Source organism: Arachis ipaensis, chromosome B10 (genome assembly GCF_059453495.1).
Source record: "Arachis ipaensis isolate K30076 ecotype BB chromosome B10, ASM5945349v1, whole genome shotgun sequence".
Taxonomy (NCBI): Eukaryota; Viridiplantae; Streptophyta; class Magnoliopsida; order Fabales; family Fabaceae; genus Arachis; species Arachis ipaensis.
This window is the reverse complement of record NC_142435.1, coordinates 108109943-108182031: the sequence shown is the minus strand read 5'-3', so window position 1 is coordinate 108182031 and position 72089 is coordinate 108109943. Positions and strand designations below refer to the sequence as shown.

The 72089-nt window shown below is 37.3% G+C and overlaps 1 protein-coding gene, 1 non-coding gene and 1 pseudogene across 2 annotated transcripts; 2 read left to right on the top strand and 1 right to left on the bottom strand.

Annotated features, from left to right (window-relative positions):
- Nucleotides 1-14529: 14529 nt before the first annotated feature.
- LOC148581242 (small nucleolar RNA R71) lies at nt 14530-14637 on the top strand. Its single transcript, XR_015895654.1, has one exon. It is a non-coding gene; the product is annotated as a small nucleolar RNA R71 (small nucleolar RNA).
- Nucleotides 14638-26996: 12359 nt separating this feature from the next.
- Nucleotides 26997-29401, top strand: LOC107621792 (two-component response regulator ARR17-like). The gene is made up of 5 exons (XM_016323790.3): nt 26997-27715; nt 28464-28540; nt 28653-28730; nt 28909-28979; nt 29080-29401. Exons 1-5 carry the CDS (start codon nt 27568-27570, stop codon nt 29165-29167), a joined length of 462 nt encoding a protein of 153 aa, XP_016179276.1. The 5' UTR covers nt 26997-27567; the 3' UTR covers nt 29168-29401.
- Nucleotides 29402-35132: 5731 nt separating this feature from the next.
- On the bottom strand, nt 35133-40989 carry LOC107620824 (isoflavone 2'-hydroxylase pseudogene; annotated as a pseudogene).
- Between the last annotated feature and the right edge of the window lie 31100 nt (nt 40990-72089).

Below are 72089 nucleotides of genomic sequence, written 5' to 3'. Positions count from 1 at the left end.
GGCAAGATTACCATCGGATTTAACGGCGGATAAATCTGCTGGTAATGCTTTGCGACCAAAATGCAGCGTTGCACTAATCAAGGTTACCGGCAAATAAATCTGCTGGCAAATCCGACGGTAATGCTCGTGCCAATTTTTTCTTTTTTCCCTCCATTTATTACTGGCAAATTTATCGTCGGAAAATCAAATCCCACGGTAACTTTTTTACCCGACGAATTTATTGACAAGTTCGCCGATAAATCTATCGGTAAACCCACTGCTAACGTCCGATGCTAAATCCGACAATAGATTCGATGGTATTCAACATTTTTCTTGTAGTGAGTTTTCTTGCAGATGTTGTAGCTTCTTAAGGCTGTTTGCCTTTTTTTTTTCTTTTTTCTTTTTGCTTGATTTTTTAGACACAAAAAAAATTATAGTAGCTAGAGAAGTCAAGAGTCCTCTTGATATTGAATTGAGGGTAAAAAACGTAATTAAACCAGTTGAAGAAAAAAATTACATATATCTCCAAAAGTTGAAAATGTTAGGTGTATCTGTCATAATCACATTTTTATATAAATCAAATGAGGTATATTCGAATTAAAGATGTTGGTAGTAAACTGAGTGAGGGTGAGTCGATTTATTAGGGTTTTATGCAAATCGAATTGAGCTTATTCGATTTATGCATGCACGTTGTTCATAGTAGTAAATCGAATGAGTGTGATTCGATTTATGTATAGTTTGTGATAGCTAGTAATTCGAATGAGGTTGTTTCGAATTATTGAGTTTGGTCGTCCATAGTAAATCGATACAGTAAGCTTCGATTTATATGTAAATGTGATTCAAGGTAAATCGACTCACCCTTATTCTATTTACACACAAATTCCTATCTATAGAATTTGAATTCACTTTTTTTTACCAAAGATAGGGGGACTCTAACCTACAATCTCGTAAGTGAGTATGGGGAGACTATGCCATTTGAAATATAACTCATTCACTTTATTCGAATTATATTGCACTAAACATTTTTTTTTCAAAAATTATAAAATAATTTATTATGATATTACTAGTTATGTATTAAAAAAATTAATTAGAATACGTTATGCTAAGCTATTATTTTGAGAATTACATCATATTTCTTTACAAATAATTAACCTTAGGATATTAATTAACATAATAGTGTGTATAGTTATATATTTTATATACAAAATTACTTGTTAATATTCAATAGACGACATGGTTAAATATTAGCAAATAAGATATAATAAATATCAAATTTCTGATAAAAATCAAAGATATTAGTAGTAAAATTTATATTGCCCATTAATATTATGTACTTCTTATGTACTCCTGCTATAATTAATTATCATCAATATTAAACTAATAAAAAATAATATAAATAACGAGTAATTTAAAAATTTTAATTTTTTTAATTTAAATAATTTTGTCAACCAAATATTATTTTTTATCTTTAGAAGCTTTTTATTTCTTGTTGATATATGGTCGAGATGAATTTTACTACTAATATCTTTGATATTTTAAGTGAGATATATTTTGACGATCTTGCGTTTTTTTCTTAGAACAAGATAACCTTAGGTATGAATAATATTTTCGTTTGATTTAAAGGTAATTTAAAAATTTAATACTAATTATCACCACAATATTTATATTATTATATCTTATTTGCTAATATTCAATTATGTCGTCTATTGAATATTAATAGGTAATTTTGTATATATAATATATAACTATACACACTATTGTATTAATTAATATCTTAAAGCTAATTCTTTGTAAAGAAATATGATGTAATTTCTAAAATAATAGCTTATCAAAATTTATTCCAATTAATTTTTTTAACACATAACTAGTAATATTATAATGAATTATTTTAAAATTTTTGAAAAAAAATTTGTCAAATAAAGTGAATTCGAATTATGTATAAAGGAATTTGTGTGTAAATCGAACAAGGGTGAGTCGATTTACCTTGAAGCACGTTTACATATAAATCGAAGCTTACTGTATTGATTTACTATGGACGAACAAATCCAATAATTTGAAATAACCTCAATCGAATTACTAGCTACCACAAATCATAAATAAATCGAATCACACTCATTCAATTTACTACTATGGATAACATGTATGCATAAATCGAATCAGTTCAATTCGATTTGCATGAAATCCTAGTAAATCGACTCACCCTCATTCGATTTACTACCAATCTCTTTAAATCGAATATAGCTCATTCGATTTATATAAAAATGTGGTTATGAGAGATACACGTAACGTTTTCAATTTTAAGAGATCTACATAATTTTCTTCTTCAGCTGGTTTAATTATGTTTTTTACCCTTGAATTGAACTTACTTCTTAGCAGGAACTAAACTGCATTGCATATTTGCATCAATTGATGATGTCGAAGTTAAACTACAATTTTATTCTTTTAAAAAAATTAAGTTTTAATAAAATAGACTTCAATAATAATAATAATAACTAAATTTGATTGGTCTAATAGTTAGCTTACTAGTCCGCTTAAACAAGTGTCGGGGTTCGAATCTCGCCTGCTGCATGCAGCAACTCATTGGTTAGCGACAAATTCTTAAGAACCGGACCGAACTGACCAATTCGATTGAAAAATTAGTGAACTGGATCCTAAACCATTCCGGTTTTATTAATATTATTTTAATTTTATACTCACTTATATTTAAATTAATTATATTTTTTATTATTCATAATTATTAATATAAATGTTATTAAACATATATAAATTAAAATATCAAATATATTTATTAATTACAATATCATTATTCTTTTTATGATTATATGATATTTATTAAATATTATTTTCAATAAAAGCAATATAATAAATATAAACTAATTAGTTAGTTATTGAAATAAAAAATAGTTACTTTAGTATGAAAATAAAATTAAAAAAATATTTATTTTAAAAAAATACTAGAATTTTATATACTTATAATAATAACTGAATTATAAATTGTTTATTATAATTTGTTGAAATTTGATTGTTTTTAAAATATTAGTAAAGATATCTATTTTAAATTTTAATTTTAGACTTTTAACTATTTTATATTTTTTATTTACGTAAGACCGATTCTATCGGTTGAACCAATAAATCAGTGAACTAGTAATTTGATCGGTTCGATTACCGATTCGGTTCTTACAACTATGCTTAAATAGAACTCAGTACCGGGGTGGATTAGTCTTTGTCCTATCAGACTGAGAGATACCGTAAAAAAATAATCAATCAATCAATCAATCAATCAATCAATCAATAATAATAATAATAATAATAATAATAATAATAATAATAATTTGAATTTTTGAAAACGCTTATAGTTTGAAAAAATATTATTTTTATAAGTAAAAAATATCCATGCATTTGATTCAATTTATTTTAGTGAACATTTAAAAGATAATTCAGAAGGTATATATTAAAAAGAAAAAAGAAAAAATTCAACATCTAAACCGTTTTTACAATTTTTGGTTTTTGGCCGTTCCAAAAAAAATCAACACAATAACTTTATTTAAGGTAAAATCACCAAATTTAAATGAGGGAAAAAAAATTTCTATGGACGCTTAAAAAGGACTTGTAGAAATTTAATCTATAGAATATGTGTATTATATTTTTTTATAAGTTTAATATTGACAAACACTTTTTTATTTATCAAATATATCTATTATATTTTTAAAATAATTATCTTTAAAAAATTACCTTTATAATATCATTTTTAAAAATTAAAAATAAAACAATGTTACATGATCAGTAAATGTTATTAGTTTTTGCTAACAATAATTTGTATCTGTTCGGTAGCTCGTGTCCAGAACGGTTTGGGTCCAGTGAGTGTTGAGGTTTAAGGGGTCACTGGAAGCTGGATTTGTATAGGCTCCGGGAGTGAGGCGGATGAGGTTCCTTTGAGCTGGCGAGGCGTGGAGTGGGGGGAGGAGCCACCTGCAAGGACTCCAACGCTCAAGTCAGTGTTCGTACAAGAAATGGCTATTAGGGTTAGGATATGTGACGTACCTTTAGAGAAGGGTAGGGCCCTCCCCTTATATAATCTGTACTCGAGTGGGTCCCACGTGGGCAGACCCTTCTTTCTGGAAGCTTCCTTTCCAGCTGTCCAAATGCTCTAGCGAGACAAAAGGAGAAAAGGAGAGTTGGCGGGTTGGAGAACCTGGCGGGTCGGTTCCTAGGTACCCAAACCAGCCTCGCTAATTGGGTCGGGCCAGAATAGTGCCCCCAACGTGCCAATTATGAGGCTGAGTGATTGGCGCTTTCGTGCTACTCGCCCCTTCTCTGGTCAAAGTCTCTTTAACTCGGGAATCCGTTGGTGGAGACCGTGATCCCGTGTGCGTGTATTGCCCCCGTTTGTAGCTTGGCGTGTCGCTTCAATCTTTGCACTGAGCATTTAATGCTCATTATGATTGATTTGAAAACCTCAAGGAAAGGACCATTGTGCCCCTGTCTTTTTGTGCTCCCTCTTCGACGGTTACCATTCTGCTTCTCTCAAAACTCCCTTTCTTTCTCGTTTTTCACTCATTTCCACATTTGTCTCTGTTTACTGCTTCATTCTCTGAATTGTTCTTGGTGGGATTCTTGTGTGTTCTTCTTCATTTAGTTATTACATTCTTTCTGCATATCTCCCTAGTAAGTGCTTCATGATCGCGTCGCTATTTCATTATTTTTGTTCTATGATTGTTGCTTTCGTGATGCATGCTATTTTCCTTTTCCACTTTAGTTCATGCTTGCTTGAATCGACGTAGTCCATGTTAGGTAGTAGTTAGAGGGTACCATTTAGGTGTCTGTTTCTTGAATCTAGGCTTTAGATTAGTGTAGGTATCATGGATTAGTGGCGTAGTTAGCTGTAGATCCGTTTTTAACCTCCGAGCTTGCGATCTCCCGAGTTGACTTGAGTGGTGCCCTTACTGTAGGTATGGGTCGACCACCGATGGCGCCGAAAGTCATCGATTTTTACGCATGGGTTACCTCGGATGTGAAGGACACGCTGTCTCGGGTAACCAAAGAGGAACTTCAGGCTCTTCGAAACTCTGGTTCCTTGTGTGGAGGAGGTCCTGGGGAGGCGAACTACCAGGTCTACGTCCCTAGCGACCGCGAAAAGGTATGCCATAAGAATATGGCCTCTCCTTGGGTGGTCGACTGGTTATGGGTGTACAAACCCATGTTCACCACACTGGGCCTCCGGCTTCATTTTTCTCCTTTTATTATTTATCTGTTAAATCGCTGTGATGTTGCCCCGCCACAGCTCCATCCCACCAGTTGGGCCGCCATTCGGTATTTCGAATTGGTGGGTGAATACCTAGAGCTCCTGGCCTCTGTGAATGTGTTTCTCTATCTCTTTCTACAGACAAACCCCACCCGAAAGGAAAAAACAAAAAAGTGATATATGTATTTTTGGGCCGTTCAGGGTTGTAGGATCTTTGGTCTCTTTGAGGATTCTTTTCATGACTTTAAGAGCACCTTTTTAAAGTAAGCCCTGGGTCATCACCCTTTCTGGTTTACCCTGGAGGGGGAAAGACAAATTCTGACCTACTGGAGTTTTAGGGCCGGTTCAGATTATCTGATAAAAGAGACCTACGAAGGGTTAGGGGAGGAGAACCGCCGGATAGCCAACATACTGTTGGCGACCTTTGGGTCTAAAAATCGAAACCCTCATCTAGTGATAGGGGACCAGGAAATCGGTCGGTCCCACGTAGGTAAATCATCATCTTTATCCATCCTTGCTTGCTTTCCTTGATTCCTATGCTTGCAGGGTTTTTGACACCCTATTTATTGACTTCATTACTTGTGTTCATATGTACAGTCTCCATGGCTGCCGGAAAGACTACTATGGCTGAGTTGACGGCCCATTTTCTTGGAAGTGATGATGACGACTCCTCGGCGACTCATTCGGAGGTCCCAAGTCCCGATGTCGTCAGTGAGGGGAGTGGTCAGGCTGCTACAGAGGACCAGTGTGATTCCCAGCCCTCCGAGAATGTGCAAGCCGAGATTCCTCCGGAGGACGTGGCTGTGGAGGAGCCGATGCGAGAGCCACCAGTTGGTCCCGAGGCTAACCCCGATCTGGTCATTGTGCCCAACCCCAAGAAACGAAAAGATCTGGCGGAGAAGACTCTGACGGTGATGGAGAGGAATTTTGACGCTGGTCATTTTATTGATTCTCAGCTTCTCCCTGGGACTGAGGGATTCTTTCAAGATGAGGACCTCGTCGCTCAGGCTAGGTGGACCTACCACAGCCTCCTTTGGGCTGCAGCCATTGCACGAAAAGTGGAGCCCGTTCTGGCCCAGTGCCAGGCTCTGGAGGGGAAACTTTGTTCCTCTCAAAAAGACCTTACTGAGCTAAAAACCCAACTTGCCAAAAAAGAGAAAAGGGCGGAGGAGGATGTTGCCGAGATCAACAGGTTAGTGGAGTGTGACCTCTCCGTTTCCAAGGAATTGAACACTGCCCGAGGCCAAGCCGTTTCGGCTGAGGCCAAGGTTAAATAGTTAGAGAAGAAATTAAAAGAACTGGAGGAAAGGCACAGCGAGGTCGAGAGATCAACCCAGGCCGCGCAGCAGGAGGTCGCCTCCTTGAAGAAGGAAAACAAAGACATTGTGAGGGATGCCAAAAAGGTCGTTAGAGCTACCGAGGACGAGATCAAGGCCCAGATTGCCGTCTTAGCTCCCGATCTCGACACCTCCCTGGTTGGGGCCTTCAAGATGGTTCAGGATGGCAAGATCATGGACATTCCCAAGAAATCAGGAACTCCTCAGTAATTTTTATCTCAGTTGCTCTGACTTGTCTTTTTGTAATTTTGTTATTTTAACCTGTTGGGCCGATGCAATGCCCTTGTTTTGTAGTACTTTTATCTTGTTGGGCCTATGCGATGCTCTTGTTTTGTGATACTTATCGTGACTTGCTTTCTATTGTTCTTGGGCTGACTAGTTACCTTTGAAAAATATTTAAAGCCTTCTATTTTCAAGCTTTATCGTTTGGCCGGTAGACCGTGGATTTTGCACGTGTTGTTTTTTGCATTGACTATGGCTTCCGAGGTGATGAGTCTCGGCTAGCCGCGGTAGGAAAAATAATGATACATGAAATTCTTAAAACAAGTGAAATGACATAGCGTATATGGTATTTACAATGAAATGATTGCAAATGTTCACGGTATTTATAATGAAATGAGATAACAAAATGACAAGCAGGATGACAAGATAACCAATGGTAATGAACGAGAAAAGGAGAAAACTGTTAAGTTGCTGGGTGGCCCTTTAGGAGTAGAATTTCTTAAGTTTATTGCGTTCCATGTCCTTGGTACCTCGCTTCTGTTCAGGCATTCCAGCTTGTAGGCCCCCTTGCCGAGTACCTCTCTTATCCTGTATGGGCCTTCTCAATTAGCTACCAACTTTCCTTCTCCTAGGGTCGGTAACCCGATGTCGTTTCTTCGTAGCACCAAGTCGTTTGGTTCGAAACTCCTTTTCAGCACTCTAGCGTTCTACCTTAAAGCTACCCTTTGCTTTAATGCAGTTTTTGTCAAATGGGCTATCTCTCTGGTTTCATCAATCAGATCTTTCTCCACCGTTTCTTCAATGCCTCCGAGAAGCAGCCTCGGGCCCGGTTCCTCAATTTCGACTGGGATTACCGCGTCGATCCCGTAGGTAAGCCGGAACGGCATTTCCCCGATAAAAGATTGCGGCGTCATCTTATACGACCATAGGACCGAGGAAAGCTCGTCTAACCAGGAGCCCTTTTTCTGGTCTAGTCGTGTCTTCAGGCCGTGGAGGATGACCTTGTTTGCAACTTCCACTTGGCCATTGCTTCGTAGGTGTTCGACTGAGGAGAATTTCTGCTTAATCCCCAACCTTGAGAGGAACTCCCCAAACCTCTTGTCCACGAACTGTGTCCCATTGTCCAAAATGATGATGTCAGGGATTCCGAACCTAAAGACCACTTGTCTCCACATGAACTTCTGACAGTTCGCCGATGATATACTGGCCAATGGTTCCACCTCGATCAACTTTGTATAGTAATCAATGGCCACGATTAGGTACTTAACCTGCCCGGGACCCACTGGGAATGGGTGGTGCGCGAAATTGTGATCATCAACAATGGCGCCAAAGGACTTGGAGCTCTTAAACGTGAATCACACTTTGTCACAATTTCGCACAACTAACCAGCAAGTGCACTGGGTCGTCCAAGTAATAAACCTTATGTGAGTAAGGGTCGATCCCACGGAGACTGTCGGCTTGAAGCAAGCTATGGTCACCTTGTAAATCTCAGTCAGGCTAATTCAGATGGTGATGAAGAATTGATAATTAAAAGATAAATAAAACATAAAATGAAGATAGAGATACTTATGTAATTCTTTGGTTGGAATTTCAGATAAGCGTATGAAGATGCTTTGTTCCTCCTGAACCTCTGCTTTCCTATTGCCTTCTTCCAATCATTCATACTCCTTTCCATGGCAAGCTTTATGTTGGGCATCACCGTTGTCAATGGCTACTTCTCGTCCTCTTAGTGAAAACGTTCCAAATGCGCTGTCACCGCACGGCTAATCATCTGTCGGTTCTCGATCATGTCGGAATAGGATCCATTGATCCTTTTGCGTTTATCACACGCCCCACAATCGCGAGTTTGAAGCTCATCACAGTCATCCCTTCCCAGATCCTAGTCAGAATACCACAGACAAGGTTTAGACTTTCCGGATCTCAAGAATGACCGCCAATAATTCTAGCCTATACCACGAAGGTTCCAATCTTAGATTAGAAACCCAAGAGATACGCATTCAAGCCATTGCTAGTAGAACAGAGGTGGTTGTCAGGCACATGTTCATAGGTGGGAATGATGATGAGTGTCACGGATCATCACATCCATCAAGTTGAAGAACGAATGAATATCTTGGAGAAGAAATAGACTTGAGTTGAATAGAAAAACAATAGTACTTTGTATTAATTCTTGAAGAACAGCAGAGCTCCACACCTTAATCTATGGTGTGTAGAAACTCCACCGTTGAAAATACATAAGAACAAGGTCTAGGCATGGCCATGAGGCCAGCCCCCAAACGTGAAAATGTCTATCCAAGTATGAGTAAAAGATGAAAATACAATAGCAAAAGGTCCTATTTATAGAAAACTAGTAGCCTAGGGTTACAGAAATAGGTAATTAATGCAAAATTCTTCTTCCGGGCCCACTTGGTGTGTGCTTGGGCTGAGCATTGAAGCTTTCTTGTGTAGAGACTTTTCTTGGGGTTAAACGCCAACTTTTGTGCCAGTTTGGGCGTTTAACTCCAGCTTTTGTGCCAGTTTTGGAGTTAAACGCCAGAATTCTTGAGCTGACTTGGAATGCCTATTTGGGCCATCAAATCTCAAGAAAAGTATGAACTATTATATATTTCTGGAAAGCCCAGGATGTCTACTTTCCAACGCAATTGAGAGCGCGCCAATTGGGCTTCTGTAGCTCCAAAAAATCCACTTCGAGTGCAGGGAGGTCAGAATCTAATAGCATCTGCAGTCCTTTTTCAGCCTCTGAATCAGATTTTTGCTCAGGTCCCTCACTTTCAGCCAGAAAATACCTGAAATCACCGAAAAACACACAAACTCATAGTAAAGTCCAGAAAAGTGATTTTTATTTAAAAACTAATAAAAACATAATAAAAACTAACTAAAATATATTAAAAACATACTAAAAACAATGCCAAAAAGCGTATAAATTATCCGCTCATCACAACACCAAACTTAAATTGTTGCTTGTCCCCAAGCAACTAAAAATCAAATAGGATAAAAAGAAGATAATATACAATGAATTCCAAAAATATCTATGAAGATCAGTATTAATTAGATGAGCAGGGGTTTTAGCTTTTTGCTTCTGAACAGTTTTGGCATCTCACTTTATTCCTTGAAGTTCAGAATGATTGGCATCTATAGAAACTCAGAATCCAGATAGTGTTATTGATTCTCCTAGTTAAGTATGTTGATTCTTGAACACAGCTACTTTATGAGTCTTGGTCGTGGCCCTAAGCACTTTGTTTTCCAGTATTACCACCGGATACATAAATGCCACAGACACATAACTGGGTGAACCTTTTCAGATTGTGACTCAGCTTTGCTAGAGTCCCCAATTAGAGGTGTCCAGGGTTCTTAAGCACACTCTTCTTTTTGCTTTGGACCTCGACTTTAACTGCTCAGTCTCAAATTTTCACTTGACACCTTCACGCCACAAGCACATGGTTAGGGACAGCTTGGTTGAGCCGCTTAGGCCAGGATTTTATTCCTGTGGGCCCTTCTATCCACTGATGCTCAAAGCCTTGGATCCTTTTTATCACCCTTGCCTTTTGGTTTAAAGGGGTATTGGCTTTTTCTGCTTGCTTTTCTTTTTTTCTTTCTTTTTCTTTTCTCTCTTTTTTTTCGCATATATCCTTTTTTTTTTTTTTTGAAAGCTTTTCACTGCTTTTTCTTTCTTCAAGAATCAATTTTATGATTTTTCAGATCATCAGATAACATTTTTCCTTTTCCCATCATTCTTTCAAGAGCCAACAATTTTAACATTCATAAACAATCAAATTCAAAAATATGCACTGTTCAAGCATTCATTCAGAAAAACAATAGTATTACCACCACATCAAGATAATTAAACTGTTTTAAAATTTGAAATTCATGCACTTCTTTTTCTTTTTCAATTAAAAATATTTTTCATTTAAGAAAGGTGATGGATTCATTTTCATAGCTTTAAGGCATAGACACTTAGACACTAATGATCATGTAATAAAGACACAAACATAAATAACATAAGCATAAAAATTCAAAAAACAGGAAAATAAAGAACAAGAAAATTAAAGAACGGGTCCACCTTAGTGATGGCGGCTTGTTCTTCCTCTTGAAGATCTTATGGAGTGCTTGAGCTCCTCAATGTCTCTTCCTTGCCTTTGTTGCTCCTCTCTCATGGTTCTTTGGTCTTCTCTAATTTCATAGAGGATGATGGAATGATCTTGGTGTTCCACCCTTAATTGTCCCATGTTGGAACTTAATTCTCCTAGGGAGGTGTTGATTTGCTACCAATAGTTTTGTGGAGGAAAATGCATCCCTTGAGGCATCTCAGGGATTTTATGAGGAGTTTCCTCATGCTCTTGGCCACGAGTGGGATCTCTTGTTTGCTCCATCCTTTTCTTAGTGATGGGCTTGTCCTTATCAATGAGGATGTCTTCCTCTATGTCAATTCCAGCTGAATTGCAGAGATGACAAATGAGATGAGGGAAGGATAACCTTGCCATAGTAGAGGACTTGTCCGCCACCTTGTAGAGTTCTTGGGATATAACTTCATGAACTTCTACTTCCTCTCTAATCATGATGCTATGAATCATGATAGCCCGGTCTATAGTAACTTCAGACCGGTTGCTAGTGGGAACGATTGAGCGTTGGATAAACTCCAACCATCCCCTAGCCACGGGCTTAAGGTCATGCCTTCTTAGTTGAACCGGCTTTCCTCTTGAATCTCTCTTCCGTTGAGCACCCTCTTCACAGATGTCCATAAGGACTTGGTCCAACCTTTGATCAAAGTTGACCCTTCTAGTGTATGGGTGTGCATCTCCTTGCATCATGGGCAAGTTGAATGCCAACCTTACATTTTTCGGACTAAAGTCTAAGTATTTCCCTCGGACCATTGTAAGCCAATTCTTAGGATCCGGGTTCACACTTTGATCATGGTTCTTGGTGATCCATGCATTGGCATAGAACTCTTGAACCATTAAGATTCTGACTTGTTGAATGGGGTTGGTGAGAGCTTCCCAACCTCTTCTTCGGATTTCATGTCGGATCTCCGGATATTCGCCCTTTTTGAGCTTAAAAGGGACCTCGAGGATCACCTTCTTCTTGGCCACAACTTCATAGAAGTGGTCTTGATGCAACTTTGAGAGGAATCTCTCCATCTCCCATGACTCGGGGGTGGAAGCTTTTGCCTTCCATTTCCTCTTTCTAGAGGTTTCTCTGGCCTTTGGTGCCATTAATGGTTATAGAAAAACAAAAAAGCTTTAGCTTTTACCACACCAAACTTAGAAGGTTGCTCGTCCTCGAGCAAAAGAAGAAAGAAGAGAGTAGAAGAAGAAGAAATAGAGGAGATGGAGGGGGCTTAGTGTTTCGGCCAAGGGGGATAGGTAGTGTGTATGTTGGGTGAAAATGAAGGAGTGAAGATGGGTTTATATAGGAGTGGAGAGGGGGGTAAGGTTCGGCCATTATGGGTGGGTTTGGGTGGGAAAGTGGTTTGAATTTGAATGGTGAAGTAGGTGGGGTTTTATGATGGATGGATGTGGATTGGTGAGGGGTTTTTGGGGAAGAGGTATTGAGGTGATTGGTAAATGGGTGAAGAAGAGAGAGAGGGGTGGGATAAGTGGGGATCCTATAGGGTTCACAGATCCTGAGGTGTCAAGGATTTCTCATCCCTGCACCATGTGGCATGCAAAATGCCCCTTGCTGTCAATCCTGGTGTTAAACGCCAGGCTGCTGCCCATTTCTGGCGTTTAATGCCAGCTTCTTGCCCATTCCTGGCGTTAAACGCCAGTCTGGTACCGATTTCTAACGTTACTGGGCGTTTAACGCCCATTCTGCTACCCTTACTGGCGTTTAAACGCCAGTAAGTTTCTCCTCCAGGGTGTTCTATTTTTCATTCTGTTTTTCCTTCTGTTTTTTATTTTTCAATTGTTTTTGTGACTTTACATGATCATCAACCTATAGAAAACATAGAATAACAAAAGAAAATAGAAATTTAACATAGATAATTAAAGATTAGGTTGCCTCCCAACAAGTGATTCTTTAATGTCAATAGCTTGACAGTGGGCTCTCATGGAGCCTCACAGATGTTCAGAGCAATGTTGGAATCTCCCAACACCAAACTTAGAGTTTGAATGTGGGGGTTCAACACCAAATCTTAAAGTTTGGTTGTGGCCTCCCAACACCAAACTTAGAGTTTGACTGTGGGGGCTCTGTTTGACTCTGTATTGAGAGAAGCTCTTCATGCTTCCTCTCCATGGTGACAGAGGGATATCCTTGAGCTTTAAACACAAGGGAGTCTTCATTCACTTGAATAATCAATTCTCCTCTGTCAACATTAATCACAGCTTTTGCTGTGGCTAGGAAGGGTCTGCCAAGGATGATTGATTCATCCATACACTTCCCAGTCTCTAGGATTATGAAATCAGCAGTGATGTAATGGTCTTCAACCTTTACCAATACATCCTCTACAAGTCCATAAGCCTGTTTCTTTGAATTGTCTGCCATCTCCAGTGAGATTCTTGCAGCTTGTACCTCAATGATCCCTAGCTTCTCCATTACAGAGAGAGGCATAAGGTTTATACTTGATCCCAGGTCACACAGAGCCTTCTCAAAGGTCATGGTGCCTATGGTACAAGGAATGGAGAATTTTCCAAGGTCTTGTCTCTTCAGAGGTAATTTCTGCCTAGTCAAGTCATCCAGTTCTTTGATGAGCAATGGAGGTTCATCCTCCCAAGTCTCATTACCAAAAAACTTGGCATTTAGCTTCATGATTGCTCCAAGGTACTTAGCAACTTGCTCTTTAGTAACATCTTCATCCTCTTCAGAGGAAGAATACTCATCAGAGCTCATGAATGGCAGAAGTAGATTCAATGGAATCTCTATGGTCTCAGTCTGAGCCTCAGATTCCCATGGTTCCTCATTAGGGAACTCCTTGGAGGCCAGTGGACGTCCATTGAGGTCTTCCTCAGTGGAGATTACTGCCTCTTCCTCCTCTCCAGGTTCGGCCATGTGAGACGTGTTTATGGCCTTGCACTCTCTCTTTGGATTCTCTTCTGTATTGCTTGAGAGAGTACTAGGAGGGAGTTCAGTAATTTTCTTACTCAGCTGACCCACTTGTGCCTCTAAATTTCTAATGAAGGACCTTGTTTCAGTCATGAAACTTTGAGTGATTTTAATTAGATCAAAGACAATGGTTGCTAAGTCAGAGTGGCTTTTCTTAGAGTTCTCTGTCTGTTGCTGGGAAGATGATGGAAAAGGCTTGCTATTGCTAAACCTGTTTTTTCCACCATTATTGTTGTTGAAACCTTGTTGAGGTCTATGTTGATCCTTTCATGAGAAATTTGGATGATTTCTCCATGAAGGATTATAGGTATTTTCATAGGGTTCTCCCATGTAATTCACCTCTTCCATTGCTGGGTTCTCAGGATCATAAGCTTCTTCTTTAGAGGAAGCTTCCTTAGTACTGCCTGTTGCTGCTTGCATTTCAGACAGACTCTGAGAAATCATATTGACTTGTTGGGTCAATATTTTATTCTGAGCCAATATGGCATTCAGAGTATCAATCTCAAGAACTCCTTTCTTCTGAGCTATCCCATTATTCACAGGATTCCTTTCAGAAGTGTACATGAATTGGTTATTTGCAACCATTTCAATGAGTTCCTGAGCTTCTGCATGCGTCTTCTTCAGATGAAGAGATCCTCCAGCAGAGCTATCCAATGACATCTTGGATAGTTCAGACAGACCATCATAGAAAATACCTATGATGCTCCATTCAGAAAGCATATCAGAAGGACATCTTCTGATCAATTGCTTGTATCTTTCCCAAGCTTCATAGAGGGATTCTCCTTCCTTTTGTCTGAAGGTTTGGACTTCCACTCTAAGCTTGCTCAATTTTTGAGGTGGAAAGAACTTTGCCAAGAAGGCATTGACTAGCTTTTCCCAAGAGTTCAGGCTTTCTTTAGGTTGTGAATCTAACCATGTCCTAGCTCTGTCTCTTACAGCAAAAGGGAAAAAGCATAAGTCTGTAGACTTCAGGGTCAACCCCATTAGTCTTGATAGTGTCACATATTTGCAAGAATTCAGCTAAGAACTGATGAGGATCTTCCAATGGAAGTCCATGAAACTTGCAATTCTGTTGCATTAGAGAAACTAATTGAGGCTTAAGCTCAAAGTTGTTTGCTCCAATGGCAGGGATTGAGATGCTTCTCCCATAGAAGTCGGGAGTAGGTGCAGTAAAGTCACCAAGCACCTTCCTTGCATTGTTGGCATTGTTGTTTTCGGCTGCCATGGTTTCTTCTTCCTTGAAAAGCTCTGTTAGGCCCTTTAAAGAGAGATGTTCTTTAGCTTCTCTTAGCTTTCTCTTCAAGGTCCTTTCAGGTTCAGGATCAGCTTGAACAAGTATGCCTTTATCTTTGTTCCTGCTCATATGAAAGAGAAGAGAACAAGAAAGTAGGGAATCCTCTGTGTCACAGTATAGAGATTCCTTGAGGTGTCAGAGGAAAAGAAGAATAGAAGGAGGAGGTAGATAGAAGAGAATTCGAACATATAAAGAAGGAGGGAGTTCGAATTGCACCTTGAGGAAGAGTGTTAGTCCTTTAAATAGAAGGATGTGAGAAGAGGGGAAGAATTTTCGAAAATAAAGTAAAAGATTTTGAAATAATTAAAAGAAATTTTGAAAATTTGATTGATGATTTTCGAAAACTAGAATTGGGAAAGAAATTAAGTGATTTTGAAAAAGATTTTGAAATTAGAAATTAAAAAGATATGATTGAAAATTAATTTTGAAAAGATGTGATTGAAAAGATATGATTGAAAATCAAATTAGAAAAAGAAAGTTTTTGAAATTAAAGTTGATTACTTGACTAACAAGAAATTAAAAGATATGATTCTAAAATTTAAAGTTTGATCCTTTCTTAATAGGCAAGTAACAACTTGAAAATTTTGAAGTAAATCATTAATTATAACAAGGATTTTCGAAAATAAAAAAATGGAAAGAAATTGATTTTGAAAAATTATGAAGATTTGAAAAAAATTTGAATTAAAAACAAAATCTTCCCTCTAGTGTCCTTCTGGCGTTAAACGCCCAGAATGGCATCCATTCTGGCGTTTAACGCCCAAAATCCTACCTTTTTGGCCGTTAACCACCCAGCCAAGTACCTTGGCTGGCATTTAAACGCCAATTTTCCTTCTTCACTGGGCGTTTTGAACGCCCAGCTCTTTCTGTTTGATTCCTCTGCTGAATGTTCTGAATCTTCAATTCTCTGTATTATTGACTTGAAAAGACACAATTTTGAAAATATTTTTGAATTTTTAATGATGAGAAACAATAAAAATTGCAACTAAGATCAAATAAACAATGCATGCAGGACACCAAACTTAAAAAAAATTTCATATAAGAGACACTAACAAATTGAGAATGCATATGAAAAACAATAAAACACACTAAACAAGAGAATTTAAAGATCAGAGCAATGAAATCATCAAGAAAAACTTGAAGATCAATGAAGAACATATTGCATGTTTTCGAAAAATCCAAGAAGAATACAATTGACACCAAACTTAAAAATTGATACTAGACTCAAACAAGAAACATAAAATATTTTTTATTTTTATGGTTTTATAAAATTTTTTTGTGATTTTCGAAACTTATATGGAAAAGAAAATAAAGAGATTCAAAACTTTTAATGAGAATTCCAGGAATCATGCAATGTTAGTCTAAAGCTTCAGTCTAAAAAGATTAAACATGTTTGGCCAAGCTTCAGCAGGACATTACATTCAGTAGCTAAATTGATGAGAATCAATTAGCTTTTGTGATGCTAAGAACATCACCTTGAAACTCTAGAATTCATTCTTAAAAATTCTGAAAAGTACCTAATCTAAGCAACAAGATGAACTGTCAGTTGTCCAAACTCGAACAATCCCCGGTAACGGCGCCAAAAACTTGGTGCGTGAAATTGTGATCATCAACAATGGCACCAAAGGACTTGGAGCTCTTAAACGTGAATCACACTTTGTCACAATTCCGCATAACTAACCAGCAAGTGCATTGGGTCGTCCAAGTAATAAACCTTACGTGAGTAAGGGTCGATCCCACGGAGACTGTCGGCTTGAAGCAAGCTATGGTCACCTTGTAAATCTCAGTCAGACTAATTCAGATGGTGATGAAGAATTGATAATTAAAAGATAAATAAAACATAAAATAAAGATAGAGATACTTATGTAATTCTTTGGTTGGAATTTCAGATAAGCGTATGAAGATGCTTTGTTCCTCCTGAACCTCTGCTTTCCTATTGCCTTCTTCCAATCATTCATACTCCTTTCCATGGCAAGCTTTATGTTGGGCATCACCGTTGTCAATGGCTACTTCCCGTCCTCTCAGTGAAAACGTTCCAAATGCGCTGTCACCGCACGGCTAATCATCTGTCGGTTCTTGATCATGTCGAAATAGGATCCATTGATCCTTTTGCGTCTGTCACACGCCCCACAATCGCGAGTTTGAAGCTCGTCACAGTCATCCCTTCCCAGATCCTACTCGGAATACCACAAACAAGGTTTAGATTTTCTAGATCTCAAGAATGACCGCCAATAATTCTAGCCTATACCACGAAGGTTCCAATCTTAGATTAGAAACCCAAGAGATACGCATTCAAGCCATTGCTAGTAGAACAGAGGTGGTTGTCAGGCACATGTTCATAGGTGGGAATGATGATGAGTGTCACGGATCATCACATCCATCAAGTTGAAGAACGAATGAATATCTTGGAGAAGAAATAGACTTGAGTTGAATAGAAAAATAATAGTACTTTGTATTAATTCTTGAAGAACAGCAGAGCTCCACACCTTAATCTATGGTGTGTAGAAACTCCACCGTTGAAAATACATAAGAACAAGGTCTAGGCATGGCCGTGAAGCCAGCCCCCAAACGTGAAAATGTCTATCCAAGTATGAGTAAAAGATGAAAATACAATAGCAAAAGGTCCTATTTATAGAAAACTAGTAGCCTAGGGTTACAGAAATAGGTAATTAATGCAGAAATCTTCTTCCGGGCCCACTTGGTGTGTGCTTGGGCTGAGCATTGAATCTTTCATGTGTAGAGACTTTTCTTGGAGTTAAACGCCAGCTTTTGTGCCAGTTTGGGCGTTTAACTCCAGCTTTTGTGCCAGTTTTGGAGTTAAACACCAGAATTCTTGAGCTGACTTGGAACGCCTGTTTTGGCCATCAAATCTCGGGAAAAGTATAAACTATTATATATTGCTGGAAAGCCCAAGATGTCTACTTTCCAACGCAATTGAGAGCGTGCCAATTGGGCTTCTGTAGCTCCAGAAAATCCACTTCGAGTGTAGGGAGGTCAGAATCCAACAGCATCTGCAGTCCTTTTTCAGCCTCTGAATCAGATTTTTGCTCAGGTCCCTCAATTTCAGCCAGAAAATACTTGAAATCACCAAAAAACATACAAAATCATAGTAAAGTCCAGAAAAGTGATTTTTATTTAAAAACTAATAAAAACATAATAAAAACTAACTAAAATATATTAAAAACATACTAAAAACAATACCAAAAAGCGTATAAATTATCCGCTCATCAATGGGCCCAGGAGGTCAACTCCCCATTGAGCGAAAGGTCGGGACGCTAGCATTGAGCTCAACTCCATCGCTGGGGACTTGTGAAAATTAGCGTTTCTTGGCACCTCCTACACTTTCTCATGAATTCTTGTGCGTCCGTCATCATTGAAGGCCAATAGTAACCGGCTCTAATGAGCTTCCTGGCTAATGCCTTTCCTCCAATATAATGGCCACAACATCCTTCATGGACTTTGCTCAGGAAGTAGTCCATCTGATCAGGTCGTAGGCACTTCAATAGGGGTTGATTAAGCCCTCGTTTATACAATTGGCCTTGTATTGCTACGTACTTGGCCGCCTCTCCTTTCACTGTTATGGCGTCCTTCTCGTTGTCTGGGAGTTTGCCGTTCTCCAAGAAGTGGAGGATCGAATCGATACATGAGGGAGGGTTCATCGCTTGTGTCACATATAGGGTTAACGAGGGCTCCTTTATCAACCCCTGAATCAAGGATCGGTTTCCCGTTCCTGGCTTTGTGCTCACCAACTTCGATAGGAGATCAGCTTTTACTTTCCTCTCTCTGGGCACATGCTGGATCGTGACCTCCTCAAAGTCTCCGCACAACTTCTTCACCTTCTCCAAGTACTTTTGGAGCAAGGAATCCCTGGCTTGATAGGTCCCGTTGACTTGGGAGGTAACGATTTGAGAATCACAGTTGACCTCTACTCGCGATGCTCCGACCTCCTTGGGTAAGAGCAAACCCCAATTTTGTGGTTTATCTTGTACTTATTTTAGGGGATTTTATTACCTTTTCTTATATTTATTCAATGAAATAGCATGGTTTTGTAATTCTCCCTTAAATTGTGCTTAAGTGTAAAAACATGCTTTTTAGCCCTTTAAATTGGTGATTTTAATTCACTTTAATTCCATTCAATGCCTTGATGTGTTTGTTGAGTGATTTCAGGTCCATAAGGCAAGTATTGGATAGAAGAAATGAGCAGAAAAGCATACAAAGTGGAGAATGCATGAGGAAACAAGGATTTGGAGTACATCAACCCACGCGCACGCGCAGAAGACACGCACGCGTGGAAGTGAAGTTGCATGGCGACGCGTACGCGCACATGACGCGTACGCGTGGATAGGAATTTTGCCAAGCGACACGCACGCGTGTCCCACGCGTACGCGTGGATGCTTGCACGTGACTCACTTAAAGACAAAACACTGGAGGCGATTTCTGAGCTGCCCAGGCCCAAATCCAACTTGTTTCTGAGGGTATTTGATGCAGAATTGAAGATTGAGCAAAGGGGGGGGGGAGCACTTAGTTAGTCATGATGAGCCTTTAGTTAGTTTTCTAAAGAGAGAAGCTCCCTCTTCTCTCTAGAATTAGGTTAGGGTTAGGTTAATTTCTCTTAGATCTTGAATTGATTACTTGATTTCATCTTGTTTCCTTTACATTTTAGTGTTCTATTGTCTTGATCTTCTTAGTTTCTCTTGTTAATTTCTCATTTTGCTCTCTTGTATGTTGATGTTTCTCTTGTTAATTTCTCATTTTGCTCTCTTGTATGTTGATGAACCATTGTTGGATCTTAATTTCTTCTAATGCAATTTTATGTTTCCATGTCTCCTTTATGTTTATCTTCATGGCTATTGTTGATTTCTTGCTTATGTTAGTTATGGATCTTGTTAATTTTTGCATTTTGTGATGTTTACTTTTATTGCACACTAGGTGTTTAATAGAATGTTTCCTCTAGTTTTTGAGTAGTTTCTTCTACTCTTGGCCTAGGCTGTAGGAATTGAGTGATCTTGAGTTATTGGGTCTCATTGAGTTGGTGATTTGAGAACCCTATGTGGTCAATTTGATAACCATTGACTCTAGCCTACCACTAAGTTAATTGGTGACTAGGTTGGGACCTATGGATTGATGTTGATCAAGCCATTTGACGTACTCCAAGCCTAGGAGTAGATATTACGTACTTAAGGCTTTAGTGAGTAGACCTAATGAGCTCGGTTCCTCATAATTGTCAATACTTGGTTTGTAGACAAGGATGGTGATCTCGACTACCTATGCTTAGTCAAGAGTTGTTTACCATTTCTTTATTAGTTCTTATCATTTATTTTCTTGCCATTTACTTTTCTTGCAAATTATAAATCAAACCCCCTTGTCCCTTCATAGCCAATAATTGACCACTTCATTGCAATTTCCTGTGAGATGACCCGGAGTCTAAATACTTCGATTAATTTTCATTGGGGTTTGTACTTATGACAACCAATATTTTTTATGTGAGAATTTTTTGTTGGTTTGGAGCTATGCTTACAACGAAGTTCTTATTTCTATAAGAGAAATTCTAGACCGATACGACAACTCTTCATTATCAGCCTCCATGGCAAAAGCGTACTTGAGGGGGTTTAGCCTTATGTTATACTTACGGAGAGACTCGAAGACGGTCTCCAGGTCTTCGATCAGGTTACTAGGCTCGCTAGTTTTTACCAGAATGTCATCGACATAGACTTCAACCGATCTACCGATAAGGTCGCTAAAAACCTTGTTCATCAGCCTCTGGTAGGTTGCTCCAGCATTTTTTAGTTCGAACGGCATCACTTTGTAACAGTAAGTACCAGTGGGCATTATAAACACCGTGTTCTCCTTATCAGGTCGATGCATGGGTATTTGCTTATACCCAGAATATACATCCATGAAGCTTAAGAACAGGTATCCCGCTGCTGCATCAACTAGGACATCGATGTTTGGAAGAGGGAAAGAGTCTTTTGGACAGGATTTGTTAAGATCTGAGTAATCGGCACACATCCTCCACTTCCTGTTGGATTTCTTGACGAGCATGACGTTCGACAGCCAAGTCAAGTACTCAAGTTTCCTTATGAACCCGGCATCTAAGAGGCTGGCCGTTTGTTTGGCTACCTCATTAGCCCTTTCTTGTGACATTTTTCTTCTTAGCTAGGCTATGGGCTTAGCTTCCGGTTTTATGGCGAGCCGGTGAGACATGAACTCAGGGTCCACCGCTGGCATGCCGGCGGGGGTCCAAGCGAAAAGGTCAACGTTTGCTCTGATAGCTTCCATGAGAGGTCCTTTTAGGTTGTGGGGGAGGTTTCTGTTCACGAAAGTGCTTTTCCTCCGTGTTCCCAACTCAAAAGTTTTCTAAGTCCCCCTGGGGCTCTGACCTTGGTCTATCATCTATTCTTGCATCCAGCTCGGCTAGGAAGACCCCGGATGCCTCCTTTGACTTCTTCCTCAGGAAAAGACTGGCATGTCGCATTAGGCGGAAGTCTCTAGGTCTCCTTTGATGGAACCGATGGTTCTGGCATCCATCACATACTTCATGGCTAAAAGCTTGGTATATATTACCACCGAGAACTCATTGATTGTCTTCCTTCCCATAATGACGTTATAGGCTGTGGAGTCTCTCAAGACAACGAACTCTGCCATCACCGACTTCTTTCCTTCACCTGACCCTATACAGACCGGAAGGGTAATTACCCCGTCGGGTTTTATGTAGTTGTCCCCAAGGCCTATGACCTCCTGTTGATGGGTCTTGAGGTCGGTTTCTCTGAGTCCCAGGGCATCAAACACATTTTTGAACTTGATATTTGAGTCAGCGCTATTGTCAACGAGAGTCCGTTTGACTAGGCCCGTCCCGATTCTTGCCGTGATCACCATGGGTGGGTTTTCCAGAAGCTCGCGAAGCCATTGATCTACGAGGCCAAAGGATATCCTTAGGGGCTCCTCGGATTGAGTCCTGTGGCTTCCTGATGACACGGCTAAGATGTTGGCATCCTTTTTTGTTGCCGACTTGGACTAGGGGGGCGTGTCTCGCCCGATCACGATGTTGACAACTACCGTGGGGGCGTTGTCAGCGTTCTCAGCCGGCGTTTGCTTTGGTTTCATAACCTGGCTGCGATCTTCCTCGGATCGCTCGCGTTCCCTTCTTCTCGGCTCCCTTATGAATTAGGAGAACTCAGTCAGCTTCCCCTTGTTGAACCACCGGATCGCAGGGCCTGTTAACGTTACCGGGAAAGCTCGGCACTTCACTGCGTCACCGAAACCTTCCAAGTTCATCTTGGCCTCGAAAGTCGTCAGGTGTTCCTGGGGATTCTGGGTGCTGTCGTACCTCATGTCCGTCGACTTGTCAAAATGTTTTGGTACCCGGACTTTAAGGATGGAGGAGTGGAAAGGGATAGCTCCCATGATGATGGGTTTTCGTCGTCCTCTCGGTCTCTCTGTGTGGGTCTCCTCGTGTCCTTCCGACCCGTCTTGGGTCGTCTGGGACCGAGAATTTTTTCGGTGCCTTTTATCTCTTCGAGGGCTTCTACCCCGAGTCTCCGACCTCCTTGGAGGAGATCGGGTGCGGAAGAGACTCGGGCTAGGACGGTAGCGGTCCTTTGCTGCTAACTCTCTTTCAAGGTTTTGCACCCGGTGGCGTAGCTCCTGTATGATTCTGGCATTATCGTCACCCATGCCCCCGAACGGACGTATCTCATGAGAGGTGGAGGGCGGGTCATCTCTACGAGAACGTGTTCACGTGTACCCGCGGGAGGATGCCACGGAGGCTAACCTACTCATCAAGCGGGTTCCCTCCGCCTCATAAGCTTCCTCCTCCTCGTGCTTGTCCATCAGGCCCAACAGGAAATCCATTCATGCTAGGTTCCCCACAAACGGCGCCAATATTCGGTAGCTCGTGTCCGGAACGGTTCGGGTCTAGTGAATGTTGAGGTTCAGGGGGTCGCTGGAAGCTGGATTTGTATGGGCTCTGAGAGTGAGGTGGATAAGGTTCCTTCGAGCTGGCAAGGTGTGGAGTGGGGGAAGGAGCCACCTGCAAGGACTCCAACGCTCAAGTTAGTGTTTGTAAAAGAGGCGGCTATTAGGGTTATGATAGATGACGTACCTTTGGGGAGGGGTAGGGCCCTCCCCTTATATAATCTGTACTCGAGTGGGTCCCACGTGGGCAGACCTTCCTTCCTGGAAGCTTCCTTTCCAGTTGTCCAAGTGCTCTGACGAGACAAAAGGAGAAAAGGAGAGTTAGCAGGTTGGAGAATCCGGCAGGTCGGTTCCTAGGTACCCGAACCCACCTCGCTAATTGGGTCGGGTCAGAACAGTATCTATATTTACAAGAATTTTGTATACAAAAAACGTAAAATTTATATCTATATTTATCAGAATTTTACACTCATAAATTTATACAATTTACGCTTATATTTTTTAAAATTTACACACATAAATTAATAAAATTTATTTATTAAAGATAATTCAGTATTTATATCGGACAAATAATAGTAAAAAAATATTAAAAATTATTAGCACTAAGAGTTTTTTTTAAAAATAATAATATTATTTTAAAAAATGACTTTTAAAAATGATAAACTTTACCAACTTGAACCAGTAATTATTTTTAAAGGTTCATAGTATATTTTTCAATAATTATTTTGTCAAAAATTTAAATTTTCCGGGGTCAAATTGTAGTATACACGTTGACGTTACAATAACGTGGTTGTATCACGCACTGTGGCTTAATGGCTTTATTACGCATGCGCATTATAATGCCCTAAAATCGCGTTGACCACAATTTAGAGCATTTTTAATGCTTTGTTTTAGTTTTATTTTATTTTAGATTTTATGAGGTGTTAGTTAAGTATTTGTAAAATTATATATTATAAAATTTAATTTTAAATTTAATGTGAAAATTGTTATTCTAATATTTGATTTTATTTTATTTTAAATTTAATTTATTTTTTAATTATATCAAAAATTAGAAAATAAAATTTGTAGATATAAAAATTAAGAATTTTGTGTATTTAGACGGAAAAAAATTAAAATTTTATAAATAATTGAAAATAGAATTTACATTAAATTAATTTAGATCTATTTTTCTATCAAATTAATATGAAAATAATAAAAAATAAAATAATAAAATATAAGAATACAATTGAATACATCTAATTTATTTGATCATATTTTGATTGAATCTTTGTTGTAAGTTACAATAACAAGGTTATAATAACAATGTTATAATAACAATATTATAGTGTTTATTTAGTGAATTTGATGGATTATACAAGTAGTAGCATATCAATGATCTTTTTTGAAAATAATACGGTCTTTTTTTACATCTACTAATATCATTTTAAAGATAATATTTAATACAAATTTTAATTTTAAATCATTTTAATTATGATCAAAAGTGATATCCAAAATGGATTGTATTGGAATTGCTCTTAGAAATCAAAAAATTTAATTTAAAAATATAAAAACTTAATTTTTAGTTAGTTAATATTAATTAATTTTAAAATTTAAATTTAAAATTTAAAATTTTTTATTAAAAATTTATGATTTAGAATTTAAAATAATTTAAGATAATTAAAATAATTTTAAAAGAGAATAAATTCTAAACGACCTCTACCAATTATTTCAAAAGACAACGAGACTCCCAATAAAAAAACTTTTATTTCGATCCTTAAACTTCATCTTTATAAGATTAATTAACCACTTTGTCAATATTTTTTTTTTGGGTTAATGGAACATGTCTAAGTATAGCACGTTAAATTACTGATTCATATGTTAAATATCGACTAGGATTAATAAATTTTTTTTGTTAGGGCCTTATTGTCTTTTAGAAGTAATTGTTAGGACTATTTAAAAAATTTTTTGTTATTTTTTTAAATACATTGACTAAATTTTATTACGTAAGAACTAAAAAATATGTGTATTTTTTTACTTATAAAATTGGACGGATAATATATTTTTTAATCTTTTTATTGATCTTTAAAAAAATTAAGATATTATATTATTAGGATTATGTTAATAAGTTTTAAGTGTACTCAATTTAAATTAATTATTATAATTCACATAAATTCATTATTATTAAAAGAGTTGTATATTTTATTTTATAATAGATAACAAAAGGTTGACATAATATTTTATCTAATAGATACAACAAATGAGAATATTTATGTCAATTACTCACTTATATAGCACATCATTCAAATTTTAACATTTTAAAATAACTAATAACAAATACGTAAGACTGATAATAATAACAATTAGCAACATTCTTATTAATATGTATATTCTATTTAATTTTTGCAAATAAAAACTTAAAATCACTAATATTTTCTCAATTTTTACCTAACAAATTTAGTTAATGCATGTGAAAAAAATAACAAAAAATAGAGAAAAGAATTCTAAATGCTCTGACAATTATTCTAAAATGCAAGGAGGCTCTTAACAAAAAAAATCTGTCATTCTAGTTAGTACTTAATGGATAGATCAACTTATTAACGTTTCCACGTAGATACATATCGTTAAGTCAAGAGAGAGATAATTAATGAAAAGACTAATCAATTTCACAAAATTAAATAATAATGGCCAAAATATTTTTTTTTTTTCTAGAAACCTCGTAGTCCTTCAGAAAAATTGATTGGAACCTTCACCCATTTTAATATGTTAGTTAATATTGACTTAAAAAAATTAATTACCTAACATTATACTTATAAAAAAAATAATTAATTTTTCACATTCATTACTTAAAAATGATTTAAACTCATAAATTTGATTAAATAATTGTATAAATTTTTTTACGTAGTCAACACATCAAAATTATTTTTTTTAAAAAAATCAACTATTTTAAATATTAATAATAGTAATTAGAATTTCAATTTAACTTTTATAATATTCTAATATTATAATTTTAAAGTCATTCGATTTTACAAAATTTATACTAGAACTGAAAATGTTATCATTTAAATCTTATTATGATTTTTATATTTTACATATTTAATTTAATTTTTTGATTTACATAAAATTTAAATTTTTCTTATTGGTATTAATAGTGTAATAATTTGAAAAAAATAAAACTTTTAATTTAAGTAATAAGTGACAAAATATATATACTAAAGTTATTGTCAATAAAAGATTTTAAATTTTTTATTTTAATAAATATAAAATAAATATATTAAAAATTTAAATTATATATTTTTTTATCTACAAAGCATAGATGTTTGCATGTTGGACACATTTTAGGCATGACACTCATCAATTCTCGTCCAACATGTGTGTTTGTTATGTCCAACTGTATCTTAATAAAAAATAAAGAATTCTTTTTCGAATACACTTGAACACACCTAAATACCATCATGTGTCAGATTCTTAATATATATTGTTAAAATAAATTTAGAAATAGTATATATTATTATTTATTAAAATACTTTAAATACTTTATATAATTAAAATATTATTATGATTTATCTAAAAAAACACTTTTTATATATATATATATATATATATATATATATATATGCGTGTCCCGGCCCCGTGTCTTATAAAATTGTGTATCAACATCGTGTCTGGTACATCATCATTTTTTTTTATAAAAATTGAATTAATAAATTTAGCATAGTTTCTTTTAAAATATGTTAGATAAATTCTAACGTTTTAATATTTTTTTAAAAATAATTATGTCCTTGTAAATAGGAAAAACTTATAAATGTGTTGCTGTAGTCTATATAATAAAACGAGATAAGAAATTTTAGTCACGAGCACTTTTATTAAAATTTGGTTAGTACTTAACTAACATAAAAAAATGAGTAATTTTATATTATTAGATATAATTTCACACCATTAAAAACACTATTAATAACTAATTAATAGCTACAGATTACGGTGCTTAGCACTCCTCAAACGAGATTATATATAGACACCAAAGAAAAGAAACGAGATTATGTATTCATCATTCATGGTATAATTATCTGATTGTTTTGAAGAAACCATATGAATGGGAGATCTTGTTCGGAGAGGGTGATGCTGAAATCCCGTCAAAGAGATAAATGGAAAAGAAAGAGAGAGAAGCTATAAATGAAAAGAGAGAGAGAGAGAAAGTGCAGTATTAGGATTTTGGTTTTGAATAGAAGGTGGTGCAGTGTGAGGTTGGTGATTGTGGGGGGACTGAATCAAATCCACAGATACCCCGAAAAGGATCACGATATATCTGTGACTCCTTGATTCTCTTTCTCTCAATCTCTCTCTTCTCTCTGTTCTAAAATTCCTCGCCCACCAACCACCTTCCAAATTCATATTGCATTTACTCTCCACTCTACGTATATATATACTACCTTCATACATCTCTTGTGACTTGTGACTTTCCTCTCTTCATTTATGCATAGGTCTTGTCACACAATAATAATAATAATAATAATCCCTTTTTAATAGTCTAGTTCTTTGTGTGTAATAACAACACCACACCACATACAAGCATGGCTTCTACTGGTTCATCTTCTTCCTCATGGTCTTCTTCAAATTGGGTCATGGAAAATGCTGCTGCCCCACATGTTCTTGCTGTTGATGATAACCTCATTGATCGCAAGCTCGTTGAGAAGCTCCTTAGGAACTCTTCTTGCAAAGGTATACATACCTTTCTTTCTACCATTCTGTCCCTTCATTTTGCTTTTTTCAAACTGACTACTTTTACACGTTTTTCTTACTCATACAAAAAGAATATTTTTTGCTTCACCTTAACTATGCCTATTTATTTGTTTATTTGGGACAATTAATGTAAGCTTCCTCTATAATAATATTCTATTTTGATAAACAAATTAATACATTCAAGCTTTTTGGTAGAAAGAAAATTATAATAAATCAAGGGTATAAGACTTTTAATTATAAAGAGTTCAAGACCTAGTCCTTCAACCAAAAAAAATGGAGATTAGTCAATGAAGTAATTATCTTGGTCTCTTATTTAGTGATTTGGAGTTTTAGGTTTTGAGCATGAAAAAGTTTTTGACTTGGAGACTCTACTTTTTTCATAGGCCTTCAGCCAAGTTAGACTGAGGAAGTTAGATTTTCAATAAGAGTTCTACTATCAGTACTATGACTAATAAAATTTATTATCTTTAGTTAATATTTGTTAACATTTTAAATTTTCAATATTAAATTTAAAATAATATAAAATAAAATATTAAGTTAAATATTAACCAATATTGATTTAAAAAAAAATGGTTCTTAACGATTTTATTCTAATAATAGTAGTTGGATGTAGATAATTCAATCTCGACTATAAAATAAAGGAAAAGTATATTACAATGACAATGGATGCAATTTTGGATGGGCTTTTTGGGCTCGCTCATGAGTTGTTGGTGTTGTGTGTTTTCAGTTACAACTGCAGAAAATGGGCCAAGGGCATTGGAGTTCTTGGGCTTGACCGATAGTGAGCAGAACGCCATGAATGGAGTAAGTTTTCTTCTCTCGTTTACCTGATTATGAATCAAAGCTTTGTAGCTCTGATTGCATGTTACATAGCTGCTTAGAGGGGCTAATAGTTGGATTAATTTCTGCTTTGTAGAGGTCCAAAGTTAATTTGGTTATCACAGACTATTGCATGCCAGGGATGACAGGCTATGAGCTACTTAAGAAAATCAAGGTACTTACTATTTAGTGTTGTTGCTTTGGTACATACTTAGGCCCTTAAATTCTAACTAACACATCTATTCATTCTTTGAAAATGTGATATGGCATCATCATCATTATTACTAGCGTCTTGCTGTCATATATATCTAATACAAAAGCAAACAATAAACTATATTTTTCTTTGGAAACAGGAATCATCTAGCATGAAGGAGGTTCCGGTAGTGATCATGTCATCGGAGAACATACCAACACGGATTAACCAGTAATTCCCATCAACAACTAAATATCAAAAATCTCTATTTATTAATATATAACCAAATTAAATATCTTAATGGTGGATGTTCTGCTCTGTTTTGATGCAGGTGTTTGGAAGAAGGAGCTCAAATGTTCATGTTAAAGCCCCTCAAACAATCTGATGTGAAAAAACTGACATGTCAGTTAATGAATTAGGTAAAATTGTAGTTTTTTCAAAGATAATATAAGCAAATGTACTAAAACGGGAAAAATCTATGGCTATGATGCTAAAATCCCTCGCATTAGGAGTTAGGACTTAGGACTTAACTAGAATTTTGTTGCTGTCTAATTAGGTTAGCTAAGGTGTAGGAATGATTATCATTGTTTTGAAGATCCTGTGTAGTCTCTTGTATTAACCTACTTATATATAACAATTTGTTTGCCTGAGAATTGTACTTCTTTTTTATTTTTTAAATTTTGTGATCTGCTTGAAAGAGGAATGGTTGAATTGCTGAAAGAGGAGCTACAACAAAAACACCTTAAAACAGGTGTTGCAAAATTCCAAATTGTTTATACTTCATTTGAAAGAATGATGTAAAGCTATTTACATCAAAGATTAAAAAAAAAATAGTGAGAGCCATCTATCTATTCATTTCATCCCTATCACTCTTCCAAAAAATTCAATCTAAGTGTAAATATATATAAAAATGTAGGGACTATGAATTCGTTGATTTAGGTCTGTGTAAAAGCAAAAATTAAGAATCATATAATCATGTGAAGAAAAGCAATTGAAATAAGATGAATTTTGATGGTATTATGTTGAATTTAATTTCATCACCAATCAAAGTGCTTGCCATGGTGATGGTGGCGATGTCTATGTTCATCCAAACCCATGCACTGCACAAAGGGATAGCAAGTTACAAACATGCATCTTCCAATGCCTCTGAACATGCAAGAAGCCGCATGGCAGGGACAGTAACAACATGATCTCTTCAACTTTTTCTTCCTCTTCATCTCATTCCTTTCAATCTTCTGTTGCCGCTGCTGCTCAATGTGTTCATCCATTATCAACTTTAAAAGAAAAAAATAAGAAAAAGAATTAGCACATAAATTATATGAAAATTGACTTCCCCCTCCCCCAAAAAAGTTTTTCTGTCATTACCTTGAAGCTTTGGATGATGAATAAACTAATGAAGCTAGTAAGCAGCAAAATGTTGCAATGAAAATGAAGGGAATGAGTGGCTCTTAGAGAAAGAAAAGGAAAGTTTTGTATATAGAGAAAAAAATATATATATATAATATGTGAGCAAGGAATATTCGTTTATGAGAGGCGTCTTTCGAGTGAGGTACCGAAAGCAAAGCACATCACATTTTGAAGGTTAAAGTTCTCTTTGGCCCAGTTGAGAACTGAACCGAGTCAAACCTAACTCAAAAATTAAAATGTGTGTTTTGACTTTTGACTGTAATTTTTTCATTATTCTCCATTTTACGTGGTTCTATGCTTTGGCAAAAATGCTATGTTTTACAATAAAATTAATTACTAAAATAATTATTATATATTTATATATAAATATATATTATTTAATTTATTTTAATATAATTTTTATAATTTAGTATGTATTTTATATTAATAACTAATATTAATAGTTGATTTTTGGTGGTTGATAACCATTACTTTATCAAACTAATGCGAGTCTAAAAATTGCTGAATTATAAATTTTAAATTTATTTTATGTGCTTTTACTTTTTTATTTTTATATTTTCTTTTGAATTTGATAATGTGTTATGTGTACTCATCATTTTATCAAAATCACCATGTCTCTAAATTTAAACCATTTTATGCAGATAGTGGTTAGTTTATTAGTCTATTTAAATAAATGTTGAGATTTAAATTTTGTCTTATATATACAATAATTTATTGGCCAATAATAAATTCTTAGATAAAATTTTGTTCCACAACAAATTAATTCTTTATCTATTAGATTGAAAAAATACTATGAAAAACCAAAAAAGCTCTTAAGTTGTATTTGATTTTGAGAATAAGATAAGACAAGACATTAAGAATAAAAGACAAACGTTAGAAACACAAAAATTAATATTCTTGTAATTTATTTGGTGATAAACTAAAATAAATTTTAAAAGTATAATTTATTCTCATTTTTTTCGTTCAAAAAATTTGAAAAAAATATAATAATAAAAAATATAATTATAAAAAATTAATAAGAATAATAAAAAATAAAAAATAAATTCTATCTCTTGTTAATGTTTCTGTGTACTTTTCTGTTATAATAGATACAAAATATATTAATTTAATGTCTCTAAATTCTGGACACAATATCTCTAATCATATTTTATCTGTCAAACACAAATTTGTATAGAGATGGCAACGGATTCCCATGGAGGTAGAGACATACCCCCGCCTTCCGTGCCCATTATCTGTCTCCGTCCCACCCCATCATGGATAACGAAGACCCCGTATCCCCCGAGGACTTGGGTACCCGCGAATATATGAAGATTTTTAAAATAAGATAAAAAGAATTAAAATAAATTTTGGAAAAAATAAAAAAAAATTCTTAATTGTCATTACAAACATAATTTTCAATCTTCAAAAGACTTAAATAACAATTACCAATAAATATTGTTTCCATTCAAACAACCAAACATTCATAACGTAACTAAACATATCCAAATACTAAACATATTCATTACATTCTAAAAGCCTTCTTTCATCATGTAACTGTAGTTATGATAGATTTCGATTTGTGTGAATCCTACGTCAAAAAAAAATTAAAAATTAAAATCATATAATAAATCAACAATAATATCCCAAAAATCACATAAAATTTCAAGAATCACAAAAAATAAAATCCCAACAATCACAGAAAATCCCAAGAATCACATAAATAAAATCGCAGCAAATCCCAAGAATAAAAAAATTGAATAGTAGAAAGAAAAAAATCACATAAATCCTATAAATAAAATCACAGAAATAAAAAAGTCACAGAAATTACAGAAATAGAATTACAGAAATCACAAAAATCACATAAATCGATGAAATAAAATCTCAGAAATCACAAAAAATCCCAAAAGTCACAAAAACAAATTAGCAGAAATAAAAAATTCCAAGAATCAAGAAATAAAATAGAAAAAAAAATCAGAAATCACATAAATAGAATAACAAAATTTAGAAAACCACAAGAATCACAACTCAGAGAAATAAAATCTCAGAAATAATAGAAAATTCCAAAAATCAGCATAAATCACAAAAAGTCCAAAGAATTAGAAAATCAGAGGCTGACTTACCGGCGAAGAGGCTCTAACGCGACGAAGATGGCGACGCTTCTGCCTTGGCTGGGTCTGGTCCGGTGACGACTTCTCTTTGGCTATGTGGGTTAGCGACGACGACTTCACTTCGGCTGGGTGGACAACGACGACAACTTCTTTTCGACTGGGTAGGGTAGTGACGACAACTTCACTTCGGCTGAGTGGACAGCAACGATGACTTCTCTTTGGCTGGGTGAGGCAGCGACAACGACACTATCTTTGGTAGGGTCAGGAGGCGAGGACGACACTCTTCGACTGGGAACAAGCACATTGAGCGATGAGGAAGAGTCAGTGACCTCAAGAGGAGGTTGCGGACGGGGGTGGTAAGGAGATAGAAGGTGGCAAATGGTGGTGATGACTGGTGAAAGGAGAGGATTTGAATTTTAGATAAGTGATAAGAGAGAACAATGAGTGAAAAAATGTGTGTAGGTTATTTCATATATATGAGGATTAAATGGGTTTCTACAAGACGGAGACCTCTATCTCCATCTCCGCCCCGTATAATAAATGGGTTCCCGCCTCCCATCTCCGCGGATACAAAACTGTTCTCATATCCACTCTTCAATAGATAAATTTCTGTTAGATATTTATTTTGCTAAAAAATTTTATCATTCCAAATTTTATATTTATGTGTGTCTCTCAATATATTTTATATCTATAAACAAATACAACCTTATAAATATAAAAGGATTAAATTCAGATTTTTAAGAGATATTTTGAATTTTTGTCCATGTATCCCAATTCTTTTTCACAATATTTTTTTATTTATTATATTAGTATTCTAGATGTTCATTCTTCATTTCTTTGTCTGCATTAAATTATTGATTTCTTCTTTCTTGTTTCAATCCGATTCATTAATTGTAATAATTATTATAATAATTTAGTCGTAATGAATGTAGTTACCTGTGCTTACTTGTTGGCTTTGTTGCCAATACTTTATCAAGAGACATTGCATCATTCTCATTCTTATTCTTATTCTTATTCTCATTCTCATTGCCCTTAAGTCCTAAGTATTAAGGTCTCTCATTTAAGTAAAGTGTTCAATATTAATTATAAATATGGTACTTAATTGAATTGTATATAAAACAATCTTTAATAACCTTTTTTAAGATTATTATAAGTGAAAATTTTAAAACATTTTAATCAATACATAATAAATATATTAAAAACTTTAATTTTGTATTTTTTTTTCAATTGTTGACTTTAATATACGCTGTTAAATCCTATTTTTGCTTTCTCTTTTATTTAATAAATTGTTATTAATAAAGAAATAAATTTATATTACCTTTTTTTTTTAAAAAAAAAACACTTATTTAAGACTGAATAAAATTTTTAAAATGATTACTTATGTATGTTATAGCATACCAATGATATTTTCTTTTTTTTTTTTGAAACGAGCATACCAATAATAATAGTTGTGGATGAATTATGTAATGGGGCCAGAATGTGTGGTGGTTTGGTTGGTAAACAACGCATGTTAGGGACAAATCATAATTAAGAAAAAATGTCAGACGATAAATATTTTGTTTATATTAATTCAAATGTTTATATTTATATTTTGCATTTGAATTAATATTAATCAATTTTTTTTTCCTTAAAAAGTGTTCCCCTTAATATGGTATTTTGTATCAATGTAATCAATTTTTATTGAAGAATAAATGACCATTTATACCCATAGAAGATGAAAATGTTGACATATGTATTCACATTAGATCGAAACTAAACTTGTACCCAAGCAAGATGTCTTCTGTGTGACAAAAGTACCTTACGTGGCACTCCAACCCTCTAAAGACAGGGTACTTTTATCACAAAGAAAGTATCTTACGTGGGTACAAGTTTAGTTTTGATTTAACGTGGATAGTGGGTACATATGTCAGTGTTTTCATCTTTTATGGGTACAAATGATAATTTATTCTTTTATTGGAAAAAAGAGGAAACTGGGTTTTGAATATGCATTGGCGAATGAATTTTAATGATATACGAATCTCTTTTTAAATAATTTAAAAATTTATCTATAATATAAAGCACATGTTAAGATTATAAAATAAATTTTTTTTATTATAAATATAAACAATTTAAATTTTAATATATTTATTTTATATTCATTAAATAAAAATATTTAAAATTTTTTATTAATGATAAACTTATCATGTGTTTTTAGGACACATGTTACCTAAATCTAGGAATGACAAGTGGATTAATTCGTCTCGTTCCGCCAAAAATCTGCCCCGCCTAGTGAGGCAGTCCCAAATTCCTCCTCCCTCCCTTATCTAACGGCGGATTAAACCCTCCAATTTTTTTATTAATAAACTATTAAATATTAAACAATATATATAATTTCATAACCATTCCAATAAATTTATAATTTATAACTTCATACACATTAAAATTTTTATAATTCTAAATATATAATAAACACAATCATCAACCAAGTTTTTTGAAACAAATTAAAATAATAAAACCAACACTGTAAAGGTTTAATTATTCTGCTGGTCCCTATAATTTCATCGAATTTTCAATTAGATTCCTATATTTTTTCTTTTTAATTGGGTCCAGAACTAATATTTTTTTTCAATTAGATCCCCTATCATGACAAATCCGATTGATTTAATGGAATATTCTATTTCCAAATTGAAGACACCCTTATTTTTTTTTTAAATTCTTAATTGTGTCTCTCTTTTATTTTTATAAAGAAAACATTAACCTTTCACTCCTCTTCTTCGTTCTCTCCATCTCCCTCCTCTACTCCCGCCTCTTCCTCTGCCACCCTCACTCCTTCCATCTCCGCCGCACCCCTCCTTCCCCCTCCTTCCTCTCCAACTTAACCCTTGATGACCTCTCCTTCTACCCATCGAGCTCAACCTTGATGACCAGAACACAAGGCCACCAAAAGAACCATCTTAGTCAAAGTGAAGCCATCGGTCTCAGTCATATCAATTTTCTCATCATCAACGCGTTTCCAATCAAAGCATTGAACTAAAAGAGCAATAGTCAAGCTTATTTCCCTAAGAGCCAACCTTTTACCGGGGCATACCTTTTTTCTCAATCCAAATGCAATCAACTTTTCTAACTCTGTTTTTCTCTCGAATCTTTCCGACTTGAAGCTTGTTGCTTCATCCCAATTCTTGGGGTCCCAGTGAATGGCCTAACCGTTGATGAGGATTATGGTGCCTTTTGGAACGTTGTAGTCTCCTATGGTGCACTCTTCGATAGAGGAGCGGGGTAGCAGCAAGGGTATACTAGTATGTACAAACAAAGCATCTTGTTGATAACGTTTTTGAGGTAAGTAAATTTTGGAATGTCAGATTTGTCTACTATGCAATCTTGACTAACGTGAGTGCGACACCATCACCTTTGGCTTCTTCACCTTTATTGTAATCACGAGTCCGCTACTTCGATCTAGTAGGAGCATCGTCGAATCCTTCTTCGCCACCCTCCACACCTCAAGAGAGAGAAAGACTGAACGAGAGAGAGAGACCCCAAAAGAGAGATCACGTTGCGGGATCAAGGAAGAGTGAGGCGGCAGAAGGTGACACCGCTGCTGCCATTGTTATTGGAAGAGGTCACCTACGAGCTGCTTCCTTCTCATCCGTTGTCAGTGTTTGCTATCTCAGATTCGGCCTTAGTTCTGCTTTGTTGTATTTTTACCTTTTTTTCTGCTTCATTTTGCTTCTGTTTCTGCTTCAATCTACTTTTGCTTTTGCTTTTAAATTGGTTTTATTTTTGCCCAATGATTATGTAAAAAAAAAATTGATTGTGCTAAAAGATTCTGATTATGTGTATTTGTTTGTAATTAAAATGATTATGTTATGATAAAACTCTGTTTCTGATTATGCTAAAAATTGATTTTGGCAAAAATTTTAGTTTTGAATTTGTATTGATTATGACAAAAATTCTACCATAAAAGAAAGGGAGCTTGTTGGTAGAGGAAGGGTGGTGACAGAGAAGGAGGGTGAGAAAATGGTGGAGAGCGGTGAGGGTGGAAGAAAGAAGGGAAGGGATGAGGGTAAATTAGTAAATTTATACTTCATAAGCTTTTTTTTTAACATTTACTGTTAATAAGGACTTAATTAAAAAATCTAATATGGTATAGGGATCCAATTAAAAAGAAAAATAAGTATAGGGACCTAATTGAAAATTCAGTAAAACTATAGGGATCGGCAGAATAATTAAACTAAAATAAAACAAACATTGTCCAAAACATATAATTAAATATCTTCAAGTCTCTAATCAATCAAACATAGAACATAATCTAAATTATAACTTAGAATATTTTCAACTACAAAAAAAAGACGGGCCCGCCAGAGAAGCTTGTTCCGCCCGCTAAAACCCACCAAAGCCCGCAGATTAGGTGGTGCAGGGTAGGCGGACTTTTTAAATTATGGCGGTTTCAAATTTTCAGTATGACTCACCTTTTTTAGTGAATTACGCGGGCTAACCCGACGAATTTTGTCCCGTTACCTATAATTTAATTATTTTATTTACGTATATAAGTAATTTAAAGATAATTTATCTTTTGTGTCCTATAACATATCTAATTTACAGTGTAAATAAATTAACAGTAGGCATATTTCGTTCATAGTTGTAAATGAGATAAGACACAGGCAAATATTAACGTATTACGAGTGTTCGTAATAAGTAACAAAGCATATCTCTTTTATAATGTAAATGAGATACACTTGTAATTAATTCGTTTATACCTTAAACAAAATACGGGTCTATATAAAAAATTTGTTGCCGGCGCCTATCATTTCATTTTTTCCTTTAATTTTGGTGCTTTCTCACTCTCAAAGAATGTTTTTTTTTGTGATAGTTGAATTTGTTGGATATTATAGCATGTTTAGATGTCCTCTCGGATGATATTAATAGGTTGAATGTCACATGGCATATTATAGGGACCATCGATTTTGAAGTTAGTTTTGTTATTTTTTGTTTGATAAAGAAGAATATTGTTAACTTGTTTGATTGATTTTATTTTAGGAAAAGTATGAGGAGCCAATAGAATATTTGTACAATGTGTACAATGGAGGTTTAGGGAGTATTAGAGATATAACCATTAGTGTTACCTTTTCCCATCAGCTGAAACTTTTGGGATGAGTGGTATCATGACATGGTATTAGAGCTCTAAATTCAAAAGGTTAAGAGTTCGATTCTTGGTGAATCTAAAAATCAGTTTAAGTTTTTGGGAAGATGTTTATTATCCCTAGTACTCGGATGGTTATTCACTTAGATAATATGAGGATGTTCATTTTGTAACTCAATAACCCATTATACACATTGTACAAATAGTCCATTGGTTCCTAGCAGAACTCTTTATTTTAATATGTATGATTAAGATGACTGAAGTGATAGGAACATAATTTAGCTTGTCTTAGTTTAATTTAGTTATGTAATTGTTAGTACCTATTTTTAGAAATTTATTTTACTTTTAATGAACATTTAGGATTTTATTTAAACAAATAGTTTGAATGTTTTATTTAAAAAAAAAAATCCTAACATTATTTAAAATATTTGAATTATGCCTTTAATAAATTTTATTTTAATAGGTATCCCTAGGGTGGTTGTTGTGATAGGAATATAATTTAACTTAGGTCTTAATTTAATTTTGTAATTGTTATACCTATTTTTAGAAATTTATTTTACTATAATCAACATTAGAATATTTTTTAAACAAATGATTTAAATGTTTTATTAAAAAAAAAAACCCTAACATTATTTAAGACATTTGAATTATTTTTTTTAAAAGAGTAAAGTATCGTTTTTGTCCCCAAATCCTATTTGTGTCCCTAACATTTAAATCGTCCTTTTTGTATCCCTAACGTTTGTAAAAGTAATTCAATGTTATCCTGCCGTCAATTACACATCATGAGCACTTTAGTTTGAGTTTTAAAAATCTCTTCTTGAAGTTAGAATACAAATGTTTGGGATAGAATCAATGATCTACTCCGAAAAATAGCTTATCAAATGTTGAAACTAATTCCTACAACATTTACATAATTCATTTTTTTAGGGATATAACACAAATAGTGGGTATAATATTAAAATTGAACACATCCAAGTCAGACCTAATTGAGAATGAATACATCCAAGTGAGAATAATTAAAAAATATAATCTGATTTATCAGTATAATTGATAGTAGGATAACATTGAATCACTTTTATAAACATTAAGGATACAAATAGGACGATTTAAACGTTAGGGACACAAATAGGACTTACCCCAAACGTTGGAGACAAAAATGATACTTTACTCTTTTTAAAAAATCCATAAAAAGAGTTTGTGTAATGTCCATGATACTTTGCTTGATCAAATTCTACCACTCTGTATTTAATATTCTATTAAATACTATATTTTTCATACTTAACATGACAATTTTTTTACTTTTGAATCTATAACTAATGCAAAAAATTTGATTCTACTGTCTGTGTTATATTTATAATTATTATCTCCCCCCATATTAGAAAATGGAGTATTCTTCTGTATTGTGTTAAAATTCAGCGTGAGATAGTGACTAGCTATACCTGACAACTCCAGAAATTAGTTTGGAGAGGGGAGGTAAAAAGTATCGAATTGATCTACCTACTGATGTCTCAGATACAAAGTCTTTCTCATTCTTAGCAAAATTACTTTCTTTGCTGCCTGTGACATATTCTTCATCCAACTCATTAATATCCACGTCCATATGTTTCATTGGACTAGCACAGTGCAGAAAGAGTGGTGTAAGAGGTAGGTCATTTTAGACAAATTTAGAGTGTCCAAAATCACTACCACCTACATTACCAACTTCTGCAGAAAACTCAATCACTTGTTGAGCAATCATTCTTCCATGAACGTCAAATATTAAAAATCCAAATGATGTATGTGCAAAAGAATCGGACTCTCATACTCAAATACAACCCTTTTGTCACTGTTCCTTATGTGACAATTAGGATACATACTCACCAACATATACTCACAATTATACATTCTTACTAAACTTATTAAAAGAACGGAGAAGGAGTGAAGTTTTTGTGAGGAAGACTACTACTTGCATCTCCTTATATAATTGAGCGAAACTTGTCGTTTTATCTCATTTACACATAAAACGAGATAACTATTTGTATTTTGTTTATATTGTGACTAAGTTCATTATTTCTTTATCTTGTTTATAGTATAAATGATATATGCCTAAACTTAATCTTCTTACATATTTTATATATACTGTAAAATGAGATATATGGCTATAGTTAATTTGTTTACACTATAAATAAAATAAGTAATAGAACAAAAAAATAAATGGTCGCCAAATTATCTAAAAATGTACATAAAATATTTAAATTATTTATTTAAAAAAAATCCAATGATATACTTATTCTATGTAAATCTAATCTTCTAAGAGTTTTGATTAGTTGATAGCTTACATTAAAAAATAAATAAACAATAATATAATTAAAATATAAACTACTAATTAAATGTTACCTAATAATTCATAAGATAACTCTAAAAGATTTTACAGACTGAATTTTGATTTATTTTTTTATAAGTATATTTTAAAAAAAATGTATTTTTATTTTTAAAATTTAATAATTTTACATAAAATAAATTTTTTTGAGATTTTTTTTGAATGATTGATTTAAAAAAAATTAGAAAATTTAGAAATTAAATTTTGACTCAATTTTTTGCACACTTTTTAAATAGGTATCTAATTTTCTTTTAATAAAATTTTAAATCAAATTTACACATGATTTGTTACTTATAAGAAAATGATATTTTTATTTTATCATATTTTTAAATTTTTAATGACTTATTTATTTCGTTGTTATTTTTTAAAGTTATTTTTGTCAATAATATAAATTTTTGAGTATTATTTTAGTTGTTGTTCGGTAGGTCGGGTACCGGATGGATCGGGTGAATATCCTGACCAACAAAGGCGAAGTCGTCTGGTCGTACGTCTCCGGGTTGGAGTAGGCGAGGTCCCGAGCTCTTCAGATGTGAGAGGAGGGTGTCACCTGCAAAGACACTCCGACGCTAGTCAGTCAAGTGTGTAGGCGAAAAAAGGGGGTGGTTGGTATGTGACGTACCTTGGGGGAAGGGTAGATCCCTCCCCATTTATACCGTGTCAGAGGTGGGCCCTGCAAGGACAGGCCCACCTTCTTCGAGGCCTCCCTTGCACAGCTGTGGCGAAGTTGTCAGGGACGCGTGTCTGGGTTGGAGTCTGAGCGTCTCGCCCCCGACCGTTCGGGTCGGGTGTTGCTCGGGTCGGGCCGGACCGTGAACTGCTTGGGTCAGGCCGTAATAGTACCCCCGACATGCCAGCAACGATCGAGAGAATAGTTGGTGGCGCGTCATCTCCTTTCTCGTGTGGCGTCGTCAGGCCGGCCGTCCATGGGGTGGACGTGCCTCTTGTGCGCGTGTCTGTTCGTTGTTGGAGCGACCGTTTGTCGCCTCGTTCTTCGCGTAGGGCATTTAATGCTCATAATGGGCTGGAAAACCTCGTATGCAAAGACTATTTTGCCCCTAGGTCTTTCGCGCTTCCTGGGTGGCAGTTTTAAACAGTTTTGCTTTGATCTTTTTCCTTTACACTCTTGCTTCTACTATCTCATTCTCCTTCATCCAGAAAATCCCAGAGCATCCCAGAGCTTCGTCCTAGCATCTCTGTGTATCTTTCCTTCTTCCTTCTCAGTTTCCGCAACCGATTCAGGTAATCTTTGTTCCTCTCTCTTTTCTGCTTCATTGTCGTACGTTTGTTGTTTGTACCTGCTTTGTGTTCTTGCTGTCTTGTTTGATTTTTGTTGGTGGATGACTTTTTAGTGTCAAGTAGATGTGTTAGGGGAGGGGTACCATTCTAGGTTAGGCTTTTAGGTAGCCTGCATGATAGATAACTTTAGCTATGCCTGATCTTAACTGTTGAATAGGGTGGACATAGTTTCTGGGTTTTTCCTAGGCACCCGACCTCATAGACTAACGGAGTGGTACCCCCACTGTAGGTATGCCTCGCGTCATTTTTCGGGCTTCCCCTTCCGCCACGAGCTATGACCCTTACGCCTGGGTGACCTCCGATGTGAAGGATTCGCCGAACCGGATGGATCTGGAGGAGTTGACGGAATTCCGTCAAGCCGAGTATCTCTGTGGGGGGACAGATGAGGAGGCCAATTACGAGGTCTTCATTCCTGCCCCCAATGAGCGGCTGTATGAGATTAATTTTCATTCCTCCGGGTTCCCGACTGGATATGGTTTTACAAAGCCATGTTCACCCAGGTGGGCGTTCGCATACCGTTTTCCGACTTCCAGATGTCGCTTCTTAATCGGATATCCGTGTCTCTGTCGCAGCTTCATCCGAACAGCTGGGCCTCTATCCGCTGTTTCGAGATGGTTTGTGAATATCTCGAGCTGCCGGCGTCGGTGGATGTCTTTCTTTTCTTCTTCAGCCTTACTAACCCTTCCAAACAAGGGAAAGCGAGGAAAGGGTTCCTGTCTTTCCGATCTGCCCAGGGTCGGAAGATATTTGGCTTGTTCGAGGACTCCTATCATGGGTTCAAGGACAAATATTTCAAAGTTCGCCCTGTCAAAGGTCGCCGTCCCTTTTGGTTGTCAGTAGAGGGAGAACGCCTCATCCCGACGTATTGGAGTTTCGGGGCGGGGTCCAACTCCTTCATAAAGGTGACCTACAAGGGAATGTCCCCTGTAAATAAGAGGATTACCGATGTGTTGTTTGCGCTTTTGGAAGGAATCCTGTGAACCCCCACCTCCTTATGGGTGAACGGGAGGCCGCCAGGAGTTATATTTGTGAGCCGTTTTGTCTTATACTTTTGTGTTGTTTATCATTGTTTGTTATTCCCGACTTCACGACTGACGTGTTTGTTTGTTTGCTGCAGTGGAGATGTCTGCCTCGGTAACTGGGCTTGAAGGTTTGGTCAAGACCTTTTTAGAGGATAGCGACGAGGAGAAGACGGACGAAAAGGTCGACGGGAAGTCGGAAGGCCCTGCCGAGGAGAAGGGGGGCCAAACTGTGCCCTCTGCTCAAGACACCACGATGTCCGACAAGAATTCTGCTGGGACGCAGGCTTCTCCTATTCTCGAGGAGGCGGCCGGTATTGGGCAGTCGTCCTCCATCCAGCGGGAGTATGATGATTTCAAGCTTGTCCCTACTCCCAAGAGGCAGAGGGCCTCCTCCAGCCCGGAAGGAACTCTTACCGTCATGGAGAGGAATTTTGACGCTGCCACTTTCCTTGACTCCCAGCTGATCCCTGGCACGGAAGATCACTTCCATGGCACCGAATTGGCGGGCTAGGCAAGGTGGATGTATCGTACTCTGCTCCATGGAGCTGTGATAGCTCGGAAGGCCGAGTTTGAGTTGTCGGGGATGCAGGCACTTCGGAAGAAACTTGAGTCTTCTGCCAAGGCGAATAACGATTTCAAGGTTCAAGTCGAGTCGCTCCAGGGGCAGCTGTCCGAGGCAGGGGAGAAGCTCAAAGCTGCTGAGGAGAAAGCTGCCTCTACCAAGGAGAAGTTGAAAGCTTCCGGTGAGACCGTGTCCCGTTTGGTCGAGCGGGAGATGACTCTTGAGAGCCAGTTGAATGCCGCGCAGGGTCGGGTGGCAGCCTTGGAGAAGGAGCGTGACCAGGCCGTTTCGTCGGCTAGAGCTGCTCAAGCTGAGGTCGAAGAGCTCAAGAGGAAGCATAAGGCGACCAAGGAACAGGGGAAGAATGCGATCTTCATGACTGAGGAGGCTCTCAAGGCTCAGGTGAAGATCGTAGCTCCTAACTTCGACACCTCGGCGATTGGGGTTTTCAAGACGATTCAGGACGGCAAGATTGTCGATATGCCTCGAAAGTGAACTCTTATGCCTTGTGATTTTATGTAGCTTTATGGCTTTTTGGTGTAGATCTTTTGAAACTCACTTATACTTTGGGTCGCTTGGTCGGCTAGTAATTATCGTCTTTTGCTTATTTAGCGGTATTTTGTTTTTCGTTACCGTTTTTCCGGTGTGGACTTATTGCTTGGGTCCATTTTGCCGTTTTCATTGGTAACGTGGTTGAGACCGTCTTGGTCATATTATTGATAAACCCCGATTTTGTGGTTTATCTTATGCTTATTTTGGGGGATTTTATCACCTTTTCCCACATTTATTCAATGAAATAGCATGGTTTTGTAATTCTCCGTTGATTTGTGCTTAAATGTAAAAACATGCTTTTTTGGGCCCTTAAATTGGTGATTTTAATCCACTTTAATTCCATTCGATGCCTTGATGTGTTTGTTGAGTAATTTCATGTTCATAAGGCAAGTATTGGATGGAAGAAGTGAGAAGAAAAGCATGCAAAGCGGGAGAACTCATGAAGAAATGAAGGAACCGTAAAGCTGTCAAGCCCGACCTCTTCGCACTCAAACGACCATAACTTGAGCTACAGAGGTCCAAATGAGGCGGTTCTAGTTGCGTTGGAAAGCTAACATCCAGGGCTTCGAAATGATATAAAATTTGCCATATGTTACTTCGCGCTCAGTGGCGCGCGCGCGCCATGTACGCGTGCGCGCCGATTCTGCCGTGGCCCACTTTAGTGAAATCGCCCCCAGCGATTTCTGAAGCACTTTGGGCCCAACCCAACTCATTTCTGAAGCTATTTCATGCATAATTCAAGCTTGGGCAAGGGGGGAGCAATTAGTTTAGCCAACATGAGCCTTTAGTTAGTTTTCTAGAGAGAGAAGCTCCCTCTTCTCTCTAGAATTAGGTTAGGTTAATTTCCATCTTAGATCTAGGTTCAATTCATGCTTTGATTTACTTTTCTTTTATAATTCCTTGTTTCTCTACTCTTTCTCTCTTTAATTTTGTATCTCATTCATGTAATTCTCTACTTTGTTGTTGATGCACTTTTTGGTTCTTTTATTTTCAATTCAATGCAATTTATGATTCATGTTCCTTTATTGTTGATTTGGATTTGTTGTTGTTCAATTCATTGCAATTGAGTAGTGTGGATTTACATTCCTTGAAATTTTACTATGCTTTCCTTATATGCCTACCAAGTGTTTGACAAAATGCTTGGTAGGATGTTAGAGTAGATTTTGGGCATTCTTGGCTTGGAAAGAGTAATTGGGCAATCTTGAGTCATGAAAACCCAACTTATGTTGGCGATCTAGAGTTGTTAGCTAGTATTGTTTCCATTGACGCTAATCTTTTGCTAATTTAATTAGTGAGTTGATTAGGACTTATGGAATATTGTTTCCATTGACGCTAATCTTTTGCTAGTTTAATTAGTAAGTTGGTTAGGACTTTTGGATTGAGATTAGCTAGTCTCGTTAGACTTTCTCCCTATTTGTTAGAGTTGACGTAATGAGATAAATTCTTGTTATTATTGTGGTATGATTGATTAATCTTGTTTGACATTCTCCCGATGTGTGAGTTAACTAAATAAGATGAATTAATCATGCATGACTAGGATAGAAAGCCTATGATCTCAATCCATTGCCATGAATGTCTCTCTTTATTACTTGCTTTCTTTAATTACTTGCTCAATTTACTTTTCTTGTCTTTTTATTTTATTGCCCCTCTAATCAACCAAAACCCCCCTTACATCCTTCATAGCCAATAAGCATACATTTCATTGTAACTCTTCGTGAGACGACTCGGAGTCTTGATACTTCGGTTAATTCTTATTTGGGGTTTGTTCTTTGTGACAACTCAATATTTTTGATTGAGAGGATTGTTTGTTGGTGTAGAACTATACTTTACAACGAGAATTCATTCAATTGAGAAAATTCTAAACCATCAAAAGTCCGTTAATCAAAATGGCGCCGTTGCCGGGGAGTTGCAATGGTGTTATGTTATTGGTTATTGTATATATGTGAATATTGTGAATTGCTTGATTTTTGGATTGCTTGTTAGTTTTTGCTAGTTTTAGGACTTTGTTTTATTATTTCTTGTTAGCTTTTATCTCTTATTTTCACTTTTCACTATGAATTCTCACTTTGGCTATGAGTGTAATTACAACTATGTTGTAGGAAATGGGAACTTCAATGAAGATGTGCATCAAGGATGGGATAATCAAAGGTGGGAGGAGCCATATGCATATGATCAATCCTCATGGAAACAACCTCTACCAATTCACTATGAAGAAGAGCCATTTTATGATGCATATCAATCCAATGGCTATGGTGAATCCCCTTGTGACTTCCAAGAACCACCACCATACACCTATGAGCCATATCCTCAACATAGCCATCAACCATACTCACAAGCCATCCTTTCACCAACCATCTTCATATGACCCTAATCCATACCCACCACACCAACAATCATATGAGCCATATGAGCCACACATAGAGCCACCACCATTCCAACATCAACATTTTCAAGATGAACCACCTCCAATGTGTGAAAATTTCCAACCACAAGATGAATACTACTTTCCACCATAACCTCCCATGGAAGAATATTCATGCCCTCCAATCCAAGAGTCATATGATCCTACTCATGATATCCAGGAAGAACAAGAGTCAAAGGATTGTTTCAAGGAGACATTGGATCGATTTCAAGAAACCATGGAGTGTTTTGTGCAACAAATGGAAAGAATGGAAAATATTGAACCACCACAACCCTACCAAGAAGAACCACCTTCCGACCATAATACCTTTCCCTCAAACAATGAACCCTCTCTTCCACCATCACCCTCCGATGAATCCTTCATGCTAGAATTAAGGGATCTTGAATCTCATATCTTAAGGCGACACGAGGAGGATGAAAAGAAATTTGAGGAGTTAAGAGTGAAACGGCTATCATGGTAGAAGCCATTAGCAACATAGTCTCATCCTGCCTAAGCCTATGCGATCAAGGCACTTCCATTGTGGAATGTGGGGAAGTAACCAAAGAGCTTAGTGAGGGAGTGAACTTGAAGCTCCAAGGCGAAGAAGAGGAGTTAAAGCAAGAAATACAACAAGAGGAAGAGGTAGGGATTATTGAACAAGGGGAAGAAGTGGTTGAAGACTTAGGAGATGTGGAACCACCTTGGGAACATAGAGTTGAAGAAAACCCCTCCAAGATGATTGAAATTAATGCTAGGGAGGGAAGTGCACACCTTCCAAGGCACATTCCATATGAAGGCTTGGATGGGATAGAGCAAGAATTTAGTCCCCTTGGTGATGAAGATCAAGCATCAAGTCTTAGTGGTGAAGAATCCTTTGAGCATGAAGAACCTTCTCCCAAGGAGATGGAAAGCAATGTGGAGGTAAATCTCTCTCGTCCTCCCATTTGTGATTTGAGTAAGGGAGAATGTTTAGATAAAATTGTTGAACAAAGGATTGAAATTAAGAGATCTTGTGAAGAGGTGGAAGTCCTTAGAAAAAGGAGGATGGGAATTGAATACGTTTTGTCAAGACCTTTGGAATCACCTTTGCCTAGGTTGCCATCTACACCTTCATTTGAGTGGTTGAAACTCATTTCTATTAGCTTTATTATCCCACTTGAATATGGTTTGCTTGAAACGGATGGCCAACTTAGGATGCTTTGTGGGATGAAGCGTAAAAGAAAGATGTTTCGTGGTTGGCGTTGTAAGTCTAGGCTCATTATGGTTGAAGCTTCAAGGAGTAAAGGTTGGACTAGTGCTCAATTGGACGGGTCTAGGAGAATAAATTGGTGCTCCTATGAGAATTCATCTCTCTTGCCACCCGGAGAAAATCACCATGATCAACTCAAGGACGGGTGTGAAAACAAAGTGTGGGATCCCTGATCGCACAAGGAAGATCAACTTTGGGAGCCTATGGTTTGTGAAGAACTCCATTAAAGCTTGGAGTTATTAACTTTGAATGATAAAGCACAATGAAAGTCCAAGCATTGGTGGATGTTCAAGGATGGATTCAAGCACAAGCCACCTTGATGAGGAGCTCCCCATAAGTCCAACTTAAGGACAATAAACAAAAGTGCTAGGTGGGAGACAACCCACCATGGTAACATCTTTTCATTTTATCTTTTGTACATATTGGTAATTTAGGTTTAATTTCATGTTTTGTTTGATTAGTTGAGTTTAATTGGAAGTCTAGTAGGTCAAATAAGGTTTTATGATGTTTTGGTAGTTGTTTGGAGGTTTGGAATGCTTGGTTTGGTGTAAAAACAATTTTTGAAAAACAGAGCACCAACCCGCGCGTGCGCGCACCTAGCGCGTAGGCGCGCCTTAAGCATTTTCGACCATCCACGCGGACGCGCCATGTACGCGTACGCGTGGATTGAACTTTTCCACCCCTCCATACATTTTCCCGAGAGTTGTGCCTGGAGTGTGCCAACTTTGTGCCCAAGGGCACGCGCACGCGTACCTTGCGCGGACGCGCCACTCTCGAAATAACCCACCGACGTGCATGCGTGCCGTACGCGCCCGCGTCGCTTCCATTTCATCCATCCACGCTTACGCGCACATGACGCGCACGCGTGGATTGCCCTGTTTCACTCACCTTCTTTTCTTCTCATCTTTCCATTTCTTTCCTTCTTCTCTCTTCTCCTCTCTTCTTTCCACCCTTCAAACATCATCCAACACTACCAAACATCATGTAACACCATTTATTTTAGTTAGTTAGTTAGTTTAATTTTTGTTTTCCATTATAAGTGTTGGATTACTAATCTTGTTTATTATTTACTGCTGCTTATTGATAGGATGTTAGTTTAACATCATTGTTGTTAATTGTCATTGTTGGATTCTTTATTGAGGTTATATTTGGTTACTTGGTTCGGAACTTTTCATGTTTAATGCTCTTGAATACCAAGTACATGTTACATTACCTTCATGCTTCTTAACTCTTTTGAATTGCATGTTTTGGCCACCATGCATTCATCATCTATTGTTAGGCAATTGTATATTATCATTGCATTTTTTTAGGTGATGCTTGTTTATGGTTTACCCTTATTCACATCACCTATTTCATGCATTGAGATTGTGGAATTGTGAAATTGGATCGGAAGCTTACCTAGTGACATATTTTTGAGCTTTTTAAGCTTTGTGGACCATGCTTGCTATGTGATTGATTTTCACTTCTATCTTTTTTTTCCTAAGCTCCATAGCATACATGTTTTTCACCTCTATGTCATTTAGGTGTCGCAACAACTTCAATAGGTGTCATTGATTGTGGTGTAAGTTTCATATACCATTATGTTTATTAAGTCCACTTACACATCAATCAATGCCTATGCATTATCCAATTTCACAATTGCTTGATTTTTGCTTGAATGCTCTTATGCCTCTTCACTACTTGTGTGGTTGACTTAACCCACAAGTCTTTTAAAGTATCTCAAGCACACTAGAATGAGTGAAGTGCATGCTCTCTTTTATATAATTGTGACATGATTTTTAAATACTAGAGTGTGAGTTCTAAACCGCATGCAAGTTAGGACCCACACACTTATTTTTCATTATTGTCACACCAATTCACTCACTCAATTCTAGTGATTTACCTCATTCTAACAATCCATGCTTCCTTGCTTGTGCATTTACTTGTCTTATTATCTCCTGTTTTCTATGTTCAGGATGAATCATCATAAGCAAAAACAGAAGCAGGAGAAGAACACGCAGCACCGGTTGACCTACCAGTTGAAGGTAGCAACTTGGAAAGTCGCCGTACCCCCTTGCTCATCTTTGAGTGCATCGAGGACGGTGCAAACTTTTAAGTGTGGGGAGGTCGTCCGACCGCTCGGCATTTTTGGGTGACAAGTTTCTAATTCCAACACTTTTGCATTTCATTTTAGGATTTTTAGTTGTATTTTCTTATTTTGCATATGTATATATTAAGCTTAGTCAAAATCATGATATTTTCCAAGGATTTTATCTATAGGGCACCCCAATTGAAAAAAAAAATTTTTTTTAGAACTTGCTTGAATTATATACTTTGTGGAACATGATTTTTGAGCTAAGAACACAAGCATGTGAGATTTGAGCCTAATTGTGTGGTTACATCATACATAACCACTTACTTTCATTCTTGTGTGCATTATTCTCTTCCTATGATTGTAATCTTTGATTTGTTTAATTCTTTATGTCCATTATTTTGTGTATACATGCATTTATATGATTGAGGCCATTGTTTCAAATAGCTCACTTACCCAAATAAGCCTACCTTTTATCTTCCATTGTTAGCCAATCTTGAGCCTATGCTTAACCCATTTGTTTTTAACTGTAGCACATTACAAGCCTAAGTGAAAAACAATAAATGTCCCTTAATTTGGATCTTTGATTAGCTTAGGCTAGTGAGAGTGTTTATCAATTGATTTTGGGAGAGTTGGGAATATTGGGTAGAGATAAAAGTGTGTTTGTGTTTTTGTTGAAAAAATTTTGGGAATTGGGTACATACTCATGTATTAATCATGTGTAAACCATACGCATTGATGTTCTTGTATACATTTTAGCTTGAAAGAAAAAAAATGAGAAAAACAAAAAGAAAAAAAATATATGTATATATAAAAAGAAAAAAAAGAAAATATATAGAAAAGAAAGACAAAGAAAAGCAATAAAAATGGGACAAAAATGTCCCAAAGCAAGGTTCAATAAAAGTCAATGCATATGGGTGGTGATCAAAAAGAGAATGCATGAGTGTGTGAAAAAGTGAAGAATGGGTAGTTAGGTTTGTTTAGAATTGTATAGGGTGTCATAGGTTAGGTGGGGAGTTTAAGTTAATCAAAGATTCGAAATTCTAGCTCACTTAACCATATGCATCCTACCTTGACCCTAGCCCTACTACAACCTATGGGAAAGACCTCATGATATTTGTATGCATGCATAAAGTAATTGTTGATTGTTAGATGAAAAATAAATTTTGGAAAGCATGATTAGGGGAGAATTGAGTGAATCAACCCCATACACTTGAGCGACTAAAGCGGATACACATCCAGTGAGGGTTCGATCACTCAATTACATATTTCCACCCATGATAATCTTTTCTTGCAAGTTTGTAAAATCTTTTTAATAATTCAATTTAATTGTGGGTTGAGTGATTGCTATTGCCTTAGCCCTTGTGTTTGTATATGTATTCTTGGAAGTTGACTTATTTTGACCAAGTGGATGCATTCATGTAGATAGATTACATATAGATAGATTGCATTTAGTTAGTAGTTTGCATTGAATAAATGTGATACCTTTTGTTTCTTTCTTGATTTTAGCATGAGGACATGCTTAGTTTAAGTGTGGGGAGATTTGATAAACCCTGATTTTGTGGTTTATCTTGTGCTTATTTTGGGGGATTTTATCACCTTTTTCCACATTTATTCAATGAAATAGCATGGTTTTGTAATTCTCCCTTGATTTGTGCTTAAATGTAAAAACATGCTTTTTTGGGCCCTTAAATTGGTGATTTTAATCCACTTTAATTCTATTCGATGCCTTGATGTGTTTGTTGAGTAATTTCATGTTCATAAGGCAAGTATTGGATGGAAGAAGTGAGAAGAAAAGCATGCAAAGCGGGAGAACTCATGAAGAAATGAAGGAACCGTAAAGCTGTCAAGCCCGACCTCTTCGCACTCAAATGACCATAACTTGAGCTACAGAGGTCCAAATGAGGCGGTTCCAGTTGCAATGGAAAGCTAACATCCAGGACTTAGAAATGATATAAAATTTGCCATATGTTACTTCGCGCTCAGGGGCGCGCGCGCGCCATGTACGCGTGCGCGCCGATTCTGCCGTGGCCCACTTTAGTGAAATCGCCCCCAGCGATTTCTGAAGCATTTTGGGCCCAACCCAACTCATTTCTGAAGCTATTTCATGCAGAATTCAAGCTTGGGCAAGGGGGGAGCAATTAGTTTAGCCAACATAAGCCTTTAGTTAGTTTTCTAGAGAGAGAAGCTCCCTCTTCTCTCTAGAATTAGGTTAGGTTAATTTCCATCTTAGATCTAGGTTCAATTCATGCTTTGATTTACTTTTCTTTTATAATTCCTTGTTCCTCTACTCTTTCTCTCTTTAATTTTGTATCTCATTCATGTAATTCTCTACTTTGTTGTTGATGCACTTTTTGGTTCTTTTATTTTCAATTCAATGCAATTTATGATTCATGTTCCTTTATTGTTGATTTGGATTTGTTGTTGTTTAATTCCTTGCAATTGAGTAGTGTGGATTTACATTCCTTGCAATTTTACTATGCTTTCCTTGTATGCCTACCAAGTGTTTGACAAAATGCTTGGTAGGATGTTAGAGTAGATTTTGAGCATTCTTGGCTTGGAAAGAGTAATTGGGCAATCTTGAGTCATGAAAACCCAACTTATGTTGGCGATCTAGAGTTGTTAGCTAGTATTGTTTCCATTGACGCTAATCTTTTGCTAATTTAATTAGTGAGTTGATTAGGACTTATGGAATATTGTTTCCATTGACGCTAATCTTTTGCTAGTTTAATTAGTAAGTTGGTTAGGACTTTTGGATTGAGATTAGCTAGTCTCGTTAGACTTTCTCCCTATTTGTTGGAGTTGACGTAATGAGATAAATTCTTGTTATTATTGTGGTATGATTGATTAATCTTGTTTGACATTCTCCCGATGTGTGAGTTAACTAAATAAGATGAATTAATCATGCATGACTAGGATAGAAAGCCTATGATCTCAATCCATTGCCATGAATGTCTCTCTTTATTACTTGCTTTCTTTAATTACTTGCTCAATTTACTTTTCTTGTCTTTTTATTTTATTGCCCCTCTAATCAACCAAAACCCCCCCTTACATCCTTCATAGCCAATAAGCATACATTTCATTCTAACTCTTCGTGAGACGACCCGGAGTCTTAATACCTCGGTTAATTCTTATTTGGGGTTTGTTCTTTGTGACAACTCAATATTTTTGATTGAGAGGATTGTTTGTTGGTGTAGAACTATACTTTACAACGAGAATTCATTCAATTGAGAAAATTCTAAACCATCAAAAGTCCATTAATCAATTATCACGGTCGTTATTTGTGGCTGTGATCCGACTGGCTCCCGGGGTGATCAGTCACAGGTTACCGTTGAAGAATGCGATTGTTTGGGACACATATTGAGGAATAGTAGATGGAAGAATTCAGACAAGTAAAAATTAGTCGTTAGCTAAACAAATCTGTAAACGTGGTAGGCATTTGATAAAAGTAAATCATTGGAAATTATCATCTGATAAAAGTAAACATCTATCTAGCTCGTCAGGCCGCTTGGCCGGTGTGCCCAAGATATGAATAGAACCTTCTTAGGTTACCTGCATTCCATGTTCTCGGGATTTCTTTGCCATCGAGTCTTTCCAGCTTGTAGGCACCTTCGCCAAGCACTTCTTTGACTCTGTAGGGGCCTTCCCAATTTACCGCTAGCTTTCCTTCTCCTAGGGTCAGTGGCCTGACGTCGTTTCGTCGTAGGACGAGGTCTCTTTCTTCAAATTCCCTTCTGAGGACCTTGGTGTTGTATCGTAGGGCTATCCTCTGTTTCAGCACTACCTCTGACAAGTGAGCCATCTCTCTGACCTCGTCTACCAGGTCTTTGTCCACTGCTTCTTCTACTCCTGCAAAGAGTAACCGCAGACTCGGTTCACCGATCTCCACGGGTATCATTGCCTCGACCCCGTACGTTAAGCGGAAGGGGGTTTCTCCTGTGGAGCTTTGCTCGGTTGTTCGGTAGGACCAGAGAACTGAGGCAAGCTCGTCGGCCCACGCACCTTTTTTGCTATCTAAACGCTTTTTAAGACCTAGTAAGATGATCTTATTTGCAGACTCCACTTGCCCGTTTGTTTGGGGGTGTTCAACTGAGGAGAACTTCTGTCTTATCCCCAAGCCGATGAGAAACTCTGTGAACTTCTTGTCGGTGAATTGCGTCCCGTTATCCGAAATGACGGTCTCTGGGATACCGAAACGGGTTATCACCTGCCTCCACATGAACTTCCTACAATTGGATGAGGATATGCTAGCGAGCTGCTCAGCCTCTATCCATTTGGTGTAGTAGTCGATGGCGACTATGAGGTACTTGACCTGCCTCGGGCCAACTGGGAAGGGTCCCAAGAGGTCGACTCCCCACTGTGCGAAAGGTCGAGTGGACGTTAGTAAACTCAGCTCGGAAGCTGGCGCTCTGTGGAAGTTGGCGTTTTGTTGACACTTTGCGCATTTCTTTACGAACTCCTTGGAGTCATTCATCATTGTCGGCCAGTAGTATCCAGCTTGGATGAGCTTCCTTGCTAGGGCTTTGCCCCCGATATGGTGGCCGCAGCACCCCTCATGGACTTCTCTGAGTACGTAGTCCGTCTGGTCGGGGTGCAGGCACTTCAGCAAAGGTTGGCTGAGTCCCTTTTTGAATAGCTGATCCTGTATGATTGTATATTTGGCGGCCTCCCTTCTTACCGCTTTGGCTTCCTTTTCGTCCTGGGGGAGTTTGCCGTTTTTCAAGAAGTCGGCGATGGAGTCCATCCAAGAAGGGCCTATTTTGGTCAGGTGGAGGGCAACTGCTGGCTCTTTCGTGATGCCTTGGATGAGGGAGTGGTTATCGGTTCCGGGTTTGGTGCTCGCCAGCTTGGATAGGAGGTCTTCCCGTATGTTCCTCTCCCTTGGAACGTGTTGGACTGTGACCTCTTCAAATTGTTTGCTCAGCTCTTTGACCCTCTCTAAATATTTCTGTAGCAGTGAGTCTCTGGCTTGGTAGCTTCCATTCACTTGCGAAGTGACGACTTGCGAGTCACTGCATACTTCCAGCCTCTTGGCCCCGACTTCTTGAGCTAGAACCAAACCCCCTAGGAGGGCTTCGTATTCTGCTTGGTTGTTCGATACGGGAAACTCAAACTTAACCGATTGTTCATAGATGACTCCGGCCGGATTTTCTAAAATGATCCCGGCACCCTCGGACGTCTGGTTGGAGGCTCCGTCTACATGGAGCTTCCACCGTGTGTCCGTGTCCTCGGTTGGATTCCCAGTTACTTCCACCAAGAAGTCTGCCATTGCTTGCGACTTAATCGCGTGTCGGGGCTCGTAGCCTAGGTCGTATTGGGATAGTTCGATGGCCCAGGTAATCATTCTTCCCGCTAGATCAGGCTTTGGGAGCACCTGACGAATCCCCTGGTCCATTCTCACGACCACCTGGTGACTCTGGAAGTACTGTCGCAATCGGCGGGAGGAGACCAGAAGTGCCAGTGCCAGCTTCTCCACCTTGCTGTATCTGAGTTCTGCCCCTTGCAGTGCTCTACTCACAAAGTAGATCGGTTGCTGGGCCTTCCCTTCTTCCCGCACCAACACCACTGCGAGCGCCCCTCTGTGATGGCTAGGTATAGATAGAGTGGCTCTCCGGCTTTCGGCTTCCCGAGCACTAGGGGTGCTGCTAGAATCTCTTTGAAGTGGTTGAAGGCTTCTTCGCACGCAGGGGTCCACTCAAATGCTATTCCCTTCTTCATCAAAGTGAAAAAGGGTAGGGTTTTTGCTGCCGATGCACCGAGGAAACGGGACAACGCTGTGAGCCTTTCCGTCAGCCGCTGAACGTCTTTGATGCAGCCCGGACTCCTCATTTGGAGTATTGCTTGGCACTTTTCAGGGTTGGCCTCCACTCCCCTCTAGGTTATCATGAATCCCAGGAACTTTTCGGCATCCATGGCAAAGGCGCACTTAAGCGGGTTGAGCCTCATGCCGTGTTGTCGGAGGAACGCGAACACGTTCTCCAGGTCGCTTATGAGATCGTCAGGGCGGGTGGTTTTTGCGAGGATATCATCCACATAAACTTTCACCGTCTTGCCGATGAGGTTGCTGAATATTTTGTTCATCAGTCTCTGGTATGTTGCCCCAGTGTTCTTTAGGCCAAACGGCATCACTCTGTAGCAGTAGGTCCCTCCTGGCGTTATGAACGCCGTTTTATCCTCGTCTGGCCGGTGCATCGGTATCTAATTGTAGCCGGAGTAGGCATCCATGAAACTCAGATACCGGTATCCCGCAGCCGCGTCGACGAGTGCGTCGATGTTGGAAAGGGGGTAGCAGTCCTTAGGGCATGCTTTATTGAGATCAGAGTAGTCCACACACATTCTCCATTTCCCATTGTGCTTTTTTACCAGGACCACGTTTGATAGCCAGGTCGAATAGTCCAGCTCTCAGATGAACCCCGCTTCAAGGAGGCCGGCCGTCTGTCTGGCCACTTTCTCTGCTCTTTCCTGAGACATTTTTCTCCTCCTTTGGGCCACTGGTTTGGCTTCCGGTCTGATGGCCAGGTGGTGCGACATGAGACTGGAGTTTGTGCCCGGCATGTTGGCGGGTGTTCAGGCAAACAAATCGCCATTGGCTCTGATCATTTCCATCAAAGGTTCTTTTAACTCATGGGGGAGGTTCCTATTCACGAACGTGAATTTTTCCTCTGAGTTCCCGACCCTAAACTTTTCCAGGTCCCCTTCGGGTTCGGGTCTCGGTTTGTCATCGACTCTGGCATCCAGGTCGGCGAGAAATATTCCCGATGCCTCTTTAGAATTTTTTCTTAACGAGAGACTGGCGTTGTCGCAAGCGACTGCCGTTTCCAGGTCTCCTCTCACAGATCCTACTGACCCTTCTTCAGTTATGAACTTCATTACTAACATCCTCGTGCTGATGACTCCTCCTAGGTCGTTGATTGTCTTTCTCCCCAGGATGATGTTGTAGGCGGTGGAGTCCCGTAGGATCACAAATTCGGCCATTACCGTTCTTCTCCCCTGTCCTTGTCCCAGTGAGATCGGCAGGGTGATTATGCCATTCGGCTTGATGAAATGGTCGCCAAGCCCTACGACACCGTGCTGGTGCGTCTGTAGGTCGGCGTCCCTTAGGCCCAAAGTATCGAACACATTGCGAAACATGATGTTCGAGTCCACCCCCGTATCTACAAGGATTCATTTGACGAGACTGGTTCCTACTCTGGCCGTTATGACCATGGGAGGACTCTCTCCGATCTCGTCGAACCACTGATCTTCCGGGCCGAACGAAATGGCTTCCTAGTGCTTCGCGTAGAGGATGAGGAGACCGCCAGGACTTTGGCGTCTTTCTTGTGTGCCGACTTTGACCTAGGTGCTGCATTCCTAGCTATTACCACGTTCACTATGGTGAGGCCCCGGTCGTCGTCCTCCGGTTCTTGGCGTCGCTTCGGTGCCCGAGTCCTATCCTCACCGTCGTGGTCGCGATTCTGTCGCCTCGGCTCCCTTATGAGGCGGGAAAATGCGGCTAGCTTTCCATCCCTGATGGCCTGCTCCAGTGCGTCCTTTAGATCGAAGCAGTCTTGGGTTTTATTCCCATAGCCCTTGTGATAGTCACAGTAGAGGCTTCAGTTTCCCCCTGTTCGTTCCTTCAGTGGTCGAGGCTTCGACAAGATCCCCTTTTCGGCAATTTGTTGATAAACTTCCATGATCGGCGTGGTAAGGAGAGTGTAGTTGGTGAACTTCCCGACACGAGGGAATGGTCTGGGAGCCTTGCTCGGGCCGCCGTCTCTGGCGTGTTCCTTTTGTCCTTCTCCGCTTCCGCGGTGCCGGTCTTGGTTGTGAGAGGGCTGCCGTTTGTTGGTAGCCACGACTCGGCTCACTTCTTCGTCGTTGATGTACTCCTTGGCCACACATTGGATTTCCTGCATACTCCACACTGGTTTCGTGGTAAGGTGCTTTCTGAAGTCCTCGTTCAGGAGTCCGTTCGTCAGGCACAAACTCGTGACTGAGTCCGTCAGCCCGTCGATTTCCAGGCACTCATCGTTGAATCTGTCTAGGTATTTCCTGGTCGACTCGTCGGGTCGCTGGGTCACCCCGAGCAGGTTGATTGGGTGCTTCGCCTTTGCAATCCTGGTCGTGAACTAGGCTAAGAAGGCATGGCTGATGTCTGCGAAGCCGGTCACTGAGCCCTGCGGGAGGTTATTGAACCACCATATTGCAGGCCCCGCCAGAGTGACCGGAAAGGCGCGGCACCTTACCTCGTCTCCCACTCCCTCAAGGTTCATTCTAGCCTCAAAGGCCGTGAGATGTTCCAACGGGTCTTGCGTTTCGTCGTACCTCATGTCCGTTGGCTTGTCAAAGTGTTTTGGCAGCCGGACCTCGAGTATGGAACGATGAAATGGGGTCGCCCTCATTATCACGGGTCCCCGTGTTCTCCTCGTTCTTCCTTCGTCGTCCTCCCGACGAGCGTCTTCGATTCCTCGACCTGTAGTGCGTCGCCTTTCTTGTCTGGCATAGATGATGGGGTCATGGCGTCTTCTCGCGCGTCCTCTTTCCCCAGCGCTCTCGGATTCGGCCTGGGGGCTGGGCGTGCGTCTGGAGTGGCTCCTAGAGTGAGAGCGGGAGTGGCTTTGTTCTGGGGTGTGCTGGTCGTGTTCCCTGTCTGCCAGCCGGTGTTCCAAGTCTTGCATCCTGTGGCGCAGTTCTTGCATTATTCTGGCGTGGTTGTCGCTAGTTCCCCCGAAGGGGCGTCCTTCGCGAGATTGTGTTGGGTGTCTTGGAGGGAATCTTGTGCGCTGCTGGGAAGTAGTCGCGGCAGCGTCCCCTCCGGGCCCGGCCTCGCGGCCTGTTCCACTTTGGACCAGTACGAAGTCCATGGACCTTCCCCACAGACGGCGCCAATGTTCGGTAGGTCGGGTACCGGACGGATCGGGTGAATATCCTGACTAACAAAGGAGAAGTCGTCTGGTCGTACGTCTCCGGGTTGGAGTAGGCGAGGTCCCGAGCTCTTCAGATGTGAGAGGGGGGTGTCACCTGCAAAGACACTCCGAAACTCTAGTCAATCAAGTGTGCAGGCGAAAAAAGGGGGTGGTTGGTATGTGACGTACCTTAGGGGAAGGGTAGATCCTTCCACATTTATACCGTGTCAGAGGTGGGTCCTGCAGGGACAGGCCCACCTTCTTTGAGGCCTCCCTTGCACAGCTGTAGCGAAGCTGTCAGGGACGCTTGTCAGGGATGCGTGTCCGGATCGGAGTCTGAGCGTCTCGCCCCCGACTGTTCGGGTTGGGTGTTGCTCGGGTCGGGCCGGCCCGTGAACTGCTTGGGCTAGGCCATAACAGTTGTTTATCCTAAAAGAAATTAAATTTAGCTAAAACATGTTTTAGGATTATAATAATAAAAATTTAGTCAAATATTTTTTTATGGTGTTCTTAAGAAATATGTGTTAGCTAGAATAATAATAATAATAATAATAATAATAATAATAATAATAATAATAATAATAATAATAATAATAATAATTTGTTTTAAAAAATAGTAGAAACAAGTGTAACAGAGAGCTTTGTCCTTGGTTTTAAAAAATGTTTGTGTGACATTGATCACAAATTTATTGAGACTTGAGAGCCTATGAAAGTATTTAAAATTTAAAATTTAGAAACTAAAATTTAAAATTTAATATTTAAAATATATTATTGAAATTTAAAATTTAAGGTAAAAGACAGCTACGGTCAACGGTGGTCAGTTGATGATGGCCATAATTGATGGTGGCCAGAGGCGATGGCCAACGATGGTGGTAGGTGGTTGGTGGTGGAAGATTAAATTATGTGGTTAAAAAGATAGACAAAAAAAGGAAAAAATGAATTTATTTGCAAGTTCAATATTTGTTGTTTACACATTAATTGGATAAATATTTTTAATCATTTAAGACATTTACTGTTACCTTTTGCTTAGCATTCAAATACGGAAATATATCCTTTCAAATTTTTTTAACAATTAAGAGAATAAAATGTGATTTTTTATCTTTAATTTTATAAGTAGAACCAAAAATAAATACGAAAGAAAAAGCAATGAAGGGTTAGATTAAATAATTAACACTATCCACTTCTTTCAAATACAGCATCATGTCTTTTTATCTTTACTAATTTTATGGTATCTATTAATTGTTGCCTAACTTTTGCCTAACTTATTTTTTGTGGTAAATTTTGATTCTTTAAAAATAATTTATTTTTATATTTTTAAATTAATATTAATTTTTAATTTTTTTTTTGATAAATAGACACCATTTTTTAGACATCATAGCATTCACCTTTTATCTTTTGCTCTACAACTAAAATTGTTGATTTTTTTTTTTTTTGATTCAGAAAATCGTTGAATCATTTGAGCTATGAAGCACAGATATTTTGCTGAATTATGGTGTTCGGATATTAGATACATTTTGGATACGACATTTATTAACACTTGTCCGATACACGTATCTTTTGTATTCAATCGTGTCTTAATAAAAAAAATATTTTTTTAGACACGCTTAAACATATTTAAATACTATCATGTGTTAGCGTGTCCAACCTTATTCTTAATATATATTTATAAAATATATTTAAAAATAATATATATTATTGATTATTAAAATAAAAATATTTTATATAATTAAATAAAAATATTATCGTAATTTATTTAAAAATATCTTATATTATATCTATATCTCTTATAAAAAGTTAAAATATATATTTATATATTTTGTATCGTATCGTGTATTCGCATCCATGTCAATTTTCATACATAGGTCATGGCATTTGAGTAATGCGTTGGCATAACACGAAACTTGCTAGTTGCTATCAATGTAAAGAAGGATCGGAGTACGTTTTTGTATTTAGATTTTCAATTCTACAAGCAAAAAACAAAAAAGGTTCCCCAGTCATTGGTAAGTGACAAGTTGGTGGAAAATTGATATTTTTGTATCATCAATTTAATAATTCGAAAATCTAGAGTCGTTTCAAGTTAGTTTAAGAAAAAATAGTGTTATTTCAAACGTCCAAAAATTAATTAATGTTAATATTTTGAGAACCAAGATACTATAATTATTCTTTTGAGGACTAAATTTTATCACAAATATAAGCATTTGATTAGTTAACAGTGCTATTATGCACATCAATTCAACTCAGGGAAAATGAGTATTCTTTTTTTCAAATCAAACCATTTTTTCTCTCACCATTTTCTTTTACTCAATGTTCTTACCCAATTATAGAAGAAATAGTCTCTTAAAAATTAAATATAAATTCTTTCCGTTTTTAAGATCATATTACAACAAGTCACACACACAAAATACTAAAAGGGATTCACATTTACAACTGAACTTACCCAGCTCTTAAAATTTTATAAAGGAATGATCATATATACTTTTTAATTTATTTTACTTTATCATTTAAGCATATTTTAAATTTTAAATAATATTAAATAATTAATTATTAATTTAATTTATTAATTTTAAAAATAATTAAATTAAATTATAAAAATTATTTTTACTAACTATAACAATTTTACTATTAAAAATAATATATATAATGTAAATAGACAAAAAAAAAATAATCGATGTTATCTACCCAATTTGGGCCAAAATTAATCGGGTGAACCCACCCGAATTTTTCTTTCTCCAAACAATGTAGATTTTGGATTACAAAATTGATATATTTTATTTTTTAAAAATATTTTTTATTTGTACACCAAAAAAATGGTTTATTTTTAATTTATTTATGAAAAATTTCCCGCAAGATGTGCCAAAGTAACAACTGGTTCCGCCATACATACGCCGAGAAAGACAAGGTAACACCATTTTTCCAGTGCAAAACTGTAGAGAACTAATTGAGATTTTAATTATTTTTGGTGTGTCTAAAGTTGGACTTTTCTTTTATTTATTTATAAGAAAGGATTGGGTTTCAAATGGATGAGATGTGTGTTTAGAAACTAGAAAGCAAGTTGGGCTCAGTGGCAACTATTGGGTAACTATATTGGGATGATTATTGGGCTTTTATGTGTTGAGCTATATCCATAATTTGATTTAGACTGATTTGGTGATATCTAAAAGATTGTGCCGTATTTAGACTGTGAGACACACCAAAACAAAAAAAAGGCTGTTTGGCCAAAAAGCCAAGAAGAACCAATTGCTCTCAAACCGGAGAGTGCTTTTCTCTATAATGGAGAGTGCCTGAGCTAGCACGAAGTGCTGCAAGAGAGATCACAAAAATACTAATCACAAACACATCAAACAATTCATACATTCTAACACAAAAACAAGATTGCTAAACACAACTTTTCAGACTCAAAACCTATCAAGACCACTACAAAAACTTAATACAAGCATCCAGGACAGCATAGGAAAGAGACCAATGCCAAACTTCAGCAAACTGCAACATCATGACAACTATATGGAAATAATCTATAGAAGAAAAAATTTAAATTTCAAACAGGAGGAACAATCTGCATTTGACTCAAGTTACCTCAACCTAATAGAAAAGATTATCTCTGACAAAGATATCAGTTTTAGAACGTGTAAAAATGCACTAATGAAAATTTGAACAACCCTAATGGAATATCCATCTCAGAAGTTAGAAGGAATAAGGTTTTGGTGAATTTTAGCAACACAAGACGGGGGTTGTAGGTTATCAAAAGAGGGCCATGGAGCATAAGAGGTAACTTGAGAAATTTTTAACTATGGTCTCAAAATAAATCTATTTATGAAGTAGAACATAACTTCACAGAATTCTGGGTACAAATTTATGGTGTTCTCTTGGAATATATGAGCAGTAAAACATCAAGATTGATAAGAAAAAAGATGGGTATTATGGTAAAAGTTGAAAATCCAGTGAGGAATAAAGTGCTAGTAAGTACGGGTATTTAAAACTAATTCAAACCGAATAAAACTGACAAACCGAAAATCGACAAATAAAAAAAAACATAAAAAAAAAAGAATTTTTGGAGTTTTTTATCGGTTTGATTTATTTTTCAGTTCTGAAAGAAAAAACTTGAAAACACATACAGCAGCACATCTTCTCTCTTACACTTGTTCATCATTGTCGCCGCACACAGCATATCCACACATAGAGAGTGACTGAGTGAGCCTCTTTCCCCGTGCCTTCCGTCTCCCACAATTGCAGTGTTGATAAACTATATTTTATCATTTTAAATTGTTTTAAAAATATGAAATTTATCAAATAATTTGCATAATTTTGACTTAATTAATTGAGTTTTTCAAATCTTACTTTTAATAAAGCTGTGTGTGAAAAAATATGTTTTTTATTTTTTTAATTATTAATTATTAATTTATTGATCTCTTTTTATGTCATTTGATACTGTGATAAAATTTATAAAAATGTTTCAGGATTAAAGTATACCAATGGCCTCAAAAGATCGAAAAAAATGGAACGAAAAAGAAAATTCGAAAAGAAGTTTAAAAGAGAAGCTATCTGACGGCTCGTTTAAACGAAATTTTCTTGCCCAAGCGAGAATTTCACTTAAACGAAATTTTCTAACCAAAATAAGAATCTAGCATGCGCTGCTTTTCTCGCATGCATGAAATTGGATCACATCCCTTAATTAATAAAGCACATGTATTCACGTTTTGGGCTTTTCAAGGGCCCTCAGCACTTATGGGAGATAATATTTTGAAGCAAAAAATCTTGGAAAAGGAGACTATAGTACACTCACACACACTCATTTTTCTTTTTTTAGGGAGTTTTTTAGGTCATAGTTTGTTTAATAGTAGTTTTTCATTTATAATTTCTTATTTTACTACTCTTGTTTCTTAGAATTTTTTGTTACTTCCTCTAGTTTACTATTTTAGTTTATAAATCCTAGTTGAATTCTCATTTTTCTTTAATGAATTTAATATTTTATGTTTTATTATTGTTTAATTGTGATGTTATTATTATTTTTTTAATTGTGTAGTTATTTTATTTACTACTTCTTGTAATTTATAAAATTTTATGTTTATGCACTCTAGGTGCTTAATAAAATGTTTGACTTAGTTATAGAGTAGGTTATCTCTTTCTTGACTTGGATTGAAAAATTGAATGACCTTGAATCATTAATATCCAAGTTGATTGATAATTTATAGATATTAATTAATTTTATTTTCACTAATACTAATCTTTTACTAATTCAATTAGAAAGTTGGTTAGAACTTGTGAATTATAGTTAATTAAGCCTAATTGACTTTCTTCAATTTATAGAGGTTGGCAAATTGGGTTTATTCTTTGTAATTATTATGTTGTAGTTAGTGACAAGAATAGTGATCCTTACTCCTCAACCCTTGCCAAGGTCTTTTTAGCAATTAAATTTACTTTCTTTTCCTAGTTCATTGTCTTAATTACTTCTACTATAATTCTTTTTAACTTTTACTCATTATTTGGTCTTTTAATTTCTTGCTATTTAAATTTTTGTTAATTGCTATCAAAACCCCGATTTCCTATAGCCAATAATAATGCCTTCGATTGTGATTTCTAGAGAGAACGATTCGAGATTTAACTCCCGGTTATTGTTTTGGACTTTGAGATACTTTTACTAAATTTTGAAGAGTGTTAAATTCCGGAGGTACAACGAATATTGAGTTTTAAACTTGTAAAATTTCTAAATCGGACTTTAGCACTCATCAAGCGCCCTCCGTTGAATCCGTTCGTCATCGTTGAAGCCGTGTGTCGTCCATCCAGCCCTATTTGTCTTTGATGTTGAAGTCGTGTGTCATCCGTCTAGTCTCTTCGTCTCTGTTGTTGAAGCCATGCCGTCCCCCTGTCTCTGGTTTTTGGTTCGTTGCTGTCGTCGTCTCACCGTTCTGCATCTCCTTCATTCTCTGTAATGGAGCCTAACCCTCAGGGTTGTTTTGACTTTTTTTTTATTCTATTTTTCTTAATTCTATTTTAGTCTTCTTGTTGATTTTGATTTGTAATGAACACTTGGTTGGGTTGTTTTTGATTCTATGGTTGGGTTATTGATTCTGATTTTATTTTTTAATTCTGAATTTTTGGTTATCTTTCTAATTGATGAAATCTTGATTTAGGGTTTATTCTGATTTATTTTATTTGATTTATGATTTTAAATTCTATTTTTTATTTTGGTTTACAAGTTTAGAGTTGTTGATTTTGTTTTTTTATATAATTTTAGTTGAGGGTTGTTGGGTTTTTATTCTCTGTTCTGATTTTATTTATTTGAACTGGGTTAATTTTCAAGATGCACTAGCTAAAAAGATTTTACAGTTGAACTAGCTTGAGTCGCTCAGACTTAGATTAGTAAATGATGAGCGGATATTTTATACGCTTTTTGACATCATTTTCATATAGTTTTTAGTAGTTTTCATTTAGTTTTTATTAAGTTTTTATAGGTTTTAGTGTTAAAATCACATTTTTAGATTCTACTATGAGTTTTTGTGTTTCTGTACAATTTCAGGTATTTTCTGGCTGAAATTGAGGAGTTGGAGTAGAAGTCTGACTCTGAGACAGAGAAAGCACTGCAGATGCTGTCCGGATCTGACCTACCTGCATTCGGAAGAGCTTTTCTAGAGCTACAGAAGCCCAAATGGAGCGCTCTTAACGAGTATGGAAAGCTGACTTCCAAAACTTTCCAGAAATATATAACAGTCAATACTTTGCTTTGGATTAGAAGGCCTAAAACCGGTGTCCAACGCCAGCTTCCTGCCCCCTTCCAGACGTCCAGCGTCCAAAGAGCAGAGATCAGTGTCCAAACACCCAGAGAGGACCCCCTAGCTAGCGTTCAACGCCCAAGGAGTCCCCTAGTATGTGGATCTCATTAAAACTCAGCCCGAACACTCACCAAGTGGGCCCCAAAAGTGGATTTTAGCACTAAATAAACTATTTTACCCTTACTAGTCATCTGTTTAGTATTTAAAGTGTATTTTACATAATCAAGGGGATCATTCAGCCCTATTTTCATTTTTTCTTTGTATTTTTACTTCAGTATGAGTTTCTAAACTTCCTAGGTTGAGGGGAGGAGCCCTGCTGAGTCCTATGAATTAATAAAAGTACTACTGTTTCTTTTCGATCCGTGTTTGATTAATTCTAAGATGTATATTCATACTTCATCATGGTGAATAGGATGATCTAACCAATTAGCTCTGTTCATCACATTAAGACGAACGTGCCTGACAAACACCTGCGTCTACTTGGGTCAGAATGTGTTTTTCACCGGACAAGGACGACCAACAGCTTGAATATATATCTCTCAGACGGCTAATCCACGACTTCATTGGAGACTTCTCAAGACATTAGTTCAGCCAATTTCTGGGGAGATTAGGGTCTCTGTGGTAGAGGCTAGAACCCAAAGATGCAGCATTCTCTGATCCGGAATATCCGACCTTGTCTGTGACATTTTGAGTAGGATCATAAAGGAGGATGGACTGTATGCGCTTTACCCTCAAGTAGAGATGGATCCACACTAAACCTGGGGTTCAGATCCGGAGGAGTATTGGCAGCTGCTCAAACCGGTGTCAATCACATATAGCCTGCCATTGAAGAAATCACTCACAAGCAAAGAGAGCAGTGGTACCAGAGTTAATTCAAAAAGACAAAGCAACTCCAACTCTCAACTCTATTCCTATCAGTATTTTCTACCCCTTTTTCTTTCATAGTTTCATGATCATCATACTTCAACCAACTCCATATACAACATTACTATTAATTATCCAACAACCTTCTGATTCTGCCTGACTAAGATCTGCAAGATAACCAAAGCTTGCTTCAAACCACATTCCTCGTGGGATCGACCCTGACTCGCTTAGGTATTACTTGGACGACCCAATGCACTTGCTGGTACAACAGTACGAAGGTGTGGGGATTCGTGCTACCAAGTTTTTGGCGCCATTGACGGGGATTGTTGAGTTTCGACAAACTGACGGATTGTCTTGCTCCCTAGATCAGGTACTTTATTTCTTGATCATTTTTAATTGAGTTTTTAATTGAGTCTTTTATTTTTATTTTTCTCTTAATTATTTTCGAAAAATTTCAAAAATTTTTCAAAAATATTTTTCTTTTCTTTGTTTGATCTTTGATTTTGTTTGAGTCTTTCCTGTTTTCTGTTTTTCAATTACAAAAATTTTAAAACTTTTTCCAAAAAACCTTTTTCATGCAGTTTATTTTAAAGCATCCTTAGCTTTCTGTTTGAGAGTCTTTGATTTTTACAAGAGTATAATTTTGATTTGAGTCTCTTATTTTTATTTTCCTCTTCTTCAATTTTTCGAAAAAAATAAAAATCTTTTCAAAAATATTTTTTTTATTTTATTTGTTTAATTTTTGTTCTTAGTTTGAGTCTTTTATTTTTTTCTTGGTTAAATTTTCGTGTTCCTTGAGTCATTCTTTCTAAAATATTTTCAAAAAGAATTTTTCTTTGGTTAAATCTTGTTTCAATTTTTAAGTTTGGTATTTTCTTGTTATTTTTCTTTAATTTTCGAAAATTTCTTTTTAGTTTTCTAAAAATTTTAAGTTTGGTGTTTTTTTCTTGTTCTTGTTGTTCTTGAGAGTCTTTGAAGTGTTCTTGAGTCTTCCTTATGTTTGATCTTAAAATTTTTAAGTTTGGTGTCCCTTAGTGTTTTCCTCCAAAAATTTTCGAAAATTAGGGGCATTGGATCTAACAATTTTAAGTCTTGAGTCTTTTACTTGTTTTTCTTTTTCATCATTAATTCAAAAAAATAAAAAATATCTTTTCTATTTTTATTTTAAACCATTTTTTTCGGAATTTTTAACTAAAAATTCAGATTTTAATTTCAAAATTTTTATCTTATCTTATCTTAGTTCTCAATTTTCAAAAATTAAATCTTTTCAAATTTAAAAATCTTATCTTTTTTTAAAAATCATATATTTTTCAAAACTTTATCTTATCTCATTTCAAAATTCAAAGTTCAACTTTCAAAATTCAAACCTTTTTTAAAATTCAAAAATTAAAATTTTCAAATTTCAAATCTTAAATTCAAATCTCTTTTTAATTAATTGCTTATCTTCTCTCTCTCCTCTTTCAAAACTTCCTAACTAGCTCTTCTACTCTTCTCTTCTCTTTTTCGAATTAAATTCTTTTTAATTAATTAATTTTTAATTTTGGTTCAAAATAAATAAATAAAATAAAAACAAAAATATATTTTAATTATTGTTTATCCTCTCTACTTCTATCGCTTCTTCTACTCCTTCTATCTTCCTCCTTTTTCATCTTCTACCTTTCTTAATCATGAACCCATGTGGGAATGAAGAGTTCAAGAGAACTCTGGGATCTTATACAAATTCCTCTGCTGACTTCTACGAAAGAAGTATAAGAATACCTCACATCAGAGCTAGTAGCTTTGAAGTGAACCCTCAACTTATTACCCTAGTGCAGTAAAACTGCTAGTATTCTAGACTTCCTCAGGAGGAACCTACAAAATTCTTGGCAGATTTTTTAAAGATTGCTGACATAGTACACAGTGAGGGAGTAGACCAAGATGTCTACAGATTATTGCTTTTCCTTTTGCAGTGAAGGACCAAGCAAAAGGTGGTTGGATAACCAGCCTAAAGCTGGTTTAAAAACTTGGAAATAGTTAGTGGACAAATTTTTAAACCAATACTTTCTCCCAAGAACGGTGACCCAGATGAGACTGGACATCCAAGGTTTCAAACAAGGAGATGGTGAATCTCTTTATGATGCCTGGGAGAGGTATAAGAGGATGCTAAAAAAATGTCCCACTAAAATATTTTCAGAATGGGTACAGTTAGACATCTTCTACTATGGACTTTCAGACATGGCTAGAATATCCTTGGACTACTCTGCTGGTGGTTCTATGAACATGAGAAAGACCATTGGAGAGGCTCGAGAGCTTATTGAGACAGTTGCCACTAATTAGCATCTATACTCATCTCCTGAGACCTCTATAAAAGGAGAGGTTAAGATAGTAGTTGCTGAACCTAATCCTCAAGAGCAGGATGGCCCATTGACTTAGCAACTACAAACCCTTGTCCAATAAATGCTGAAACTGCAAGAGACTCTACGAGAAATTTAGGCTTCTAACAGAAATGTAGAAGCCCAGTTGAGTCAAACAAGGCAGCAGTCATATAAGCAGATAACAGATGAATGCCAGGCTATCCAACTGAGGAGTGGGAAAACCTTAAGCACCCAACCTCGGTACAATAAAAACAAAAAGCCCATTGAGGATACCCAAGTCTCTACACAAAATGACTTTGGGCGTTTAAATGCCCAGAGAGACATCCCTCTTAGTGTTGAACGCTAGGAAAGGATAGAGACTGGGCGTTCAAACACCAAAAAAGGTATCCCTCTTGGCATTGAACGCCAGGAAAGGGCAGAGGCTGGGCGTTCAAACGCCCAGGGGGGAAGCAGCATGGGCGTTGAACGCCTAAGCAAGGGAGGTCAGCCATTCACTGATAACAACCCTCCTAAGCAAGCTAGTAACCCCATTCCAGCATACAAGGCATTCGGTCTTCATCAACCAAGGTTGATGATTATAAGGCTAAGATGCCATTTCCTCAGAAACTCTGTCAAGAGAAAAAGGATAAACAGTTTACCCGCTTTGCGGAGTATCTCAGAACATTAGAGATAAAGATCCCTTTTGCAGAGGCTCTTGAACAGATACCTTCTTATGCAAAGTTCATGAAGGACATTCTAAGTCATAAGAAGGATTGGAGAGATAAACAAACAGTCCTCCTCATTGAGGAATGCAGTGTAATAATTTAGAACAGCTTACTAGAGAAGCTTAAAGACCCTAGAAGCTTTATGATACTATGCACTCTAGGTGATACTTGTACAAGGACAGCTCTATGTGACCTTGGAGCAAGCATCAACCTAATACCTGCTTCAATAATAAAGAAGATTAGTTTGACTGATGAAGTCAAACCAACCCGCATGTGCCTTCAACTTGCTGATGGTTCTATTAAAATCCCATCGGGAGTAGTTGAAGACATGATTGTCAGGGTTGGACCTTTTACCTTTCCCACTGACTTTGTGATATTTGACATGGAGGGGCACAAGAGTGCATCCCTTATCCTAGGAAGACCTTTCCTAGTTACAGGACGGACCCTCATTGATGTTGAAAAAGGGGAAGTAACCCTAAGAGTCAATGAGGAAAAGTTCGTCCTAAATGCTGTCAAAGCTATGCAGCACCCAGACATTCCTGAGGAATGTATGAGCATTGACCTCATTAATTCCCTGGTGGAAGAGGTCAACATGGCCGAAAGCCTCAAGGAAGGGCTAGATGACATCCTTGATGATACTCAACCTGATTTAGAGGAACCTCTGAAAACCTTTGAGGAAAAAGAAAAGCCTCCTAAGCATGAGCTTAAGCCATTACCCTTCTCCCTGAAATATGCATTTCTAGAAAAAGGTGATACCTATCCTGTGATCATAAGCTCTACACTAAAGCCATAGGAAGAAAAAGCACTAATCCAAGTGCTTAAAAGACATAGGACCGCCCTTGGGTGGACTATAAGTGACCTTAAGGGCATTAGCCCAGCCCGATGCATGCATAAAATCCTGCTGGAGGATAATGCCAAACCAGTGGTACAACCACAGAGGCGGTTGAATCCAGCTATGAAGGAAATAATGCAAAAGGAAGTCACTAAGCTCTATGAGACTGGAATTATTTATCCCATTTCCGACAGCCCATGGGTGAGTCCTGTGCAGGTTATTCCTAAGAAGGGAGGAATGATAGTGGTTCATAATGAAAAGAATGAGCTGATCCCAAAAAGGACAGTTACAGGGTGGCGTATGTGCATTGATTACCGAAGACTCAATGACGCCACCAGGAAATATCACTTTGCTTTACCCTTCATTGACCAAATGCTAGAAAGACTGGCAGCTCATGCTTTTTATTGTTTCCTGGATGGATATTTCGGGTACAATCAAATAGTAGTAGATCCACAGGATCAAGAGAAGACAGCATTCACATGTTCATATGGTGTGTTCGCCTATAGACGAATGCCATTTGGCCTGTGTAATGCGCCTGCCACATTTCAGAGATGCATGTTATCCATCTTCTCTGATATGGTAGAGAAATTTCTTGAAGTATTCATGGATGACTTCTCTGTGTATGGAGACTCATTTGACTCCTGTCTTGATCATCTGACCCTGGTCCTGAAAAGATGCCAAGAAACAAACCTAGTTCTAAACTGGGAGAAATGCCACTTCATGGTAACTGAAGGCATTATTCTTAGGCATCGGATCTCAAATAAGGGGATAGAGGTGGATCAAGCTAAGGTGGAAGTAATAGAACGCTTGCCTCCACCTACAAGTGTCAAGGCAATCAGAAGTTTCCTCCATAAAAGATTTTTCTAAAATCGCTAAACCCCTGTGCAATTTCTTGGCCACTGATGTTCCATTCGTCTTTGACCAAGAATGCCTACATACTTTTGAAACTCTGAAATCCAAGCTTGTCATTGCTCCTATCATCTCTGCACCCAATCAGGACTTGCTATTTGAGCTAATGTGTGATGCAAGTGATCATGCAATTGGCGCAGTCCTAGGTCAGAGACATGACAAACTTCTGCATGTCATTTATTATGCTAGTCGCGTATTAAATAATGCGCAGAAAAACTACACTACTACAGAAAAGGAGCTACTTGTAGTGGTTTATGCCATTTACAAGTTCAGATCCTACCTAGTAGGATCTAAGGTCATTATTTATACTGACCATACTACTCTAAAGTATCTACTCACTAAGCAGGAGTCTAAAACCAGACTCATAAGATGGGTATTACTCCTACAAGAGTTTGATATAGAAATTAGAGACAAAAAAGGGACAAAAAATCAGGTGGCTGATCACTTGTCCCGGATTGAGCCAATAGTAGGGACTTCTTCTCCCTCCACTGACATATCCGAATCCTTTCCAGATGAGCAACTCTATGCCATCTGAAAAGTACCTTGGTTTGTAAAGATTACAAACTACAAGGCTATACAGTTCATTCTCAAGGAGTTTACCAGGCAGCAAGCTCAAAAACTCATGCATGATGCAAAATATTACCTATGGGATGAGCCATATCTCTTTAAGAGATGCTCGGATGGAATAATTCGACGCTGTGTGTCTGAAGAAGAGACACAGAGAATTCCATGGCATTGCCATGGCTCTGACTATGGAGGACACTTTGGAGGTGAGTGGACAGCCACTAAGGTACTCCAAAGTGGCTTTTACTGGCCTACTCTCTTTAAAGATTCTAGAGAGTTCGTCCGTAACTGTGATAGTTGCCAGAGGACTGGCAATCTTCCTTATGGTCACAGCATGCCTCAACAAAGAATCTTAGAGATTGAGTTGTTTGACGTATGGGGCATAGATTTCAAGGGACTATTCCCGCCTTCATAATGACACTAGAGTGGTAATGACGTTCCTCCAGAAGAATATCTTCAGCAGATTTGGTATCCCTAGGACACTAATCAGTGATGGAGGAACTCATTTCTGCAACAGACAGCTAAATTCTGTCTTGAGCTGATACAGAGTTCACCATAAAGTAGCAATACCGTATCATCCCCAAACAAATGGGCAAGCTGAAGTCTCAAATAGAGAACTAAAGTGAATCCTAGAGAGGACAGTAAGTGCCTCTAGAAAGGATTGGGCTATAAAGCTTGATGATGCTCTATGGGCATACAGAACAGCTTTCAAAACCTCCATTGGAACTTCACCATATCAGTTAGTATATGGGAAGTCCTATCATTTGCCAGTGGAACTAGAACATAAGGTCTATTGGGCTACTATATTCCTCAACCTTGATGCTAAAGCAGCAGGGGAGAAACGGTTGCTCTAATTAAATAGTTGGATGAATTCCGCTTAGAAGCATTTGAAAATGCAAAAATCTATAAGGAAAAGGCAAAAATGTGGCATGACAGGAAGTTAGCTTCCAGAGTCTTTGAACCAGGATAGAAAGTCCTGCTCTTCAACTCAAGTGTCAGATTATTCCCTGGAAAACTCAAATTCTGCTGGAAGGGACCATATGTAATTACAAGAGTATCGCCTTACGGACACATAGAACTTCAAGGAAAAGATCCTGAAACCAGGTTCACTGTCAATGGACAGAGGGTAAAGCATTACCTTGAAGGAGATATAGAGCTAGGAGGCTCAACACTGCTACTAAGTTAAGTACAGTGAAGTCAAGCTAGTGACGTTAAAAGAGCACTTGTTGGGAGGCAACCCAACCTTACTCAACCATATTTATTTTCTTTCATTTTGTTTTTCTTTTTCAGTTGTCAGAGTCATGACCATATGCATCAGTCAAGAGACAGATTTTACAGTA

Coding starts and splice junctions, on each gene's coding strand:
- LOC107621792 (XM_016323790.3), top strand. CDS start 27,568: ATGGCTTCTACTGGTTCATCTTCTTCCTCATGGTCTTCTTCAAATTGG. Junction 27,716..28,463: donor TAGGAACTCTTCTTGCAAAG/GTATACATACCT, acceptor GTGTGTTTTCAG/TTACAACTGCAGAAAATGGG. Junction 28,980..29,079: donor ATACCAACACGGATTAACCA/GTAATTCCCATC, acceptor GTTTTGATGCAG/GTGTTTGGAAGAAGGAGCTC.